The 72,089-nt window shown below is 37.9% G+C and overlaps 2 protein-coding genes across 2 annotated transcripts in view; both read left to right on the top strand.

Annotated features, from left to right (window-relative positions):
• The first annotated feature begins 16,288 nt into the window (after window positions 1–16,288).
• LOC108425091 (putative helicase mov-10-B.2) lies at window positions 16,289–38,744 on the top strand. The gene is made up of 22 exons (XM_017693492.2): window positions 16,289–16,569; window positions 17,842–17,950; window positions 21,165–21,358; window positions 23,699–23,937; window positions 24,044–24,293; window positions 25,489–25,617; window positions 25,753–25,915; window positions 26,058–26,212; window positions 26,508–26,681; window positions 26,835–26,982; window positions 28,365–28,526; window positions 28,638–28,735; window positions 28,946–29,043; window positions 30,090–30,188; window positions 30,346–30,448; window positions 31,079–31,196; window positions 32,614–32,805; window positions 34,832–34,906; window positions 35,023–35,148; window positions 37,175–37,263; window positions 37,399–37,517; window positions 38,022–38,744. The coding sequence occupies exons 1-22, from the start codon at window positions 16,418–16,420 to the stop codon at window positions 38,078–38,080; spliced, it is 3,051 nt and encodes a 1,016-aa protein (XP_017548981.2). The 5' UTR covers window positions 16,289–16,417; the 3' UTR covers window positions 38,081–38,744.
• A 2,505-nt stretch (window positions 38,745–41,249) lies between these two features.
• The window catches only part of LOC108425092 (putative helicase mov-10-B.2), a 37,607-nt gene continuing 6,767 nt past the window's right edge, over window positions 41,250–72,089 (top strand). The window contains exons 1-22 of the mRNA XM_017693493.2: window positions 41,250–41,657; window positions 41,782–41,884; window positions 47,313–47,506; window positions 49,246–49,484; window positions 50,849–51,098; window positions 52,089–52,217; window positions 54,156–54,318; window positions 54,475–54,629; window positions 55,617–55,790; window positions 56,003–56,150; window positions 56,381–56,542; window positions 57,866–57,963; window positions 58,071–58,168; window positions 58,301–58,399; window positions 59,609–59,711; window positions 59,819–59,936; window positions 61,409–61,600; window positions 65,385–65,459; window positions 65,565–65,690; window positions 65,898–65,986; window positions 67,089–67,207; window positions 67,621–72,089. The exon at window positions 67,621–72,089 is cut by the window's right edge and continues 6,767 nt beyond it. Of these exons, the coding sequence (XP_017548982.1) occupies window positions 41,503–41,657; window positions 41,782–41,884; window positions 47,313–47,506; window positions 49,246–49,484; window positions 50,849–51,098; window positions 52,089–52,217; window positions 54,156–54,318; window positions 54,475–54,629; window positions 55,617–55,790; window positions 56,003–56,150; window positions 56,381–56,542; window positions 57,866–57,963; window positions 58,071–58,168; window positions 58,301–58,399; window positions 59,609–59,711; window positions 59,819–59,936; window positions 61,409–61,600; window positions 65,385–65,459; window positions 65,565–65,690; window positions 65,898–65,986; window positions 67,089–67,207; window positions 67,621–67,691 (3,060 nt within the window). The 5' untranslated portion in view covers window positions 41,250–41,502 and the 3' untranslated portion in view covers window positions 67,692–72,089. The remainder of the gene's footprint in view (window positions 41,658–41,781; window positions 41,885–47,312; window positions 47,507–49,245; window positions 49,485–50,848; window positions 51,099–52,088; window positions 52,218–54,155; window positions 54,319–54,474; window positions 54,630–55,616; window positions 55,791–56,002; window positions 56,151–56,380; window positions 56,543–57,865; window positions 57,964–58,070; window positions 58,169–58,300; window positions 58,400–59,608; window positions 59,712–59,818; window positions 59,937–61,408; window positions 61,601–65,384; window positions 65,460–65,564; window positions 65,691–65,897; window positions 65,987–67,088; window positions 67,208–67,620) is intronic.

Here is a 72,089-nt window from a genome sequence, read left to right on the forward strand (position 1 = left end):
TGATTTTGCACCACTCACACACACTTTCCAACATGGCAGATGTACAGAATCTGTTCATGCACACGAGGCTCCTTGCTTATGCAGCTGAATGAATGCTGATACAATGGTTTGGGCAAAAATCGAATGGTTTCAAATGTAGTGATGCTCACTCAAAAGCAATTGAAATGTTTAAGCTAAATTAATCAACTGCTCCAATCTGATTTGAAATTTCCAAAGATATTACCTGACAACTCACAGACTAAAGATATTAGGGTTGTTTATAAATTTGGTGCAAACTGACAGATTAGTTGAATGCAAAAACTGTTCAATTTCACTCCTTGACATTACATCCTTTCTCTTTGCATAGAATACTTTATAAGTTTGTTGGGAATTTATAGAGAACAGTTTCAAAATCTGAAAAGTTTCAAAAGAATGGAATGTTTGACACTGCCTTGCTATCACTATTCAAATGTATGCTAATAATATACATTGATTTCTTGCTTCTGGATCTATGAGGCTAATGTAGCTACCAAGTACTGCAATTAGCAGTGAATTAACTGCATGCCTACCGCTGCCTTAAAGTTGTTCAGTAACCTCAATTAGCCTATCTGTACTCTAACAATGAATGACAAAACTGTTATCTATAAAAGGAATTGGACAAAGGTACAGACAGCATTCACATCAGGGCTACTGTTTTTAGCTATGTAGCATATCTTTGTCACTTTTCAGAAGTTTGTTGTGTGTATTGATGGAGAATGTTTTGGAACCTTATTTTTGAACATGAATTGTAAAAGAATCCTAATGTTTGAGACTGTTTTGCTCATTTCTCACATTACTACCAAAATGTATCCCAAATGTGACTGATAATAACACTAATGTCTCGTCCTTTAACACTGGAGCTATGAAGCTAATGCAGCTTATATGTATTGCAATTAGAAGTGTGGTAACCACATGCCTAATGCTTGCCCAAAACCCTGATGAGTAGTTAAATGACCTCAGACTTAGTTAAGTAGTCTCTAACATTATATGACTCACTGTTGCCTGCAAATGTGGTTGGTGTAGTGTAGTGGGTAACACCTCTGCCTTATATGCTGTAGTCTGGGGTTCAATCCCCACCTGGGTCAGCACCCTACACTATACCAATAAGAGCCCTTGGGCAAGACTCCTAACACTACCTTCACCTTCCTGTGTAAAATGGTCAAATTGTAAGTCGCTCCGGATAAGAGCATCTGCTAAATGCTGTAAATAGACAGAATTCAGGCTTCAAGACTTCTTTTTAGCAATGCAGCATAGCTTTGTCCATTTTTATAGATAACAGTTTGTTATACAGTTTCAGAAATCACATAACCACATAGTCACGCACAAAACCACGCAGTTTGCATGATGCTAAGCTTCCATTATTTGATAGTTACATTAGCCTCACAGTTCCTGTGCATAACAATAGAAGTAAACTTCAGACAGCAAACATGTCTTGGCTGATTGACTACATCTGGGATACAGTTGTGTAAATTGGATTTTTAACTGTATCATCCGCAAGAGAGTTAATATACATCCAAGGCCAGATATTTATCTGTAGTCCCGGTTGCATTATTCTGCCTACAAGTTCACAGTATTTGTGAATGAGCTTGATGACTACTTAGTGAAAGAATGTTTCTTCATGTCTGTTATTTAAATAAAGCGTCCTAATGAAAAGTTGCCACATCCTGCTACTAATCTCTTTCTCAACACTGACCAATCAAGCGCTGAGTCATTTTTATGATTCCCATCACTAATAAGTTCTGACTCACGCCTCAACCGCCCATACACACGTGGACACTCACTCGCACGCACAAACACAAAGCAACAGCTGAGTAGTCGTCTCTGACTGCTGCCTTTGTTTGACATTTCCTTCATCATCGCAAAGCTGACTTCACTCCTTCCCCGTGGCCTGTCTCAGGGGTTCGATGCTGAGGACTCCCAAAGCAAAATAAACAGGCATGCCAGGGAACCCTAAACTGGGCTTCCTCGGGGTCCTGCTCACAACATCGCATCTCCAGCCACATTTCTCAAAAGTGTTTAAACTGCAGTTATTCAGCCATAAACAAACCTCTAATGTGTTTACGGAGTCATATATTCTACCTATCAACAGCTGCTGGAGAGAGAGAGAGAGAGAGAGAGAGAGAGAGAGAGAGAGAGAGAGAGAGAGAGAGAGAGAGAGAGGTTATTAGAGGAAAAAATAGGCATAATGTGAGAATGAGAGCAAGAAAGAGAGAATGAAACAGAATGAGAGGAAGAGAGAGAGGGCTTGATGTGCAAAGCTTTTGAGGAAAGAAGGAAATCTGATGCATTCTGTTATAGACCTCTGGAGTGATTCTGTAGTCTGCATTATGCCCATATTAGGAACTCTGTGTCTATGCTGGTATTCTCTATGACAAAAATGAATAGTGTTGTACCCAAAAAAGACCTCAAGCTGAAACATTTTGCTGTACAGACATTTTTCCTCTGTACGAAGCCAGATCTTCTGAATTATGAGGTCAATAAGCAATCAAAATCCAACTCTTACTATATGCAAGCTAAACCTGCTATGTTCTGAATTGACGTTATTCGCCTGGCAATCTCACCAAAATACTCCAGACAAACCAATAAGCTTTGTCAAATATGGTAGATAAGAGGCTTTGGCAGTTTTTGGCTGCAAGTCTTTATGGCTGCAAGGGTTTGAGTCTTTTTAGATATTGCTCACTTCCATGTGACGTCGTTTCAGTGTGCAGGAGTGTTAGCTTAATTGCTTGTAGCATGTAGGTTGCATTTTTTATATTTTGACTGCTGAACCTCATAACTCAGATGATCCACTGACACTCTCCACACGGACAGTGGCTGGTTTTGCATCAAGTTTTTTAAAACCAGGTTTAAGTTTGTGTTAGGCTCACAAAAACATGTTGTTAAGAGACTTCCTTTAATAATACAGCAGGGGTTTCTCAACGCAGGGGGATGAGAGCCCCTTGGGGCTAATGACATGGTCCCAGTGGGGTCACAGTGGTGCTACAAGACATAAACCTTAAACACAGAGAAAATATTTTGACGAGTGCATGAGAGCCCTGCTGAATGGCTCCACCTACAGGCCATGGAAGACAGTTTATGGAATTTGATTATGAATTTCTCTTGGGTGAGCTTGATTGATGAGTGACATTGAAGCATTGTTTCTGCACCAGGCTAAAGATTTGTGGTTTGTGGTGAAGTGCTGGCTATGAAATGCAGGCCCAGTAAGTAAGCAGACTTACTTACTTTCAGTTACTGATTTTATGGAAATTTGCCACAATATGAATATTCAGACTTCTCCACCAACTACGGGTTTGTGCACATTTGGACATGGCTGTACCTTTAACAGTTCAGAGATGCCAGGCAGCCATTTAATAAGGACTGAAGTAGCTGTCCCACACGTACCTCCGTTCTCTGGCTTTTCCATCCAGCTATTTTATACACAATTTTTAACATTTGTGAGAAGAGGATAGAAAACCTAAAACAGACGAAATGATAGACAGAAAGACTGAGAGAAAGACATTGATAATATGAGGGAGGAGGGGAGAAAGAGAGAGATAGGGTAGCCAGTGAAAGGGGGAGTGAGTGGGAGAGTGAGAGAGGGATTCAGAGAAACGAGTGTGTTTGAAAAGCTCAGTAAACATTTCAATAAACACCCGTCCACTCAGCTGAGACAAACAACACAACTCAACAGCATGGAAGAGCCATGTAGAACACAGCAGCACAACACGAATACTGCACCTCTAACACACACTCTCTCTCCCTCTCTCTCTCATGCTTTCTGTTTGTCTATCTCTCTCTCTCTCACTGACTTTCTCACTCTCTCTTGATTTCCTTTTCTCTCTCTCTCAAAGCGCCTACTCTTTCAATTTTTCCTTCCTTTCTTGCTCTTTTCAGTCTTTCATTCCTTTTCATCTTTTCTAAACACTCATTTACACAAGTTCAGTTCAGCTGTACTCATTAATATTACAAAAACAGCAACATAACATGCCAAAGCCATTAAGAACAAATATGAACAGAAAAATATATATACGTGTATATATATATATATATATATATATATATATATATACACACAGAGAGAGAGAGAGAGAGAGAGAGAGAGAGAGAGAGATTTTGAAATCGTTTTTTGTGTCCTGGGTGACATTTTACAAAGCCAGACTTCTCAGCAACGACTTTCCAATTGGATTCACTGACATATACATTAGAAAACAGTCACTTTGGGTTATTCAGCTTTACAGAGGAATATTGTTTTTGGACACACCCCCAACCCACCCAACCGATAACATAATGAATGGAGGAGGAAACAGAGAGGCTGCTGATGCGGCCCTTCCCTCGACAGCTTCGCCACATCCTTCTTTCAGCATCCTTGTTTTGGTTATCTAACAGTCCTTTGACTGTTATTACATTGCATAAGACAGACAGACTGAGAGAGAGAAGAGAAAAAGAGGAGGGGGTCACTGTCATTAGGAAACCCTTCAGCACTATTTTGCTCTTCTGTCAGACCACCAAGTCAAGTGAGGCGCAGCATTCCAGTTTGAACTGAATTACATTACGGTTGCCAAGTATAAACCACACATGAGAGTGTAGCATACATAACACACACTTCTGTGGAATAGCATGTTGAACATCAGCTCTCTGATGATCTCACTGCATGCTGATGCAAGGCTGAATGTATATACAAGCAAGTACATAACATCACTGTCGGAACAAAACCTTATATCTCCAAAACAGTAAGCCTATAAGAGAAGCAAAAGCACTGTTTGTAAAAGAACTTGTAAAAGAAGTTAATGTAACAAGATTTATTTTGAAGTAATTTGGACCATTTCTGTTGGTCTATTTATAATGAAAATTTAACACATTATACATATAAATATATATATATATATATATATATATATATATATATATATATATATATATATATATATATATAAACAAATTTAAAACCAAAAGGGCAAATAGAATTTTCAAGTTATGTAAAAAAAAGTAAAATCAACAAAAAAATGGATATACAAGGTTTTAGCACGACATCTACAACGAGCAGCTGGGTCTGTTTTGAGTCTAAACCTGACCCAAACCACATTATCATGTTTCGGGTCTGAAACTGACCCAAGTACAATAAAATTCTCTCTGAAACTGAGCCAAACCGACCCATTATCACTCAAAATGCAGAATAAAACCCTGGCAGGACACTACTGGTTACCGTGTAGTGGTAATGCAACACAGATAAATAAGTGTATTCAACAAATAATGCTTTTAAACAGTATGTTAAACATCCATTTTCTAAGCCGCTTCTCCCTCAGGGTCACGCGGGGGGGGTGATGGAGCCTATCCCAGCGGTCATCGGGTGGAAGGCAGGATACAGTGGGTATCTTAAACATTTACAGTCTAAATAAACTTTCCATACTACACTGTTCTCATGCTGTCCGGTGCTGATATGGTGTGATGTTAGTTTTCTGCAGATGTTACGTAGAACAGACTGAACATACAAAAACTTTGGTCAAACAAATTAAATATCCTTTTGGCTGCAATAAAACTACCTTACTGAGTTGATTTGCTGTTTATGTCCCGTTTTCTCGTGAAAGTGGGCCTCTTACAGAGAAATCACATACATTTGTGAAGTGTGTCATAAAAAATCTGTGTTTACAAGCAATCACGTTTTTTCATGTGATCACATATTTTCACAGCATGTAATGTAATGTGACAGCACATTTACATGTAAAATTCATGTTAAAAAAGACTTTTTCTGTAAGGAGAAACATACAGGGTAAAATCTGTTAAAAGCGGGAGGTGGGCTGTGAGAACCCGAGGCAGTTTGAAACTGACTTAAGGGTCATTTGAAAAATGACCATGTAATTTGCATGCACATGTGCTATCTGCGATGGCCGACTGCACAGCTTTGTAAATATGAGCAGCGTAGTGCGAATGCAGGAACACCTTAAGCTTGGCAAGCAATCAGTTGAAGAATCAAGCGAATATGAAACTGCTGGATAAAGATGGGCTGAAGAAAACAACCTCAACCTCAAACAGACTCACATTTTTGTTTAGAACTTCTCTTTTTAAGCAATTCTTGTTCAAAGATTTTATAAAAAAAAAAGGCAGCTGCTTCTCAATGGGGTATCTAGTATATTTTGTTTTTGTTTGTTTTTGCTAGTTTCTGGGGTTTTAAATAGCATTAGTCTTTCATACTGTACTTACATGCCTTTTAAATGATGTTTACCGTGATTGGCCTTTTTTTAAAATGCAGTTTTAACATTATGACTGAATTTTCTTTTGTACTTTACAATTGTTTATGGGTTTCAGGGAATAATGTAAATGATTAGTGACATTATATTTTTCATTTTTTTTGTTATGTGCCATGAAAAAGTACTTGCCCTTGCCTGATTTTCTCGATTATTGCATATTTGTCATAGTGTTCTTGTTTATCTTTAAACAACACAGAACATTACACAGAGAGAAATTACTAGTTCATGTATTCAACAAGCAAAAATATCCAACATGTGCATCACATGTGAGGAAAATGTAACAAATGTACTAAATGCAATTGATTCAGGTGATTGACCACAATCGGATGATTGACTATCAGAGAGATGAATTTTTTTAAGAGGCACACTAGGCTAAAATCAGAAGAAAATCCAAAAGAGAGGAAAGTAAAAAGCTGTTGAAAATGCATCACTCTGAAAAAGGACATCACCAAACCACAATGAAAGCCATAATGTACCCATCTAGAACACTAAGAACATTCGTGAATATTCCCAGGAGTGACGAAATTTCCCCAAGGATACAGATGCAAATCATCTCAAGATATCATCAAAGAATCTAGGAGAACATCCAAGGCATTACAGGACTTTCTAGTCTCAACTGCAATATAGAAAACACTGTTCACCAAAAGAACAGTGACGTTACTGCCGCAGACTAGGCAACTTACCATTGCTGAAGGAACCATGATTTCTGTTTTTAGATAATTCTTTAACATCATTGTTGCATGGACAGATACATAATTGAATTTTATGCAGCAGGGTAATGCAAAACAGAAAAACAAATAAATAAATCTAAATGGCTAAAAAGAAGCAAAACTAAAGATTTAGAGTGGCCTTGTCAAAGTCCTAACTTGAACCCAGTGGAGAAGATTTGGCAGAGCCTCAAATGAGCAGTCTATGCTCAGAAATGTACCAGTATATCTGAATTTCTATCAACATTTCTGCAAAAAGTGAGCTCAGCTTCCTCCACAAACATGTGAAAGGCTGCTCACATTAAAGGAAATGCTGGTTGCATTTATTGCTGCTAAAGATTATAAACGTTATTGATTTTAAAAGTGGGCAGTTCCTTTTTCACACACGTGGTTCACAGGTTTTAAATCTTTGTTTTGTAATGTTTTGCTACATTATGTTATGTGACCCTGGATGATCCAGCATTAAGCAACAAGTGAAACTCAGAAAAAGAGATCACTATCAAACACTTTAAGCTGCTTCCTCACTTATAGCTGGGTGGCCTGTTCATCAAAGTGTTCTACATTTGACTCTGTGTGTTCGCTGGATTTGGCACAGTCAAATCCAGGAGACCCTATAGCCCACACAGGCAACTTTACTAACAGACTCTGTCCCTTAGCAACACCACTGTATGTGCCAGCGTGTATACTTCTGGTACTAACATACGTTATGCTGGGAGATAGTTAGAGACAGAAAGAAAGTGAGGGAGGGAGAGTGTGAGAGAGAGACATGTGTATATATATATATAAATATAGAGAGAGAGAGAGAGAGAGGGAGGGAGGGAGAGAGATGAAGATAAGATTTTGTATTTTGTAGATATAAACTAATTTAACTCTCTAAAGTTCCAATATGTGTCTCTGTGTCAATGGGACCTTCACACATATGCAAGTCACCCGTGCTGTGGTCACTGATGAACCCCTATACCATGACCGACATTGGCTTTTGATATTTTTTGCTGACAAAAGTCTGGATGGTCTCTTTTGCTTTTGGCACGGAGAACTTGATATCTGCTTTTCCCAAAAATAAGCTAAAATGTGGACTCAGTCACAGCACACATTTCCACTGTCTTTTGGACCATCTGAGATGAGTTGAAGTCCAGAGAACTTGGTGGTGTTTGGCACAAAATTGATGTATGGCTTTCTCCTTTTGTAATAGAGTTTCAAGTTGTATTTCTTGATGCAGCGGCAGACATGCCCCACCTTTCCAGCAAATGGGGTTTCTGGAAAGCTACACAATGCACACTTCAAGTACATTGAAAATAAGCACCATTCTTATTTAGATAAAATATTTACACCAAAGCCTTTAAACTAGCCAAATATATTGCTCCAAACAATGAAGACCCACCAGGCATTTCATTTTCTTTTAATTGTTTTAAGTTGCTGTCCTCAGTTGACTAATGTTTCTGAGACTGCTTATATAGACAGTAAAGTTTATTCAAAAATGGGTGAAATGGTTTACTGCTGTGCAGCACCTTACTGCCCAATGTTTAGTACCATCCAGTGACATTTGGAAACCTGCTCATCAACAACAGCCTTCCTACGTCCTAATCAATTTACTTTAAATCTGCTGAACTAATCCATCTGATTTATATTATCTACAGACACTATTAGCTAGCTAGCTTAAATGAGCGCCTCTTGGTATATTTAGCAAGGGCGAGCATGATGGTTATGCCAGGCTGTTAAATTCAGTAAAAACCATCTACATGGAATAGGCTTACTGTATGAACTGTATGATTTAGTGTCCATAGTCACTGTATCTAGCTATAGCTGTAGAGCTGTATCCACTATAAATAAATGCAACTATTCTATCCCACTTAAATGTTGAGGCATAATGAATAACGGACATAATATGTACTTGCATGATTGTGAGTCTCTGCAATAGGAGAAGAGAAAGACTTACTGTTTAAACTCCAAGGGGAAAAATGAACAAATCATGGGGGCTCCCTTTGGCTTTCCCTTGAAAAGTCACCTATTTAGGTCAGCCCTACTTATAATGAATAAAAGTACAAATCAACATAACATCATCATTACAGAGTACACCCACCACAGTCCACCGACCAGCAAATCCCTTTACATTGTGCATCAGCTCGTCATGCACATGTGCAACCATCCTGTAAGCAGCACTCTTAGCATACCTGGTGTCTCATTCTATAAGACAAGACTGTTTCCTTAGCACAACCCTATACTTCACTTCTACAAAAAATCGTTTTAGAAAGCTCCTCACTGAACCCAGTAAAACATCTGTTTTCTTTGACATCTAGGAATAAATCTGAGAGTATAATTCATCCTTTATAGGGAAAATTTTCTGAACTTCTGTCAGCACAGGCCAGTTAATGAGGGTTCTACACTGTGCTTCATAAAACTGAGGAAGCCTGGCACTGATGGTTATCTCTACTGCATTAGGGACAGGAACCTGTAAAAAACATACCTGCTTAAGCCTGAGTGACCAACAGCCTTTACAGCTGACCATCTGCTCAGTGTCACACACTCTGTCCTTACTCAAGGCCATTGAGTCCCTCCATTCTTTTTCACAATGCCCATCTGAAAGTGCAGTGCTCAACCAGCATGAAATTCACATTGGCTTTTGACCTGCAGTACTGACCACTAAGTCACCTGCCCATCCACTGCATGTACTGTACCATTGAAAAGTCTGAAAAAAACTACATTGAATAATATAAAACAGGTTTTGTTGCAAACAAATGTACTTATTTATATTATTATCATTTTTTGGAGGGCATGACCAATTCTACCTGTTAGCTGGGATTCTACCTAGCATGCACACATACATATATTAGACAGCTCAACAGCCACAAAGGCCATCCTACCCATCCAAAGAGAGCAAGGCCAATTATTCACCCTTGGACTTGTGGCCATGGATGGCTGTGGATCGAACTCACAATCTCATGAAGACTTGGCCAACACTTAGACTGTAGCATCACTATGGATCCTTTGTTGTAGATGAATGTATAAAATGATTCTGATTTGATGCCAGTACTTTACAACTTTCTACCTTTCAAATAATTTGTAAGACACTGCAAAGACATAAGAAATTTCACATTTGTCCAGAATAATCAACAGAGCTGTAGCTGACTGCATAATGACCAAGAAAGCTGTATACATTCCTAAGGTGCTAAAAAAGGTTCTGTGGAGCAGAGCTACAGCAAAACCACATTTACCCTCCTACTGCAGGCCTCCTCATGGGCATTCCGCCAATGGAATATAAGTTGATTTGGATATTTTTAATTAATATAATAAAAAAAATGTGTTCTCTCTGCGACTCTGTTGTCAGATGAACTAGGACACTGTTGGCTCTCTGTGTGTAATGTTGTGTTGAGCTGCTGGCTAGCAATGATGGGTGAAAAGGGGAGGGGTGCAAAAACAATTCGCATATCTCCACAAAACGGTCATGCTGAGATAAAACAGAGAGCACAACTGCAGCTTTCTTCACATCAAAACTTTGTGTACACATTAAAAAGGCCTTTAAATACATTTTTAGTAAAACAATGTCAATGCCCACCTACAAAGATCAAATCTGCCTAAGCCTTTTGGAAATCATGCAATCACACATTGTCATCACAATGTATTCCATAAATCTTATTAAAGAAAAAAAAATGCCTAGTTTAAATGACGCATTGCCAAAACAGATAAAAATGGCATTTTTTGGTTATTGTGAAAATCATTTCAGAAGTTATCATTAATAATTAAGCTATAATAAACTTAAGTAGACATTAAATAGGCATCTATATTGATTTTACTGCAATCATATTGCTTTAGCCAAAAATCCTTTGGAAACAAATAATTTTAAGACTGTATCACCAGGAATTATGTAATAATAAATGTATCCAGAAAGGCTCTTTTGAAAATTGGTGATCAGATCTCAAGGTAGATCATGACGGGAAAAAATATAAATAGATTCTTACATTATTTTATGTATCATTTAAAACACTTAAAATGTTTTAAAATAGATTCTGGTGCCTAATCTACACTGTATGAATGAACACGGAACAAAATAATTATTATTATTATTATGACAAAGGATTCCAAACCTTTGAACAGTATATGTTCAATCTAACATGACCTACACCTACACTGTAATTCTTCTTCTTTCCTCTTCGCTTCTCCTCCTCCCCTCATCTCCCCGGAGTGCCGTTTCCCAGTCCGGCTCATAAACAGTGCTGTAAACAAGAGGAGAGCTCATAAACACCGCAGAGTGCAGATTATCAGCCCAAACACAGAGGAAAAGTAGGAGGCCATCAAAGCGCAGGAGAGAGGGGCACTTCAGAGCGGCCTGTCGTCTTTTTAAAGAGGTGGAATAAATACACACATACACTCAGACGGAACAGCATGGCTCGTATGTCTGGAGCATTCCTGTGGAGAGCAGAGAGATAAGGCTGTAATGAGTGAGCAGTGGCCCAGCAGGGTGCTCTTCTCGTGGGGCAGCTGAAGGAGGGCCACTCCAGCCTGTCTGGATCCCGAGAGCTGCGGTCAGGAGGAGATAAGAGACCGACAGCCGAGTGGACAGGCCTCTTCACCACAGACAGACCACCACACTACAACACCCCCACCAACCACACACAATTATCACAGAGACATGAGAGAGAGGCACACACACAGCCAGAAAGATAGACAGAAATTGGCAGAAATACATTGATGTTCAAGTCAAAAGAAGAACAAAATCATACTAGGTCTGTACAGGTTTTTGTAAACAATGTAACCATTCAATTGATTGAAATGTTATTCAATTAAAATTTTAATTAATTTTAAGTTCTCCCATCATTCCCCAGTCCATATAGAGAAACTAAGTTGCAAAAACAGCCCCGTTAAGAACACTAACACATTTACAAGAGGAGAAACTTCAGGGCCATCTAGGCCTTCAAAGATGTCCTAATAAAAATATATGATGGAATATTTAGTTTATAGATTCATTACACTTGTTGTATTTAAAACTCTGTAAGTATTACAGTAATACACTTACATCGTTTCATCAGGTTTTGGTTGAAAGCAAAAGGGTTAAATTCTTGAAAGGCCCAATGGAAAAATGTCCGATCAGGATTTTTTCCCCATGGTATCTAAGTAGATGCAGTAGAATCAGTGCATCCACTATATCACCCCTAACACATGTCACTTGATACATATCACTTATACATCACCAGTATTAAGATGTACACCTTCTACCTCATAATCATGCTGCTGTGGTTCAGGCTGCTGTTATTTGCACCTTTTATTTGCACCTTCTATTTATTGTTTATGTTACTTTTGGGAGTTAACTGGGACCATGAGTACAATGTTTCGTTCCACCTCATGTACCACATGTGATGTGAATGACAATAAAGCCTTATCTATCTATCTATCTATCTATCTATCTATCTATATATATATAATGTACTCATATGTATTCTCTCATCTGCCTTCACACACATATGAAATTCTATGATGCTCTCCTATTCAGAAGGCCTTTAGGAGCTGAACTACTGTTTACTATTAGAATCCCACAGAGCAAGAAATTCCCATTAATGTAAAGGTCTTTTTTCGTTGTTTTGACAGAGATTTGACATCTATGGCCCAAACTGGACCTAGCTCTAACAACCATGGTTTACCACCATCATTTATATATCCACCTATTCATTCCTACAGCACTGTAGCTCCACCCATTCATGTTGAAGTTATAAAGAGTGTTTCAGGCTTTTGAATTAGGCACAATTACTTTAATATTAACGTAAATCAGTGTAACCAGACATTTCAGTTATTTAGGGGCATTTGTGGTCCATTCATCATTAAATTTACCAACATTGTAAAGGACAATGGATACTTTCAAATTATGTCAAAAACTGAAAGGGGTAAGGGCCCTTTAACAAGACCCATAAAGGGCTTTATTTTTTCAAGTTTAACAAAACATTTGAATACTTTTAAAATACCCTAGATTTGATATATGTTTCATCATAGGCCTAAACCCTGTATTATAATTCAGATTATATTATTCTAAAACCCAAATTAGTCTATCTTCTATCCAGGCAATGAACTCAATAAAGCAGATGTTTTCCAGTAAATTCTCATAAAATAGCCTAACCAATGCAACTGATGTAACCAGCTGTAACAGATTTCTTTTTGTGGTAGCTTCCTTTTGACATTGTTTGACATTACCTTAAATTCAGCATTTGAATCTTCTACTACACAGATAAAAATGGGTGCACAGTGACATCTAAAGGCTGGGTTAGGGTACTGCTATGTCACCTATAATAATAAAAAAAAAATCTGTAAATAAAAACACAAATATTCCACCCAGAATGTAGATATTTAACAGAATGTATATATTTACCAATATCTAACAGGCGTAAGAATGCATTGTAGTGTGCTGCCATAGTTCAATTGGTAAAAGTAAATAACCAGCTTAACAACAGAAGGGTGATGAAACATGCCAGCAAATTTCATCTGACCACTCTCATTTTGGACATCACCTCTTCCAGCCAGTCCTCTCTGACAGGAGATTCAGAGCCATCAAAACCAGCACAGCCAGACATACTAACAGCTTTTTCCCCTAAGCTGAAGTGTTCATTAATGACAGTGGATGCCTCACACTTTAAGAAAACTGAACCTAACAAACTCCCTACTGTATTGCAGTATAACTTATTCAGTAGCATAAGGCTTATTTGCAGAACTGTACAAATGCTAATGTTTATATGATTTTGCAAAATTCTGTATATAATAGTTACATGTTACCCTACATGTGGAAGGATTGTTAGACCTACAAAAAAGTATTTACAAAAGACCTAAAAAGTATTTAGACACCCATCCAAATCATTGAATTCAGGTGTTCCAATCACTTTCATGGCCACAGGTGTATAAAACCAAGCACCTAGGCCTGCAGACTGCTTCTACAAACATTTGTTAAAGAATGGATAGATGGATGGATGGAAGTTCAAATTCAATACTTTTGGCAATACAGTGTATGTATAGGTATTCACATAACTCTTTAGCACCGTTCACATTGGCCCTGTTTACTGTATTGTTATTTAGAGAAATATTTGTTACTAGTTCGTGAGCTTGTCTGGTTTGTTCAGTATGTTACATGTCACACGCGTGTGCCTACCAAGAAAAATTCCTTGTATGTGCAACATACTTGGCAAAATAAAGTGATTCTGAATCTGATTATCCAGGTCTGCAGGTCTGGTGTCCACAGTTTGGTGATTTTCCTGCTTAACACATTATGAAGTGGCAGTTCTCCTCACTACAAATTCTCTGCTGAACATTCTCTGCCTCTACTATGCTGGACCAGATCTGCCAAAATGGAAAATAAATAAAATTAAAAATAAATGACTCAGCACAAAGCACAATGATGGCAAATCTAAAAATACATACATAAACATAGAAATTACTTTATTAATAAATAAAACCTTACAAATTAATATGTTTGTATTTACTTATGTCTATTTAGTCATTTTCCCTCCTCATTGATTTTTGTATTTATTTGTTATTTAAATGTTTCTTTATTAATATTTTAAAAAAAAATTTAATCATTTACACTGTAAAAAGTGACTCATCATATCTGCCTAAAAAAATACTTCATGTGGTAACAAGTAAATTAACTAGTTTAATTCAACTCAAAAAAACGACACTGATTAAATGAATCATTCATTCAAAATATTTATTTAGGTTGCATAAAACTAGTTAATTTACTAGTTACCATATGAGTCATTTTTAGGTAGATGTGACAAGCCACTTTTTACAGTGCAGACATTTAGACGCCCATCTAGCTTACTGCCTGTGGAGGCCATCGAAAGATATTTATCGGCAGGCTTGTCTGTCTGTGACATTGCGGTTCTTTTTGGAGTTTAATCAGCTCTTCTCCTTCTTCCCTATCCCCTTCATTATCATATAAACGAAGAAATACAAAAATAAATAAATTAATGAAAATATTAATGAATTAATTAATCAATACATAAAGCGACCAACTGTTCAAAATAGATACAGAAAAAAATAACATATGCATTAATAAAATAATAAATAATTTAGAAATAAATACATTGAAAATGCATATAACAGCAGGAAAATGAAATATGTGTGTAGTTACAATCAAAATAGGTGATATACACTCACCTGCCACTTTATTAGGTACATAAGTTGTAAGTAAAAGGTTGGACCCCCTTTTGCCTTCAGAACTGCCTTAAGTCTTCATAGCAGACTTTCAACAAGGTGTTGGAAACATTCCTCAGATATTTTGGTTGGTTATTTGAGTTACTGTTGCCTTTATCATCTCGAACCAGTCTGCCCATTCTCCTCTGACCTCTCACATCAACAAGGCATTTTCGTCCACACAACTGCCGCTCACTGGATATTTCCTCTTTTTCAGACCGTTCTCTGTAAACCCTAGAGATGGTTGTGTGTGACAATCCCAGTAGATCAGTAGTTTCTGAAATACTCAGACCAGCCCGTCTGGCACCAACAACACGCCACGTTCAAAGTCACTGAAATCCCCTTTCTTCCCTGTTCTGATGCTTGGTCTGCACTTCAGCAAGTTGTCTTGACCACCTCTACATGCCTAAATGCATTGAGTTAAGGCCGATGTGATTGGCTGATTAGCTATTTGTGTTAGCAAGCAATTGAACAGGTGTACCTAATAAAGTGGTCGGTGAGTGTATACTTATATAGTTATTTTAGTTATTTTTATTTGTTGGTCAGTTTATGAGGCCATTTAATTTTGAATTATATTTATCTTTCATTTTGGCAGAGCTGGCCCTTCATACTCCATGACGCATAACTAATGAGTGGTCCTATCGCGCATGCGCATATATTAGCTTACTGTTGCGACTTCTTTTGAAACGATTTTCATTGTACACTTTCATTGTACTTTTAATGTCAGTCTAGCCTTACCTAACCCCTAAATATGTGATTGAGGCTTGATGGACCCCCTTTAGTTTCAATTCTGACAGTATTTTCTGATAAGTTTACTATCAAAATATCCTACATACAGTTTTATACAGGGAGCTAGCTAGCAGGCTTTAAATGTACGCTATACGGTCAAACTAGGACAAGCTAGCGACGAGCTAATTCGTCATCAGAGTTTGGACACTTATTATTTATTTATTTTTTACCAAGTGAACAGCCTGAGGGCAACATATGGCGCTTTATTTGAAGTCGTTTAAATCCTCACCTGCTCTGCTCGGCCTGAACGTTCTCATTTTGGGTATAAATCGTGAAACCAGTGAGAACTGGTCAAGTTGTTTTGCATCAGGTTGCGTGTTATCTCGTGGTGTTTTCAGTTTCTCCTGGATATATCCTGCCTTCAAGGCTGTGCCTTCGGTTTCGTTTCACCATCAGAGTCAGGTCTTCTTCAGAAGAGGCGTTAGGATGCCAAGCCCAGTCATCAGTGTTCCTCAGCCGATTCACATCCGCGTTAACTGTCAGTGAAACGGTTGCATATCAGAACTTCAGACGATGGGTCGGAGAAACAGAAATGCTCGACTTCCTAACGCTGATATCCGCTCAGTTGGCCTGGACTTCATAGAGTTTCTACACGAGACGAACAGAATCAGTATTATTAACAGAGATGAACTTCAGGAAATCTACAACTCCGAGTTCAGAGACAGGTAAGAGCCACAATCGGTCGTTTGTTGTTTTGGTTATTTTCCCCCCGATATACATTCGGGGCCAGAATACAGCTACATTTGCATTAATAAAACTAATGTATTTCTGAGTAGTCCTTTTCCAAAACATGAGTTACAGCAGTATTGTAAACGCCAATGAAAGCACATTTCCAGGAAGAGAGCATAACACACACACACACACACACACACACACACATTTTCTAACCCGCTTCTCCCTCGGGGTCGCGGGTGGGTGCTGAGGGATACACCCTGGACAGGTCTCTTTCAAAACAGTCCGAAGCAAATGAGTTAGATATTTTTTTATCCTCCTTTTTATTTTCTGGGTCAAACTGACTCGTTTTAAAGTTTAAAAATACACGAAACATGTTTTTTAATTTTTTGAGCATGAAACATTTTTTGCTGGATTTAGTGTTTTGAATTATCATAGAAACAGATGTTTCATGACAGAAAATATGTCAAAATGTGGAAAAAGTTTAAATTACAATAAAAATGTGTTAAATGTCTAGTTTTTGCTAATGTAAAGAAAAAAGTTTAACTTTTGTATTGAAAAATGAATTAAGTAAATCATGATTTGTAATGGGCGAAAAACTTGATTAGACTAAATATTGATTCAATTGACATTAATTGAGCTAAAGATAATGTTTATGGACTATATATATATATATATATATATATATTTTTTTTTTTTTTTTTAAGTTCTTTCTGGGTAGCTCAACATGCATTGGGTCATTTTGACCTGGGAACCTTATTGCTGTTCCTTACAGAACATAACAGAAAGGTTTAAAAAATACTGTTAAAGCTAAAATGTACATCTGCCAGCCATAATATTAAATTCACCTCCTTGTTTCTACACTCGATATCCATTTTATCAGCTCCACTGTACATATAGATGCAATTCATAGTTCTACAATTACAGACTGTAGTCTCGTTTCTTTGCATACTATGTTAGCCCCTTTCATCCTGTTTTGTAATGGGCAGGACCCCACAAGACCACCACACTGCAGGTATTATTTTGGTGGTGGATCATTCTCAGCACTGCAGTGACACTCACGTGGTGATAGCGTGTTAGTGTGTGTTGAGCGGGTACGGCGGGATCAGACACAGCAGGTGCTTTTAATCTTATGGCTGATCGGTGTATATTGCCGTGTGACACCAGTAGTCATATACTATTAGAGACAATATACCTCTCAGAACTAAACTAGCCTAATTGGTGAATGACTACATACTTCATCTTATTCTACTTACTTCTCACAGGGATGGTGGTGTGAAGAAAGATCCCAACTTCTCCTCAATCCTATATGTGCTCAGACAAGGCCACAAAGCTCAAGTCACCAGGGATCGACGGGTTTACTTTAACAGGAGTGTAAGTATCTTGTGCTTATGATACATTTATTATGTTACATATTATTATTATTATTATTATTACAGAAGCCAATTTGGCATGGCACATTTTCTGTTTCACAATGTCATAGATATAATATATGGGATAATATTAATATTTGAATAAGCAAAATTTATAGAATATTAATTAATAAAATTGTGATTTTATGGATGTTAGTGTGTTTAACCATTTTCAAACCTCTCCTCGAGGAAGCCCAGTATTATATGTAGTTAAAAAGCAGCTCCTGGGTTGACCAATCAGTGCTTCAGTAAATTGTGCTCATGATGTAATTGATGATATTAACGAGTCTCTGTGGCGGCTGTGAAGGTGTCAAGGAAGAATATAGACCCAAGAAATTCTTGTTACTTTTTATTGTTTTTATGTTTATTTGAATTATGAATATGACTTTATTCTAAAACTAGTTTTAGCCTAAAACTTTTGCACAGTACTATGTGTGTATATATATATATATATATATATATATATATATATATATATATATATGTGTGTGTGTGTGTGTGTGTGTGTGTGTGTGTGTGTGTGTGTGTGTGTAAAGAAATCCAAGTAAGTAAGTTTCTCTACAATGCACCAGTTTGCAACAAAACACTCTGTATGATTTTGTTTACATTAACTAATAATTGAATTATGTAGACTTTGTGAAAAATTTGTAGAATTTCCCTTTAAGTGGACAGCACTATTGAAAGTTGTTGGTTGGGGTTATACACTGTATGCAGATTAGCACTTTTGCAATGGGGAAACAAATCTTACAAAACAAATCTTCCTCAAGTATAGAACTGCAGTGGCACTTGTTAATGCTGCCAGCGTCTATCAGCATCTAAAACCGAGTTTGTTAGGTTATTTTCTTCTCTTTTCGGGAGGCTTTTTGTAAAATAGAACGCTGAAGCTCAAAAGTGAGAAAAAGCAAAGCTTTCCTGGTGCTAATCCGACACAACAGTATGCATCATAAAACATAAAAATTATAATTTATCTTCTTAGCTGCATGTAAAAATATATTTTTTTAACATCAGGTGCATAGAGCAGTATCACCTGGAGGGGGTTGTAGCTTTAGAACGTTACATGTTTTAATTCACAACATGCATAATGAGCTCATTAAATCACTTGAAATAAATGCTTTTTTTTGTGTGAAACGAAACTCAGCTGACGAGGGTTTTTTCCGCTACAGATGCTTGTCACTGCTTGTGTTTATCTGCAGCCTTATAACCCAGATAACCCAGTGTTTAGGGTCAGCACTGTGCTTGCTGTCCCCTACGGACACAACTATTTGTTTTATGGAATATATACAAAGAGCTTCATAAGGATCTCAAGGAAAGAGGGTGTGGCAGGATTCACAGGATATAGGAGGGTGTGGCAGGAAGATCAGACTTGCTGCTAAGAGAGAAGGTTGTGCACTGATGCATGATGAAAGGTTGATGCATAGTTCTTATTGTATATATCATTTTACTGGTGTATGTAAATAGTTCAGTGACACTATCCATACTAGAGGTGGATAATATGGCAGTATTTTAGCCTTAACATGATAGTTTGTGTTCGCAGTAAGCAGTATGCTTTTCTGAGCATATCATACATATTGTTTGTACTTAAAGAGCTCAGACCAACTGTTTCTAAAAATAGAGAGCATAGTGCCTCAGTCACAAATAGGTTTCTTTGTAGTGACTGTTGCTACAAGCTTTTCCGAATATTCCCAAAAGGTCACTAAAACTGCTAAGAAATTGTAGCACACAGCTTTTTTCAAAATACTTAAATTAAAACTATTAAATATTTATTAAATTAATTTCTTGTTTTATGATATTTTTCTTGCAAAAAGAAATGCATCTTTGCTATAGATGAGACCTTGCACGTGTATGCAAAATAAATAATAACTCACTTTAAATTGTATTTTTACATTACTAATTTGTAAACTAAGTTGGGCATTTTAGTTTTTTATTAGGTTGAATGGGATTTTTGCCAATTCAGTCAATGTTGTTTGACTTGGCAGCATGAAAGAATGTTAGAATAGGTCATTTCTTGCACAGTAATTCTTGCAAATTAATTGCACTCTTTAAGAGGATACCTAAGCCAAACATATGAATGTGGCAAACAAAGTGCAAAACAGCAGGCTAGCATTTTGTGCTCTCTGAATTGGTAATCCTGGACAGCCTGTATTATTATGTATTATTATCATTTAAATTCCTTTCTTCCTACCTTTTCTACAAAGATGCTGTGGAATGTCTTTAGTGAATTACTGAATTTCTTAAAGTCTAAGTGTGAATTACAACTCAGTGGTTGGCCTGAAAAGAGAGGTAAGCCAGGACAAACCTTACAGAGAGTCATTTTGGAGTTTATGGTGTCATAAAGCAGTCCGATCCCTGCTTGTGTTTCACTGTAGCTAGATAATTGATTAATTATTATAGGATTATTTGGGTGTGTGCTGACTACATAACTCTATTACACAATATACAGGCATAAAATATTTATTTTACAAGGACCTATGCCTTATAAACAAGGACCTATGCCTAAACGTAGTTTCAGTGGAAAAGAAGAAGGTGCAGTACATTTTCTTCCTTTTTCAGAGAATATTTGAGCTAATCTTTACCTGTAGACTGGGTGATCAGTGTCTGTTTGTTTAGCCTTATTTCTGTGCAGGAATTTTAGAGAACAATGGGCTTCATTCACCTTCCTGTCCTATAAAGAAATTTCTTCTTAAAGCCCTTGAGCAGTGTTCACCAAGATTCCCACATTCAGAAGTGTTTTCGATTTCTTCTTAGGAAAAAACAGAATCCACACACATGCAATAGCACAAAGGTTTAAACAGTTTAAGAACACGTCATGAATCTGACGTAGACTTTTGCTTAGGATCTTTCTCAAAAACAAATTTAAGGACAAACTCTGAGATTTGTGAATGAGGCCTAAAATGTTCATCAGCGGGATATTTTGAAGTACATAAAATAGAGCTAAATATTTTGTTCAAAATATGTAATTGCAATTTAAATGCAATTATTTTCTATAAATTAAGCTTCAGGCCTGTTTTTTCCCTAGAAGATTAGCAGGCTTTTAATGCTGAATGTAGTTTGTGAGACAGCCTGATCACAAGTTTTGTTCTCCATAGCCACAAAAGCAATATTAGCAATGTACTCTGATACGGTGAGTAAAACCCTGATGTTGAAAAGCATGGTAATTTATATCATTGTCCATTCAGGTGCGAGTGGTGTTACGGGACCAGTGGTGGAGACCTCATAACGCACTGCAGAGTTCCAACAGTAGCTCTCCACTGCCCCCTAATGGCCCAGAGGCTTCTTCCTCTCCTTCTCCTTCACCCCGAGGACCTGAGGGTGGTGTTAGAGCTAGAAGGAAACTAGCTCGAGAGCTCATCAACAAAATCAAGAATGGGAGGTCAGCATGCCAACGAACATATACACACATACCGTCTTTAATTATGTCACATTAAGGGTTCACCAATGTGTTTTCATACAGTTTATTCACTTTATGTAGTAATAGATCAGTATTTTCTCAAAACTGTGCAGCCCCTACCATACAATACTAGCACTGGTCTTTACAAGCCTCCTCATTGTTTTCTTATGGGTCCAAGAATGAGTGATGGAACTTCATTGTAAATATTAGAAATTTTCTTCTACTTCTTCTATTCTTATCTTTTTTCTGTAAGTTAAAACAAATCATGTAGACCAAACCGTACATCATGTAAACATGAAATTTCAGTCATTAGTGAGTAGTCCCTCCTGTACTCAGCTTAGCAAGCTGAAGTCAGTATAGCAAAGCTTTAAATATTTTGGTCTATATCTCCTGAACTGTATGTCATAAAGATAATATTCTTTTTTTCTGCTGACCACAAATCTAATGCTGCACAAAAAAGACTCAAGCCATGCAGCTCCCGCCCTCCTAATTCAGAGGTATTTGCATATTTTGCATATTGTGTGTGTGATCAATTGCCTGCAGCATAATTTTTGTGCAATTACCCAAACAGTTACCCAAAGCAATTCAAATAGTTGCACTCAACAGCTTCAGTTATTCCACCTTCATTTGCTTGTTGCAGTTGGTGGTGTTTTTTTTTTTTTAATACATCATATTGTTCTCATTATAAAGACCATCACTGGGTGTTATTTACATATTTATAGCATTTCTATTATCAATTTCTTGTCAACTGGCCAATAAACCATCATCTTTCTTTTCTTGTCAATTGATCCAGTGAAATTAGTCGTTCAAAGTGATCATGTGGTGTGTTATTGGTATTTTGATTTCGAAAATACAGATTGAAAATATTTTTTAAACCTATGTTTTCCAAAAGAAAATGTTAATAAAATAACTTTTTTAAAGAAAATCCAGCTTACTCATTTACAAATATTTATATTTAAATTGCAAAAATGAGAACTGAATAAAGCAGGTAAAATAATGAAAAAAAAAAACTAATAATCTAATAAATAAAAATCATAAATAAAATAACAATAAAAATGTACCAAACCCAAGTAAGAACTAACTAATATTAAATAGCAGTTGCAGGCAGAGTGGAGGTAATTAAATATTTAAGTTGACATCAGCTTTAAAGTTTTAAATAAATTCCTTCTTGCTGGTGTACTGCAGCAAAAAGCAGTTTTTTTTCCAGCTCTGTAAAAGGCAGGGGTTTGATCATTCCCATTGTTTACAAAAATATGCTTCCTAACATATATCTAGAGAGGACCAACCTACTTTGTCATACTGTATGCAGTGATGAGTGTTATTTGAGTTGCTAGTGATGATGCTGAAAGCTGAGTTATAGTCTGTACCTAAAGATTCAAGGGTATTAGCAGAAGCATCTGCATGATACAACAGCATAATCAAGAATAAATATTGTTGCTTCATTAATGCTTTTCTTTGTGTGCATTGGGAAGCACATTTTGTTTCAATACAGGAACCCAAAACCTAAATTTAAGATGTAAATATTTATACCCCTTATATACTTATACTTATATTATATATAATACTTATACCCCTCATATTTATAACCTGTGCATTCTTGTTTATAACCTGTATAACCCCCTTCATGTTCATACCCCCTCATATTTTTTTAACCTGTATATACTATACTTACTGTACATTGTAAGATATATATTTATATTGCTGCTAAGCACTTCTGGATGGATGCAAACTGCATTTCGTTGCTTTGTACCTGTGACATACGCAATGACAATAAAGTTGAATTCTATTCTATTCTATTCTAAAATGTTTCCCACAGCTCTAAACCTAGTAGTTTGAGGGTTTTCTAGATTTGATATTTTATTATACACAGATAACCAAACTTAACTAACTTAATTTGGTATTCAAATAAGGCATGTATGGTTTAAATTTTAAAACACAAGCAGTCAATGCTGTGACTTGTTACACCTTTGAGTATACACTTGTTTCTAAATAACAATAGAAAACATTATGGAATAGGACAAAAATGGCAATTGGAAATTGTTCACATATACTTGGATAGCTGTCAATATGCTTTTGGGGGTTATAGCCTATGTGTGGAAAACACCGTAAGCCAAAATTCAGATTTGTTTTCTGATTACAATTACTTTTGTCTTGAAAACCTGAGCTGTGCAAACAATACTGTCCTAAAATCCACTTTTGAACATCAGGCTGAAGTAGATTTTTATGTCATATATTACCTCTTGGATGATTCTAAACATATCAGCTTCTTCTTGATGTACAATATGTTGTCACCTCTATAATAGAACAATATTTTTTTCTCAGGTCAGAGTTTGTGGCTGATAAAAATGGAATTCACATCAGCTCTGAGACAGAAATGGTAGATGCCAAAATCTACTTCTGTGTGGAGCGTGAAGAGGTTTATGAGCAGAAGCTGTTTGTGGAGAACAGGGGAACGGACAGTGTTTACTTCACCTACTATTCACCACTTCACTGGATTCATTGCTTCAAGTTTGAGGACCCTGAGAGAGTCACACGCAGTAATCCTCTTCTCCTTAGCCCTGGTGAGAAAGAAACACTGTAGTCCCAGCATGTTCCAACAAAACCCTTACAGTTTTTTTCTCTTTCTTGATTAATGTAACTCTACATTATACCCATTTATTTCAACAGGTGAGACATATGAAATCAAAATGAACTTCTTTTCAGCGGATGTGGGTGTTTATGGGGCTACAATGGCCTTTGAGTTTAAACCAAACATACAGTTGTTCTCCAGACCATTCTACATTGTCCGCTTCATTGAAGCAGAGTTCAGGACGCAACTAGCAGCAGAACTGGCACCTGTTGAGCCCTATAGACCCTTTAAACTCAGCAGCATCCAGAATGTGCCCTTCACTGTGGATGAGGGAGTGCCACCAGAGAGGTATGTCTATAGAACACATATAACTGTTTCTCAGGGCAGAACCTCACACGTAGTTCAGCTAAGACATAAAACTAGCTTCATTTTACTGCACAGTCAAGATCTCAGTTTCTACATGGTCCTGGACCAGACTGCAAATGGCTTGAAGTGTGAATTGAACCCTCTGGGGTCTAAGGGCATTTTCTTGATTTTTGCATATCTTAAATACCCCTAGCACTTGTATATAACACAACCCATAGGTTTCATATCAAAATGCTCCGCTATCTTTATCACTACCTTCAAAATCCATTGCAGCAACTTCAATGTTCATTTTACATGTGTCTCTGATGTTGACTGAATGAAGAATTAAGTGTTTCCGACGTGCTATTCCTTAGTGATTTTGGGCAGTTTCACGCAAAATGTAGGCAAACACAAGAATCCACCAATTACTCAGGGTGAGAGGCAGATTATGTGTATCTCAACCCCTTTTCCCAGCCTCATAACTCCAGTTGTGAGTCAAGTACAATCTCAATATAAGATGGAATTAAGAGAACAGACTCTACAGATTTAAAGAATGTTTGAACCATATTTCTATGCTGTGCTATCAAAAAGACAGAAAAAGATTTAGAAATAACGAATTTGATGCATGGTTGCGTTTGAGGACTCCCAAGGGCTAAATATGCAAAAGAAGTGCCTTTTGTCACTGTCCGAATAAAACCTTAATTTTTTTCCCATAACTTAATAATGTCATCATACATCAGAATACATTCTACCTAAAACAGGCTGAATGGCTTTTTGAATGCTAATGAAAATAAAACTAAGTTCATAAGAGAATGCAAAACTATTGTGAGGAAGTACAGACTGGAATGAGAGAGAGAGAGAGAGAGCTATGATCAGAGATGATCTAGAGGCCAAAGACTTTTCATGTTCTTCTCCTCTGTAGCTTCTGACCCAACTCAAACTTTCTTTCATCTTTTATTTTCACTAATATATGGTTTAAACCCAAGAACCGGTTTTAACTAATCAAAAGCGACCACGTTAGAATTCCCAATCCCAGTTTCTACATAAATGTTATGTGTCAACATTGGCCCACAGGTCCTATATTGATGCATCTATAGTTTAGAGTATAGTAGTAGAGTAAGTTTAAAAAAGCACTTGTTTTCTAGCACTTCCTGCCAGTTTTTTAGTGTTTGTCTTTTTTTTGTAATGTCTCCTGTAGCTTGACATTAAATCGACTTGGATATCAGGTGCCGCTGAAAGACTATAATTGTCCATCTTACATCAATGAGCTGACCAAGTTCTTAAAAGATCCCTCAAGTGCTCCCAAGGCTTATCTCCAGGAAAAGAAGTAAGTGACCAACAGGACTCCAAAGTGACCAAAGTGGCCTTTTTAAGAACTGTTTGGTTTACTGCTCAGAATGAACAACCTACTATAGAGCACTGTCAGAGTTCATAGATTGTGTCTGTGTGTGATCATGATTAGGTCCCTGCTGGAGTCGGTGCTGAGTTTCCAAAACTATGCAGAACGCTTCCACTTGTTACTTTACCTGGAAGAGTCTCAGATGTGGGTGGACATTAAGAGGTACAACAAAGATGATGTCACTATGGAGAGGGATCAGCGAAACAAGAAGCTGCTGATGCTTGAGGTAAGTGCAGGAGCGGTGTGCTCAGTGCAGCGTTACTATCCAAAGGACAGTATGTAATTCTCTGTTCATCATTCTTATTGATATGTAGCTAGCAGTGTGAGTATGAGATCTCTCCAGATCTATATTAGCTTTTCCTTTCCAGGTTCCGGGTGTTTCTGAGAATCGGCCATCAGTGCTGAGAGGAGATCACTTGCTGCTCACTAAAAGTGAAGACCTACATCTGCTGTCTGTTACTAAATACAAAGGCTATGTGCACCGTGTGGAACTCGACCAGCTCAAACTGAGCTTCTCCTCAAAGTAAGACAGGCTTCAGATGTTTGATATGATGTTGGTAGACCTGCATGCATCCTCTGCAGGTCTCCAAATCCTCACAACTTACATAGTGTAGCATAAATTATGAAATGTAAATATATTGTTTTAGAGAGTAATTTTGAGAATGAATATTTGAGCATTTGTTCAGACACACAAATGATTATCGGAAGCCTGTAAAATGCTGTTTGGGCGATCCTAACCTTTTATACCTTTATGATTTTGACTTAAACTAAAGACTAAAAATAAATCTCTACACTGTGTTTTTTGTATTGCTTTGCAGGTTCTTGGATAGTTTCATAGACAACATGAAGTTTCGGGTGGAGTTCACCTTCAATAGGCTCCTGATGAGACTCCAGCATCGAGCTGTGGAGCTGGCTGTCCAGCACAGTCTCTGTGAAGTCTTGTTCCCCATGGGGTCAAACTCTGATAACTCAAATGCTGAACTTTCATTAAGGTCAGTGAACCATCAATCAGCTAATGGTGCCAAACCACCATGCCACATTTCTGGTTGAATATGCTGAAAGTGCCTTTCACTCTGACTGTATATGATTAAATGAATCTATGTGTGTAAGCACCTATAAAATGCATGTTTTATGTGTGTGATTAGTCTCTTTGATAGAAGTTTGGAGAAGAATCGTGAACAGTATGCTGCAGTTTGCAACATTGTGGCCGGTGTCTCCAAGCCGGCGCCCTATTTGGTGTTTGGGCCCCCAGGCACCGGCAAAACAGTCACCATGGTGGAGGCAATCAAACAGGTGGGGCAGCTTTCACCAACTGCCACATTCACCACACCTATAAGATAAGCATGACACAGATACCACATCCTTGTCCAAAACACATACCCAGACAACGTGGTAGACATAGAGGAAAATTCATGCAAAACTTAATTTATGATAAGGCAACCATGCAAAAATTTAAATCTGTGCTTAGAATAGTTATGATTTAGTTATGACTTTTGCCCTGATAGGTTCTACATTGAATCATAAGCATTGAGCTTAACTGCTTACAGAATGACTTAACTGATATGAAATATTAACTGGATTACAACAATAACAACAATAATGTACTTTATTTTAATGAAATAATTTTTTGTTTTCATTTCTTTCCAAATATTAAGGCTTTGTGTAGTTTTCCTACCTTTATATCTTTTTAACTTAATTCTTAATAAAAATGACAAAAAAAATATACATTTCTGAAAACAATATTTGAAGCCACACCATGGGGTCAGAGTGGCTTCATAACTAAAAATCCATCTTGTAGCCAATTTTGCCCTTATATTTCATCAAAGGTGACAAATTATTTAGACAATTGAATGAAATAATATGTTTAATGATAAAATATTGTACGTATGTTCATATCTGACCTAAACAAAAGTACACCCCCCATAAATGAACATGTTGACAGAATTTATTTGAAAAAAACTAGTATAATTTATGTAAAATATTATTCTAAATGTTGCAATTATATGTAATATTTCAACATAATTCAGTCTTTCCACAAGTAATTAAATAAAATATTTAAGATACAGTTTAGACATTAATTAGGTCAACTTAATTTCATTAAAAATATCACAATGTTTGTATGTATGCTTGAAATAAATTGAAGTTCTTGAAGTTCTTAAATATTTTCATGGAAATCTTGGATGTGACCTGCTGACCATTGCTCAGTAGTCTCAGCCTCAGGTACTTCATCCACAGACCATCTGTATGTATTTCTACATTAAACTTTCAAAATCTTGTAAAAGTTGGGCACTCAGTGGTTTTCCACACATCTGTGACTGTGCATTGTCATGCAGTTTTTTAACAGCTTGACAGGAAATACTATATTGTTGCCTGGTCTGCACAACATGAATACAGTGAGCTTTTATGAACAAGATAAACCAGCTGGATTGAAAAATATTGAAATATACAACGCTCCATTTCCTGCTGCCTTCTAAGCTGTTGAAAACAATTTATTTCACATAGGTATGATTGTGTTGTAGCACCATGTTGACAATCATGTGCTCTAGACATCACATAAAAACTGGATTCATTGAGTCAGAGGTTTTTATGTACAGTGACCTCTGAAATATACTCTTTAGCAAGGTTGACTTGGAGGGCAAGTGCCACTGCACTCACAATATCTCTCTTTTTTTTAGGTAGAGAAATGTATATTGGATGCACATATCCTGGCATGTGCTCCCTCTAACAGTGCTGCAGATCAGCTGTGTGAGAAACTGCTGCAGCATGTTGACTCTCACAAAGTCTACCGGATGTATGCCCTCAGCCGCAGTCCTGACCAAGTGCCCCTCAGCCTGCGGGTTAGTAGGTGTTTGTTGTCTCTTCTGAAATAAACAGGCTTCACTGTGAAATCAATTCTTCAGTGCTGCCACTCAACATGATTTACTTGTGTATGCTTGCTGTCTCGTTAGGCCTGTTGTAACCTTAAAGGTGAAGTGTATGAGTTCCCAAGTAAGGAGGAGTTGATGCAGTACAAAATCCTGGTCACAACTGTGTTTACAGCCGGCAGGTAAAAATCCTTCGTAATCGTTTTCATAGACAGGCTATACCTTGAGCAGTCTGTTACAGGCATCTGCTGGGATCTCTAATAAGAATTCTGACTAGTCTGGGGCTAGAGGTTGAAAACCCCTTTGGAAAATTCTCAGCTAGAATCTTTATTCTCAAAATAAAAATCTTGAATTTGTCTTTTGTTGCATACTGTGTGTGTGTGTGTGTGTAGGCTGGTCACTGGGGGTTTGCCTGTTGGTCATTTCACTCATATCTTTGTGGATGAAGCTGGTCATGCGGTGGAATCTGAGGTTATTGTTGGCATAGCTGGTAAGAAATATTCTAACGAAGATACTTGGTACTGTGTGTTTGTGCATGTACAAAGTGCTAATGTTGTCCCAAACCAGAATTGTTAGTCACTGTTGAGGCAAAGGAAGGATGCTGGTACAGAGAGAAAAAATCTTTATTCATGACTGTGCCCCAAGTGTCTCAAAAGAACTCTGCTGTGCATCTTTCGTCTTTTTTTATATGGGCTTATTTTATGCTTCTACGTCTGGCAATGGATGAGTTGGGTTTAGCGGTTACCAGGAGAACAGTACTTGTCTGACTGCATTTTGCCAAGTGTAAAGTTTGGTGGAGGGGGGATTACGGTGTGGGGTTGTTTTAGGAGTTGGGCTCAGGCCCTTAGTTCCAGTGAAAGGTACTCTTAATGCTTCAGCAAACCAAGAATTTTGGGACAATTTCATGCTCCCAACTTTGTGGGAATAGTTTGGGGACGGCCTTTTCCTGTTCCAACATGGCTGCGCACCAGTGCACAAAGAAAGGTCCGTAAAGACATGGATGAGTGAGTTTGGTGTGGAAGAACTTGACTGGCCTGCACAGAGTCCTGACCTCAACTACATAGAACACCTTTGGGATGAATTAGAGTGGAGACTGCAAGCCAGGCCTTCTCGTCCAACATCAGTGTCTGACCTCACAAATGAACTTCTGGAAGAACGGTCAAAAATTCCCATAAACACACTCCTAAACCTTGTGGAAAGCCTTCTCAGAAAAGTTGAAGCTGTTATAGCTGCAAAGGGTGGACTGACATCATATTAAACCCTATGGATTAAGAAAGGGTGTCAGTCAAGTTAAGTCATATGCGCATGAAGGGAGATGACTGAATACTTTGGGAAATGTAGTGTATCTTTATGGATGACACAGAAAAAAAATAATATCATAAAGAAGTAAATGGGTGCAGTTAAGTGACTGTATCTCTGTTGACTAAGAAGGTTATAACTAATTGCTGTCTTAGAGAGGACAGGCAGAGTATGTATGTTTGTTAATCTTTTGACTTTATGTCATGGTAACAGTGTTTGACTTGTGTGTTTATGTAGGCCTGCTGCATGCAGAGACAGGGCAGTTGGTTCTGGCTGGAGATCCAAAGCAGCTGGGACCCATTCTGAGGTCTCCAATCACTATTCAGTATGGACTAGGTGATTTACAGAACTCCACTCTCTCTCAAACTGTGCTAACACAGTGCCAGGCTGTGCCTCAAGCTGTCATAGCTCTCATAATCTGTGAGATACATAGTGTGTCGTGCAGTGACAATGTTTTTTTTTTGTTTTGTTTTTTGTGATCACTGTGTTTTAGGTCTGTCATTTCTGGAGCGATTGATGACCAAAAATCCTCTCTATCAGAAAGGAGACAATGGATTCAACACTCGCTATGTTACCAAGCTGCTGCGCAACTACAGGTGCAGCATCTGCTTAAGATTGAGTTTTGTTTTTAACAGTGTATTTTATATGTTTACTATTTATGTTCTCCATTTAAAACACAATTTCAATTGGCACCCCTAGCTGAATTGCACCTTTAGTTTGAAGTGAAAAAAAGTAAAGTCTTTGCAGCAGACTATTAAAAAAAATTCTGCAAATGTCAATGTACATTTGCTTTATATTTGATTAACTTAAAAATAAAGCATTTTGTTTTACATAAATATAAAATAGTAGTTGTGGCTTGTGCAAAAGTTTGAACATCCTTCTAGTTGAATCAATAGAATCTTTAACTTGTCAGGCCTTTAGTGACTTGTTAAGACTGGTTAAGAAAGTCAAGAGCTTAATAAATTCTCTGACTCTTCAAACCTGGCATTAAACGTAAATTAACTGTACAATAACATTTGCAGAATAGTGCTTTTGATGGTTTGCTGCTTTACTATTTTTCACTTCCAAAATCCAAAAAATTATTTGTCCAATCACATACAGCTGTTAATCACTAATATCATCACGTCATTCTTGTACATGCCTGTGTACTTGCCCAGTAAAATGTTCTTGATTCTGGTCCTGCTTGTTCTGTTTTAAACCTTTAATGCTTTGCCTTTCTTGTGCAGATCTCACAGGGCCATCCTGGAGATTCCTAATGAGATGTTCTATGATGGAGAGCTGCAGCCATATGCAGATGAATACAGTGCCAACTTCTTCTGCAACTGGGAACACCTTCCCAAAAGAGTGAGTTACAGTATGCATGCACTATACTGTATAAACCTGCCATAGTGAGTTACAGTTTTCATACCATTAATGGTAAAAATCATACATTGCCATGTAGATTCTCCTGGGACTGAATCAGAGAAGTGAAACTGGGTTTTTTCCGTTTAATGCAGCTATTTGTTTAACTCTATATGTAGCAGCATAAATGAAGGTTCTACTGGTTTGGCATGACTTGTCTGGATATTTGCACAGTTCGTATTGCCACAGAAATGCATATTACTCACACCCCTCTACCTAAAACTGCGCAAAAACTGTTGGCACGGATTATTTTCACATCCTCAAAGGGAAGGCTTATTGCTTTGACACCTCTAACATGCTTATATAATTAAATTTAAAACATTTTTTTAAACATTCTGTGTAATTCAGTCATTGAAATGTACACTTCTGAGCAAAAAATAGGCCAAGCCCAAAATAGCTACATAATGAGCTTCTACAACAAATCATTAAACAAATAGATAAAAAAAAATTCACTCAGCATTGATTACTTCAAACAGTTAAAAAAACATTGCCGAGCTAGTTTATCTTTAATCTGAGACCAAATATTCCATATAGGGCTTAAATCAGGGCTCTGCCCAGCCCAAAACCATAAGTAAAAAACATTTATTTCGAGCTTGGCCCTGTTTTGCCTGGGCATGTAAATAGTCATTCAGAGTGGTTTGATATGAAATGGTACATTGCAGAGAAACGTATTGACTCAGATTTCTTTGCAGTAGTGTTCATAGGAACCAGAGGCTATGATGTTTACATTGCAATTTTAGTCATTTTGTTTATTACCCAAAACAACTAGTGAAGCTAAACATGTCTTCTGAGTTTTTATATGTAATATTGATAATGCTAACATAGTGATAACTGAAAATACATTTTCTTAGAACATCCTGAATGTAACTTTCTGTCATGAGTTGATTTAACAAATATATGTTTTAGGTCAAAAACTTATTTCAAAACTGTTATAAAACAGTCTCTCAGTCATCAGACTAGTATTTCTTGCCATTTCTTTGATGTAGCTTTTAGATGCATTAAAAGCTACAAACGTCTGATTACTATATCTGGTTTCACCACCACTGTAATCAGTTTTACAGGAATGGTGCACTTCATATCAAACCCCCAATTTCACATGCACATAAATATACACAAAACAGTCTGAACTGTAATGGACTTCAGGTTTTCTCAGAAATATTTTAAGCCTCATTCTTGTAATTTAGAAGTTTATCTGTGTACATTTTGGACAGGTTATGTTCTCCTTAACATGCAATGTATTGTTCAATTAGCAAAGTTTATGATGGCTTAGAATTAACCAAAACATTTTTGTAGCATTCACTCCTAAGGAATGATGAAAATATCAGTCCTGATGTGTGCTTTCTGCTTATTGATTTGTCAGGGTTTTCCTCTGATATTCCATGGTGTGCATGGGAAGGATGAGCGGGAGTCGAACAGTCCATCCTTCTTCAACACCACGGAGATCACTAAAGTCATTGACTACCTGAAGAAACTACTGCTGTCGCAGGGCAAGAAGGGCATCGGCAAGATCTCACCCAAAGACATCGGCATCATCACCCCTTACAGGAAACAGGTGGGAGTGAACAATATCATCAGTCAGGAGCAGTCTCCCTGGTTGCCAATCTAATAAACAGAACATTAGAACTATATACATGATTCTCTCGCCATAGCAAACATCAGTATCATCCAGTATCTTCATTGTCTTTGCGCATGCACTGTATTTATTGTGTAGACTTAACCCTCTTAGCCTTGTAAAAACGTGGCTATTTCTGCCGTTTAATCTGCCATACACTGTTAAGAAGATGATTCATTAGTGTTGTTGCTTCCTTTATTTGACAAATCTGATCTAACGCAGCCAACCATTCATGCCATTTGACTGCCATTTTGAACAAGAAAACATGAACAGAATATAAGTCACACATCAGTCACATTTTAGTGTTGCATTGAACGCTGAGCACTGCATAAAGTACACCTCCTTCTATCTACACTCCTTGTCCCTTTAATCAGCTCTCCTTACCAATGAATTGTGCTTTAGTTCTATAATTACAGACTAACCTAACACACACTAACATGCCACCACAACATCAGTGTCACTGCAGTACTGAGAATGATCCATCACCTGAATAATCCCTGCTCTACAGTGGTCCTGTGGGGGTCCTAACTATTGAAGAACAGGGGAAAAGGGGGCTAACAAAGTATGTAGAAAAACAGATGATACAGATACAGTCTGTAATTGTAGAATTACAAAATGCACCTATATAGTGAGTGGAGCTGATAAAATGCACAAAGATTGTAGAAACAAGGAAGCGCACTTAATGAAATGTCTGGTCAGCATATAAACCAACAATAAGCACATTCCGATCACAATCACACTCGAATTGTACTTGTGCATTCACTCAGACATAATCACACTATGTCTAACAATGTGCATGGCTTATATAGTGATAGAAACATGCTGATGAACAGTAAGCAAAGATTCTAAATACATAAATGCTTCACTGTGCCCAAACAGGACTAACACACGCAATGTTTCCTCTGGTGTCAGATTTAAACCAGTTAAAGGGGCTGTTTCCATGTTCCCAGAATGGTTGGCCTGTGAAATGACAAAGGCCCATATTGTAAAAACCTTGCTTTTGTAAAACAAAAGAGTATCATTGACTCCCCAATCAATACAGTCTCAGTATGGAAATTAAGCTCAAAAACACCCCATTTAAGATTTATTGTGCTTATTTACATATATCCATTTAAGGTGGCAGAAGTACAAGTTCTCTAGTAAAAAAAAAACAAAACAAAATACTGTGGTAAAAGTATGAGTTACATATTTTCCTCACGCAGAAGTATAAAAGAACCTGCTCCTATAGGTATGTAAAGTAATATATATATATATATATTAACCTAAAGCTTTTCTACTTACGAATTTTTAGTTGTTCCTGGTAGTTGTGGCAGCAGCCAGTCACAGCACCTGTACAAATGTGCAGATATATACTGCAATAGAACATCCACCTCCCAACAACCCTGATGAGAGGCCTGAGCTGAAGTTGCCTGATTTGAAAATATTAGATAAATAAAAATGTAAAAATATTAAGTGACAGAAATACTTAAAGTACAGACACTTTAAAAAATTGACAATGCTAACTTCATTACTTCCCACTCTGCCTATTCAGCGTAGAGCAGTTTAGCCCTACCTATTGATGTTGAAGCTATAAGGAGTATTTGAGCTTGTACTGGCTTTTGAATAAGGCACACTAAAGGGCAGCAGATTTACAGAGACGTATTAATTATTACAATATAATGTATTTGTTTATTATTCCTAAAGGCAAAGTAACAAAAACAGCCTGTTCATTTCTAAGATTTGTAAAAAAAATGAGTAATGACTGTTTTTGTACATAAACCTACACAAACATCACAAATAAGCCAAAGAAAAGAAAAGATGAACATGTAAGATATGAACTCTGGGAACTATGTACCCACTGGCACAAACCTTAAATTAGCTACTGAGTAAATGATAGTAGTTGTTGTATAATAAGGTTTACAGTTAGTTACTGAACAATAAGTCTAGCTTTTAAGCCTCTGCATGTGTGTGTGGGTGTGTTTCACAGGTGGAGAAACTGAGGAAGGCTATCAAAACATGTGATAGGGAGCTGAGAGTCTACCAGAACATTGAAGAGCTGAAGGTAACACTGAGGGAATTTTGTATCTGCATGATGAGACCTTGATAAATCCTCCTGTACCCCCTCCCATTACTTTCTCCCTATAACCCTGTTAAATTGTGAATGTCTGTGTGCTGAAGGTTGGCTCAGTGGAGGAGTTTCAAGGTCAGGAGCGGAGGGTCATCATTGTGTCTACTGTCCGCAGCTGCAATGATTACATCAAAATGGATACAGATTTCAACATTGGCTTCCTTAACAATGAGAAGGTACTACACACACATCTATGCCAATAGAAAACTCACACAGAAATGCAAACTTTCCCCATTTTCCATGTTCTATGTAGACAAACAGAAGTGTAAAATGCTAATTTTTTATAAGTAGAAGCATACTAAAGTAACTATCTATCTATGAAGTCTGCTTTATGCCTCTCCTTTTTTTCTTTTAGTCCAAAATAAAATTATGAACATCAAATGGCATTTTAGGTTTATTTGTTGTAATACAGATGCTGTCACTAATGTAACAAAAATGATACATAATGACATTAAAAACAAGAAGGAATTAGTAATTAAATGTTGTTGCCTTGAGAAACCAATGCTGACGGGCATCTGGTGTGCTCAATAGCACACTCTCACTTTCCCAGTCACTTAAGTTACACAATACAAATTGAGTCATGATGTTAAAAAGAAAGTCTTCAAATGTTTCTTATTATACACTCCTGGGCAAAAAAATTGATCAAGCCCAAAATTTGTTTTTACTATGTTTTTCTTCTCCTCTAAAGTAAAGCCAGATAGAACACCTTTTCCCTATGAATAACTGAGTAAAACTGATTGATTTATTGGCAGGTTTACTCGGATAGAAGGAACAAGTTTTCTGATTTCAACAGGCATGTTGAGAAAAAAACCAAACAAACAATTAATTTGTGCATATAACCAAATAAATGTAACTAGTTAATGCCTACCTTTGGTTTCACACAGCAAAAGTTATAAAGGTAGAAACATTTGAGCGATTTAGAAACATTAGTGTTGTTAAAAAAAAAACAAAAAGAGTTATTAATAGAAAACAAAATGATAAAGAATTTTGGATAACTCCACCCCATTACTAAAATAGTTGTGTTCCAACAGCTAGACTGCAGCTTAAAAAGGAGGGTCCTCAGTAGCACTGTTTATGAAGTTTCCTTCTTTGTATAACAATGCAAATTGTAACTTATCACATTAATGTGAATGATGTAATGTAGCAGACAAAACATTCATTTGTAATTAAATGCTGTTCTGCAAACTAAAAGCTGTTTTTCACACCTGCATTCAATTTCTACCTTCATTACATGTGTTGTGGGAATGTCCCTTGGCTCAAAAATTCTAGAAATATGTAAACTCATTTTTTTCTGATTTATTGGAAATTAAATATAATCATGACCCATGTTTGGGTCTCCTGAATGACAACTCCATTATAGGGCTATACAGAGTAAACTATTGTTTTCTGGGTTTACTGCTGCTAAAAAGACAATCCTACATAACTGGATCACACCTGGACTTCACCTGGGATCATTCTGGGCTGTTCATTTACTTAACATAGCAAAACTTGAATGTACTGCTGCGCAACTTAACCATGCTAAGCTCATGACTGTTGAAACATGGCAGACTTTAGTGTTACGTACTTTGGATTTCCTGCAAGGTATACATTGAGTATGGACACTTCCTCCCTTATTTAATTTTGTCTGTGATGTTGTACCTGATCTTTCTTGCTGTCCATGTCTCTTATGTTTCTTTGTTTTTTTGTTTTGACTGTCTGTTGCTCCCCATCCCCTTGTTGTTCGTTGTTTTGTGAAACAATAAAAATTCTTGATCACAAAAAAACATAAAAAAAATCCACCTGCTTAAATAGATACACAGGTAAAGAAATGTACTGGATTTGAAGCATCCTTTTGATTGGAACAGCCATCGGTGATGTAGTGGTCGAGAAATGCAGCACACCTGGACTGCAGCCTAGCCTTTGTTATGCAGCTAATAATACTAACAAGACTGCATGTTCTTCTGTTGCTTATTGAGTTTAAGAAGTCTGACAATTGAGAGCTAACAATCATATTTGTCAGTTAAGTACTGTTTAACTAAAACTTAAATTTAAAATATAAATACAAAAAATGATAGTGGCTGATATTGTGAGGTTATCAGTATTTAATCGCTGTATCTTTATTGACCACAAACTTTTCATATTGGTCAAGCCCTATTAAACATGCATGCTGTTACCCTATTTAACTTGCATGCTGTAATCCTCTCTCTCTTTCTGTCCCTGCAGAGATTTAATGTTGCTATAACACGAGCCAAGTCCTTGCTCATCGTGGTGGGAAACCCCATCATTCTCAGCAGTGATCCCACCTGGTCCAGGTACATGCAATGATCTACTGCCATTGATATGCGACATCTTCAACCCACAGGGTCCTTCATGTCTGCAGTTGTATTTCAGTGGTAGCATGTTTACATGTGTTTGTGTGTGTGTGTCTATTTGAATTATGTATTTAGGTTTATTCAGTACTGCACTGACGAGGGAGGCTACACTGGTTTGAATCGTGGCATTGTAGAAGGCACAGAGGACGTAATAAGACGGCTAGCAACCCTTAGGATCCAAATGGAGGCTGAAGGTGAGTACTACACTGGTGAGAGAAAACTCCTACAGCCTTCCTTTCACTGTACACAGCTCCTTCATGATCTTCCATTTCCATTTTTGGCTGTAACATGCTCTCGGCAACTTCCTCACAACTCAGAAATGCGCAATGTATGCTGAGCTTCAAATTCAAATTGTTTTTTTTTTCTCACCCCTAGTTGAGCTAATAGAGTAATGGAACGGCACTTAAAATTGAGACAACAAGTTGACAAGGATGTGTTAAAATTGGATTGAAATGGAGGGAATGTTATGCTGCAATTTTAATACAGTGAACATTATATGTGTAGAGACAGTTCACTGCAGCAAGAGAAAACCATCTCCATGCATCTGTAAGGAGTCGTGTCAGTGTTAGCAGTCCTGCTACCGTCCAGAGTAGCATCAGTTTGCCACAACACAGCTTTTTTTTATTTTAAGATTTGAAAGATCTTATTCTTAAAAGTGTGTCATGTCAATTCTCTGTCTGTCTCACACCCTCTAACAGACACTGAGGAGAGTGCCATCCAGCAATACGTAAACCCTGAGTGGAGGAACGAACAGTGATGCTCTTCTTCTCTGGTTTCTACTTCACCTCAATGCTTATGTTTTGTGGGGTTCTAGTGGACCTACCTCTGGGTCCTGTGGACACAAGAGTATTATATGAATTGTTTTATCTCGGGGCATTAGCGTAAATTAACAGTTTTTTATGAATACCTTGTTAAAGTTGATACCATTGGGCCTTATTCACCAATCTAAAAAAACTTCAGATTCATGACGTGTTCTTACCCTGTTGAATTGTTTGTACCTTTGCGCTCTTAGTGTGTGTTCTGTTCATTCTGTAGAACAAAAGCCAAATAAGAAAACACTGGTGAATGTCAGAATCTTAAAGATGGCATAAGTGGGTTTTAAGAAGAAAATTCGTCTTAAGAACATTTGGTGAATGAGGCCCATTGTTCCCATCTGATGACCTTTTTTACTACAGCCAAGATGAAATGTTCTTGTGGAATTTGTCCAGGACCAATGACCGAATGTCTTAAATAATTAAACATAGTTTGTTTAAACATAATTAAACATAGTAAATATCTAAAAAGTACTTGAAAAACTGTGGGTCTGAAGCATTTGCACTAAATTACGCCTGTGTACCTACAGCGTTGCTGGAATTATCTAATAAACTGTTTTATCAGTTGACTGATCTTATTACATTGATTAAATTTCAATTTTGACCTAAGTGCATTTGTTTTCACTGGCATAGCATTAAATCTCAGCATTATTCCAAGACAACCGCTGTTTTAGACTGAAGACTGTGGCCATAAAACAGTGTTTGTTATATTGAGACGTTCTTATTGGCTAGTTGAAGCCTGCCCCTGATTGGCTAGTTTAATTCTGGGATCTGAGATTGCTTGAAACCTTCCAATCTCATTGACTAGTTAAATCCTGCTTTCAGATTGGCAACTTCCAATCTGATTGGCTGTTTGAGTCCTGTGCTCTAATTGTATAATTAAATGTTGAGTCCTGTCCTCTGATTGGCTAGTTGAATCTTGCCTTACACTGGCTACTTGAAATCTTAAATGTGATGTAGCTAGTTAAGTGTTGTTCTTTAATTGGCTTGTTGAATCCTATAGTATCCTATGACTGGCTTCTTTATACATAGGATCTGTTTGACTAGTTGAATCCTGCATTCTGACTGGCTAATTTAATTCTTCACTCTGATTAGCTAATTGAATAGGCAGCTAAACCCTGCTAAATGCTGTCGTATGACGGGACTAAGAGCGATTCGGCCTCCGAATATTCTAAGTTAAGTTTTTTGTTCTAAATTTATTCAGCTGTCTTATACAAAAAGGGGCATACAATTAAAAGCATTCTGCAAAAAAGTCAAAGAAAAAGAAAAAAGCAAACTTCAGTCAATGAGTTCTTTTTCAAAGGAAGGAAAAGGCCCTCTTGTTTATTAAGCCTCAGGTGACAAGATGATTCCCGGACAACCACAATGCAAAGATCATCACAAAGTATCTTTCTTTATAACTCATTTCGGGGCAAACCCTTCACCTTCACGCCCTTTTGGTTCCCATTACATGTTAGCTTAACAAGTCTTTTGGAAACCCTTATTTCCAACCACTTTTAAGATATATATATTTTTAATTTTCTCATCCTTTCTGAATTGAGGCATCCTGCCCTCCCCAAGGCCTTTGGTTTGGCACTTTCCTCATTCATTTGGCTCACAGGCCAGCTTTTGCCAGTCCTTATCATCCAGTCATCTCATTAACAGCTAGCCTGTTTCCATATTTTTGCTCTGCAGGCAGTGTTTCTCAGTCCTCCCAAATTCCAGGTGCTTTCCGTCGTCTAAAAACCCTTTTATACAATGCGCTGCCTGTGCTTGGGTCAGAAGTTCATTCTGTCCCATACATACAACGTTAGGCCTGTTTTCTAATGAAGAGATCTCTCTGTCTCAGCTATAGGACTATAACTTTATTTCAACATTTTTTGAGTAAATGATTTTTACAAAACTTTCATTAATTCAAGGACAATTCTGACACATGAATGTATTTAATTCTCAAAAACCCAAGCAGTGATTTTGATTTTTCTCTTGCACACTGTTGCAATTTTATCACTAAAGAAATGAAGGAACTCCCAAATTTGCTCCAGAACATATGTCAATAAAGACTAGACATGATTGACTGTGGCACACTGTGAAATTCAGATGTTTTTCACCACAAATAAAACCCCTATAGCACATTTCACTCAGAACATGTGTAGAGTCACCAGTGTTTCTTGGATATTAAAAAAAAGGCTGCATTTCTGTTGTGACCCCTGGTTACCATCACCACTGTAAAGAAATCCGAGTCTGCAAGTTTCTCTACCGCAAACCGCAGTGAATGACTGTTTACATCTCCACACTTATCATGAAATCAACTGAAAAATCAGCGCAACAGAGAGAGTCAGCATTGGATGTACAGCTTCTCTCAGAGGAAGAACACACTGTCATAGACGTGGCCATATGGATTTTTTTGTCTTCAGCTACCTTTTTAAGGGAATATGCAGCTCGCAGAAAAATATGTAATCATTTTGACTGTAGTAAAAGTATTAACTACTATATATTGCATCTTGAAATAATGAATAATAAAAATACCATTTTTATTATAATAACGACACACCTTTGGCAAAATGAAATCAGCCTGTCCTGGTTGCTGTTTTGAGAGCATTGACACTATAGCGATTGAGAATAACTCAAAAGGATGGACTGGATGGGACACTGATCAGTCCTAACACTAAAACGACCTCCTTGTTTCTACACTTCCTCATTTCCTCAGTTTCACTTGCTATGTTGTTCAACTTGTAGTTCTATTATTTGAAGTCACTCTTACCAGCATAACACACACAAATGACTCCACCACATCAGAGACCCTGCAGTGCTGAGAATGTTCAATCACTCAAAAAATGTCTACTCTGTGGTGGTCCTGAGGGGGTCCTGACCCCTGAAGAATAGGGTAGGAAGGCAACAAAGTATGCAGAGAAACAGATGGACTACAATCTGCAATTTTAGAACTACAACGTGCATGTATATGGTAAGTGGAGCGGCCGGTCAGTGTATACAGTGAGTGGGTTTATTCATCAATTTATTCGCCGTCTTTGTTTTTGCTCCAGCGGACTACCGCCTGCGGGCACCAGGTGGCGCTTTTTCCACAGTTCACTTTATTCCGCACATGTCCTGTCACAATTAAAACTTCTCAGGTTTGTCAAAAAACACCCAAACTCAACATGTATGGACGTGTATATGTTCTTACTGAATTAAAGCGGTGTTATTGGCTGCTTTGTTTCAATTTCTCTTGAGAATTTGTCCCACATCTTCGGAGCTGCGCCTTAGGTTTCGTTTCACCGATAGTCCGGTCTTCTGAGGAACAGCCGTTACTAAGTCTGTTATCTGGAAGAGGCGTTTACATATCCGCATTAGCAGCCAGTCCAGCAGCAGCAGTAGTCCATAACTTCGCAGGATGAGCAGGAACAACAGAAATACGCGACTCCCTCCTTATATCCACGCGGCTGCCCTTGACTTTCTAGAATTTCTGCATGAGACGAAGAGGCTCGGCATCACCGACAGGGCTCGGATTCAGGAAATCTACAACAGCGAGTTCAAGCTCAGAGAGAGGTGAGAGCCGCCATGGCTACCGGTTGTTTTGATGGTTAGTCTAATTAGCCTGAACAGGCCGTGTAGGTTGTCTGTATGTGACAGGACTAGCCTGGAACTTTAACATTTCAACTCGTCCTCACAGGGATGGTATCAGAGATCCCAAATTCTCCTCAGTCCTCTACGCGCTCAGACAGAGCAGCAAAGCTCGGGTCAGCGGGAATGGACGGGTTTACCTCTGCAGGAATGTGAGCAGTCTTCCCTTTGTCATTTCTGTCGGATTAGTTGTTTGAAGAGACGGGGAATAAGTACAACTGAGGTGTCTTTACACTCGTCTTGTATTTGTTATATATGTTTTTTCTTTATATTTTTATATCTGTTATCTTTACGTACTGTTAAGCTCTCTTTTCCTCTGTTGATGTGTGTGTGTTCTGTTGAGGGCCCCCCCCCCCCTCAAGAGAGGGATGTATAGAATGTATAGAATAGCATGCCAATGGTATGCGAGCAGTATTTCCCTTGGGTATCTGATTGCGTTAGAATAAGTTTTTCCAGATTTTCCTTATGGGAATGTTCCATGTTATGTGTGTGCGTCCATTCAGCATATAAGAGCAGAGGCAGCTTGGGAATAGGGATAGATCCCACATTCGGCCTTCGGACTCTCACACCTTATTCATTTGAAATAAAGTTGTTCATGTTTAAATCCAGATAGTATCTACAGAGCTTTCGTCTCCCCACCTACACAACTGAGAACAAACAACACAACCTTCTGACTTCTGCTCTCTGTGTGAAAAAGAAAAGGCTCTATCTTCTACTCGCTGTGTTTTAAATTTCAATATTTCAATATTCATTACTCTTATCCGCATAATTTTGGAAATTATGAGGTGATCCATATGGAAATCTGGAATATGGCAATATGTGGATATCAAATACATGACATACATTAGCATAATGGATTTCATTTAAATCCAGCTTATATTAGTCACATATGGATCATTTTGTGACAAATATGGCAACTTATTTGGGACAGACATGGGACATATATTTCAGCCATACAGTATATCAACACATATAAACATATTTGTGTAACACATCCATGCCACAATATATGATAGAAAACATTCGTCCTATATGGATGACATGATGTAGCTGCTTGTTATATAAGAATTTTTATTGCATATTTATTGCTGATGTATTTCATTTTTTGTTTTGAAAAATCTTTCAGTGTTTGTATTGGGTATCAGACATAGAGACAGGTGTATATTAGGGGTGCACAACTCCGGTCCTAGAGGGCCGGTTTCCAGCACAGTTTGGTGATTTAACTACTAAGTCACACTTGATTGCGTTTATCTGATAATAGGCAGATTTACTGGGTGTGTTTGAGCAGGGAAACCTCAAACTGTGCTGGACACCGGCCCTCCAGGACCGGAGTTGTGCACCCCCGGTGTATATGATCCATACATCGTGCATATGTGTTCTCCAGCCTATTAGACATAAATAAATACAATCCATATCGTTGTTGTCAGAACAAAATTGGCAATTTTACAGGAGAAGGAAAAAAAAGTGTTAGTGTTAGCCAATGGAACCAGTCATTCTTGGCCATTTGTTTTGGTCCATTTGTCATGAAATTCATACATAATGCAAAGGTCATCAGGCATTTTCAAATTATGTCAAAAACTGAAAAACACCAAAAATGAAGGTTTTGTCCCGACAGCAGCGACATATTATGCATTTTCAATATTTGATACACTATATTTCCAAAAGTAAATAAGACATCTGAAGGCCACATGAAGTTTGGATGTCTGTAGCGACTGACTGCAGAAAGTTGGCGACCATTTCACGTGGCCTACCACTTTGTGGTTGAGTTGCTGTCGTTCCCAATCACTTCCACTTTGTCATAATACCACTGACAGTTGACTGTGGAATATTTAGTAGTGAGGAAATTTCATGGCTGGACTTACTGACAGGTGGCGTCCGATCACGGTACCACGCTGGAATTCACTGAGCTCCTGAGAGCGACCCATTCTTTCACTAATGTTTGTAGAAGCAGTCTGCAGGCCTAGGTGCTTGGTTTTATACACCTGTGGCCGTGGAAGTGATTGAAACACCTGAATACAGTGGTTTGGGTGGGTGAGTGAACACTTTTGGCAATATAGTGAATATATGTACACAAGTCTGATGCTTCCTGATTTACCTGCATATGGCCAAATGTCAGATTTCCATATGGGGATTGCCATGAGACATCCCCATCACCTAATTCCAGGATGATATATTTGCTGGTACTAGCGGTCTTTGCAACCTTGCATATCGCTGCTGTCAGAATAAAACCTTGTATTTCCACTTTTGTCGTTTTTGACATAATTTAAAAACACCTGTTGACTTTTACATTGTATGTAAATTTCATGAGGAATGGACCAAAAGAAGTGGTCCAAAATTACTACATTAAAAGTAAGTTATGTTTTTTCCTTCTCCTGTAAAGTTACCATTTTGGAGATACAAGGTTTTCATCCGACAACAGAGATATGCTGCTGCATAACTAGAGACCAGAGCGATTATCAGGATTCATCATTATAAGGGTGTACTAAGCTTATAAACGATTGTAATCTGCAGGCATGACAGATATTCAGAGATCTGTGATATGCTGCACTACAGCCTGATCAGAAACCTGATTAAAGGGGACCTATTATGCTCATTTTCATGTTCATGATTTTATTTTTGGGGTCTGTTAGAATAGATCTACAAAACTCCAAAACCCTACAAGAACAAAAACAGATCTACAAAAACTCTCCAAAAACACATTTTTCTCATACTGGACATCCCTATTCACCCTCTGTCTTAACCACTCTGTTAGATCTCCTGGGCCTTTAAGCCCTCCCTCCCAATGAGCCCAGTGTGCTCTGATTTATCAGCTTATCCACTCTGTTCTGATTGATCAACAGCCAGAGCGGTTCTGCCCCTGCCTTGCGGTCTGCAGAGTCCTACCACATTTAAAATACTACCAAAAACATTCAATACAATACTTTCTATTCACTGTTTTACTCACTACACTAAATAAAATGAAGCAAGTCTAATTCTGCTCTTTTGTAATAAAGTATGCAGTTGGTCAGTGTTCTTTCAGAACGGACAATATTCATAATATGTTCTGAAAAGCATATTGTGGCGTAATGTGGTATAAATTATATCCCCAGGAAAAACACGACCACTGTGTGTGGCATAGGGGGTTTGTGTTTGCGTGTGTTCAGAGCAAAAGACAACAGAATCTAATATTTTAATTACAAACAGCACAGCACTCATTAGAAATTGTAATGGGAAACTGAATGCATGTTTTGTAGTTTGTAAATGGAGCTTCCTCTCAGAGACGTGAGTCTCAGTGGGACTTCCATGTTGAAATGAGGGTTAAATAAAATATAAATAACCATTCTAGGACTTTGCTCATTAACAGGTGCAACCAGCCCGAAGCAAAACACAAAATAAATAAACAGCAACATCATCACCCGCTGATATGCAGGGAAGATACAGTGCATGGCTGAATATGAAATTACAGAACAGAGCTTTATTTCTCTCCAGAGGAAACTGACTTCCACATATAAAAACCACAGCAAGAGACAGACACAGATCAAAACTCTGATACACTGATGAAAACAAATGAGCACACATAACACATTACGCACCTCGGATGGTTTTACACTGTACTGTGACAATTAGCTGCTTTCTGAATCTGCTCTGTGAGCCATTCTCTGTGTAATAAATAATGACTTTTATACAGCTCAGATGAACGAGTTCATGACATGAGTCCATCATAAATAAATATAAACATGACAGCAGTTCAAAAGTCAACTTAAACCTTGTGCGATGTTCATGTTTTTGTTACTCAGTACTCTGGTGGACTCACAACACAACATTGTTTTTTAAATCAATACATAAATTTACAATTTATGTAAAAATACCAGATGTTTGAAATATCACAAGTGTCCAGTGTAGGGTTCTCCTTTAGCAACTGTAGCCAGTCAGCAGCCTGATGCGCTGAAATAGAAACTGAAATTCAGTACACAGTGAAAATAGAAAAAGCTGACAACAAATGAAAACATTTTACATTAAATAAGCTGATTAACTTTTTACAGTGTACAGGCTCCAGTACGTGCCATGAAATCCAACATCCTCGACAACAGAGAACACTTAGTGATCCAAGGCAATTAATTCCTTTCATTTTTAGCCATACTTTGCATGATGTCAATATCACTTGTGACATTTTTTGTAATTGTACATACTTTTGTTATGGTACATCAGCACATACTGAGGCATATTTACAGCCAAGACTGTGAAACGTTACTTCAATCAAATGGACATGAAATGTTGTGGTTCCCAAGGTGGTTAGATTTTTGTCCAAACTTGACAAAATGAGTGTTCTTAACATTTGGGTTTCTGACCGTTGCACTAAAGGAAAGGGGAAAACAACACTGACTTGTACTTAGGTGCTCCATGTAAAACACCCAGACTATTAAGTGGTTGGCAAATATACTAGTCTGTCCTCTACAGTGGCTGTGTGAAAGGGCATTTTATGTCCCCATCAACTTCCTGTTCTGTAGTTGTTTCTGTGCTGTTATTGTTACTGGTACTATGCTTATAATGCTGATATTACTATTGTTTTTACAAAAGCAATGGGAAGAAAGAGTAATTAGCTTATCAAAACTAAAATAAGTTGTATAACAGGGCTGTATGTAGCAATGTTTTTTTTTTTTAATGGACTCTGCTTTTACCTTTGTTGATCCAGTACATGACAAATTATTGACTCTAACAAGAAATAACACTGATCCACTGTTCATGAAATCCTGATATTGAAAATACAGCTTTGGTGCCCAACTGAATAAGGTCAATAAAAGTTACGGTAAATTCTTATCTTAATTATGCAAATAATGTATTTTGACTATTGATATAATGCAGCGTCCGTGAGGTTCCTAGCAGTTCCTACCCTTGATGTCACTTATATCATTAACTGTGCAGTAGGACTAAACAATTTGGGGAAAATATCTAAGCTTCTCTGTCAGGGTCGGTGGGGGGGGTGCTGGAGCCTATCCCAGCAGTCTTCGGGCGGAAGGCAGGATACACCCTGGACAGGTCGCCAGTCCATCGCAGGGCAGACAGACAGACACAGACAGTCACTCACACACTCACACCTAGGGGCAATTTAGCATGTCCAATTGGCCTGACTGCATGTCTTTGGACTGTGGGAGGAAACCGGAGGAAACCCACGCAGACATGGGGAGAACATGCAAACTCCACACAGAGAGGACCCCGGTCACCCGGCTGGGAAATCAAACCTAGGCCCTCCTTGCTGTGAGGCGACAGTGCTACCCACCACACCACCGTGCCGCCCTTCTAACCAATATTGCGATCTCAATTTGAATGTGATTATTTTCTATAAATGATGCTTCTGGTCCATTTTTTCACCAAGAAGACTAGAACATCAGTATTTTTCAAACTTGAATGATGTATATAATGTGCACAAGCTCTGCATTATTAAGTTTCCCCACTTAAAGCTTCTTAAAACCATGTTTAATAATTTCATAATTAGAATTATATTAAGATATAATTCAAATTGCAGCTGGTCGCATTTGAAAATTGCAGCTTGAAACTGCAATTCGATTTTAAAAAGATGATTCATTCAATCCTACCATGCAGGGGCGAGTGGTGTTACGGGACCAGTGGTGGAGACCTCGTAACAGGCAGCAGAGTTCCAACAGAGGCTCTCCTCTGCACTGTAATGACCCAGAGGTTTCCTCTTCTTCCACTCCCTCAGCCCCAGGACCTGTTGGTGGTGTTAGAGCCAGAAGGAAACTAGCTGAGGAAATCCTCAACAAGCTGAAAAAAGACAGGTGAGCACGCGCATACAGTCATTAACACTGCAATGTATTGCAACTAGTATATATGCAGTTGTGTATATGTAGTGATTAAGGGTTTTTGTTGTGCAGCCTGATTACAAACATTACCATCCTTTAAGAATCCAAATGGGCTGTGAGGCAAGACACATGCACTGAGTAGCTTTAATGGCGGTCATCACAACTTGCAGAAATGGTGGTTTTTGATTCTTTGGAATCACTTGAGTTGAAAGCAGGTGTTTAAGAACAGTTCAAATACCCATTCTCTGCATCATCATGACACTTACTCACAATGGCTGTCAGCTGTCAGTTCACACCAAATAAAGAAACATGTCCTGAAACTGTTCGCCCAGATGACTTGAGGTCATCAGATAACCTGTGTTTCCAAACTTTTAATCAGATCAGAGCAACTGATTAATTCTGCTGGAACGTTTTGAATGACTGAGAATGAGCATTATTAAGGGCTAGAATGGCAAGTATGTCAGGCAAGAATGAACTGGACAACTCATCTTCAAAAACTAGAAACAGCAGGCCAAACCATGAAGAATATACGCAGCAAGACTATGTTTCAGAAATTCACATAAAACTGCAAAACTTCATAAGGAATCAGACCAAATAATGTGGTATTTATATATATATATATATATATATATATATATATATAGTATTCAGTCCTAGAAATGAGCTGCTGGAAAGTGTGATAATGAGAGGGGGCAGTGACGGGGTGGAGCTGCAGCTGGAGCTAGAGTAAGCCAATCTCAAACCAGGAGCGTCCACATTCTGCCTCCACAAAAGGGGAGAAATAGTGACCCATCCTAGGGTCTAAGTCATGCGTCTCGCTAAATTACAAACTGGTGTTCTCTGTGACGGATTTGAATGCAGTGTTTGAAAATTGCTGCTGTCACGTCCCCAGATAAAATGAAATCAGGGGTCACTATACTAATAACTGCATATTTGCTGCAAGCAAGCTAACATCTTGCACACTGAAATTATGTCACATGAAAATAGGTCTGCTGTTCAACTTCAGCCGTTGCCAACACTAGCTAATCAAACTGCAGCCTAAAACTGGTACAGCCACTTAACTACCACATTTGCCAAGGCTTGATGGTTTGTGTGGGATATTTTGGTGAGGTTGACAGAGCAGTATTAGCTTGCATTTAGCAATAGAATAAAAACAATCTGTTTTAGCTAAGGACTTTGTCATTGTTGCAGTTCATAAATAATGGCAGTTTTAAGAGGAAAAATTTTGGTATGGCAAAACGTACAAGCATTGGAACAGTTTACAAAAGGGTGTAACAGTGGTTTTAAAAATTTAATTTTCTTTTACAGAGAAAACCAGCTCAGACACAGAGTTCATACAGCTACAGAGGTTTATGGGGGCTTAACTGTTTTTAGTTTTATTATTCTATTTTTTAAATACAGGTTGATATTCAAATTCAACTGGAGCATCTTGAAAACCTCTGTTTCATTAGAACTGGAAAACCAGCCCTTACAAGCCTATTAGTTACTGTACTTGCTTTATACCATTGTTCTTAATGACTCATAAACATTGCTGCCTACAAATGCCAACTTGTCATTAAAAACCAAACTTTTAAATGTGATTACAATGAAGTAGATACATTCCATTAGTGTCTAAGTTTTTCCATTGACAAGCCAGTGACAGATTCAGCAGGCCTGCTGTTAAATTAGTGCTACCTTACTAGTCTAACGTCATTTTTCCTTTTTTTTCCCCTCAGGTCAGAGTTTGTGGCTGATAAAAATGGAGTTCACATCAGCTCTGAGACAGAAATGGTAGATGGCAAAGTCTGCTTCTGTGTGGAGCGTGAAGAGGTTTATGAGCAGAAGCTGTTTGTGGAGAACAGGGGAACAGACAGTGTTTACTTCACCTACTATTCACCACTTCACTGGATACACTGCTTCATGTTTAAGGACCCTGAGAGAGTCACACGCAGCAATCCTCTTCACCTCAGCCCTGGTGAGAAGATGAAGCACTATAGTCTCAGCTTGTTCCAACAAAACTCCTTCAGTTCCTCTTTCATTTTTCACTGTGGTACTAAACCTAAACTCAGACTAAAGAAATCGTTCAGCAAAAAAATAATACATCAAAAAATGTACCATTTCCATTTAGCTTAGATGTAGCTGATCAGCCAGGAATGTCTAGTGTCCAAATTATACGTCTTTAATTTAGCACTGGACCTACAAAGCTGATGCAGTGCTAAGAAACACCAGAAGACAAAATTTCTCTTAACCCACTCAAACCACATCCAGGTGTTCCTTTAGGTTGCACAGACTTCTTAATGTGATTTAGAGCACATTATGACCTGCTGTGGCCTCAAAATGAATAAAACTTGATCATGGATCATCAGGGGGCAGCCACTTTAGATTTGTTTGCCAAATTCCAACAACCTATTTCTGTTAGTTCTATGTAAATACCTGTTAATGTTGATTTTTTTACACTGTTAGAAATAAAGGTACCATGCAGGTACATGATTCATTCATCAAGGTACAAACAACACAAAGTGTACCCTCAAAAGTGCAACAGTGGTTTTAAGGTCCAACTGTGTACCTTAAATAAGTTTTTCCTAGTGGAAAAGTAGACATTTGTATCTTTTTATGAACTAATTAATTAAAATAGAACAATATAATGAAAAGCCTGGAGATGAGACGGGGTCAGTGTGGAGCCAGTACAACTTAGAAAATATAATTATGGTACAGTTAAGTTCCCTGACTAAAGGTACTGAGATGTACCCCTGAGGGTATCACCACAGTCACAAAAAGGGTACTGCCCCAGTGACAGAGTCGTACCTTTTTTCTGAGAGTGTAACTGAAGGTGTGTGTTTATACGAGAAAGAACAGAAATTCCTTATATTTTACCATCCATATGCCTTTGCAATTTGAATGTAGGCAACAAAGAGATTCTGTGTGGGAGTCTGAATTTAGCACTACTCCTAATATGTAAAGTCTCTGTCTACTGTGTTCAGCAACACAGGGATGTTTTGTTCATATTCAAAGTTCATATTAAGCCATACTTACATCTTAACCACATTACGAAGTCTATATGCCCGTAATAAAGCCCTGCATGGGGTTTAAGCAAGTTGAGAGAAGGTTTGATGTATTTGTGTAAAACATTTGGGTGACTATTGACTTCTGTTTGCTAGCAATGTTAGTCTCAAAGCTCGAATGTTAAACTAAAGAAGCAAAACTTGGACACCAAACATGTCTTGGCTGATTAACTATATCTGGGGTAAGCAGAACATTGTGTAAATTTGGTGTCACATTTAATCATTCCTTTAAGCTTCTTCCTGAAATTGATACACAGTTATGTATTCTGTCCTCCAGGTGACACCTATGAGATCAAAGTGAAGTTCCATGCAGAGCATGTGGGTTTTTACAGGGTTACGGTGGCATTTGAGTTCAAACCAAGCATGCAGCCATCCTCCAAACCATTCCACATTGTGCGCTTTATTGAGGCAGAGTTCAGGACGCAGTTGGCTGCAGAGCTGGCGCCTGTCGAGTGCTACAGACATCCCAAAGTGAACAGTGTACAAGCTGTGAACTTTACGGTGGACGAAGGAATGCAACCAGAGGGGTACGGCTTAAGAGCACACGTTACTATTACATAAAGCTTTTATATTACATCACAGATAATTATTACTCAAGGCGTTTAGGACGTGTTCAGTAGTATTTTCAATAGCAGCCATGTTGTCCTGGAATAGACTTTACATTTGTTATAAGTTCTATAAAAGTTGCATATATAAATATCAGTTATATATTTATGTGGACAAAAGTTCTTAGCAAATTAGCTTGATTATAGAGTAAATGTAGGTAGAAGCTTTTCCAATTTGTTAAGAGTATTTTAGGTCAAGACAAAGCGCCTTTCAAACACCCAAGGATACTGTACAAAAAAATGTTTTGAAACTATGTTATGACGCAGCAACGATTAATTTGAAATCTCATGACTTGGCCTCTGTAATAAGTTCCTCAAAGCACTGATTCACAGCAGTGTTGCAGATGTTTTGAAGCATTTCAAATTGCTGTTTCGATTACGCCAATCACTTGCTTTTGCTAATGGGAGAGAAGCAATAACAAAATTAGAGAATACGTTTTGGCACGTGGGCCATAAATAGATGGCATTATTATTAGCCTTAAAGCCTAAACCAAGAACTATTGTAATCCAGTCAGCAGCCTCTTTGCTTTAATCCTGTATTATTTTGAATTTAAACAACCTAATGAAAGACTCTGAGATCAGGATGTGTTTCATTTAATTGCTGTAATTGTGATAAAGGACAACACAGGGGGCCAAAATTGTGTTAAGCTCCTGTGTAATCATGCAGGAAAATATGAGGGTTAATAAACTTAAACCAAGAATGTATGTTAGAGATTCAATTGACTTTTATGCAGTGATGGGCAATGGAGGCAAACTTAAAAGGTGTCTAAGTGGTTGTATTCCCACCAAATTATTGACCAGTCAACACACATACGCACGTGTCATTTGGTTCTCTTTTATCTATTGTAATATGAAAGGTACCGAAGTAAAGGAAAAAGATACACGCTCTGTCTGCTGTGCTGTCTCCTGTAGCCTGGCCATAAATCATCTTAAAAATGAGGTCCTGTTGCTGCAGTATAAGTGTCCATCTTACATCAATGATCTGACCACGTTCCTGAAAAACTGTTCAAGGGCTTCCAGCTCCCATCTCCAGGACATAAAGTAAGTGACCCACAGCACTCATCATGCCCTCACTACTGAGTTGAAAGTAATCATACTGCTTTTACTTAGAGCTTATAAGTTCATTCTTCCATATTCGAGACCAATTTTCCAGTCAGCACTGATCAGAGAGTCTGCTGGGAAAATTTCAGTGCCCATCAGTATGATTGAATATGATGGTTTGACTTAGATTCAGTTTGACTTACATAAGGGTCCAATTTCACTCATATTGTGCAAAACACCTGTGTTGTTATTAAATGATGTGATTCGTTACTCCACACATAACCGATCACATAGTCAAACAGGTAGCATTATTATCAGCCTGAAAGTCTAAATTAATACCTGTTTGCTAATGAAAACGTAATGTTGGTTCATGACATAGCTAATCAAGATCTATTATTTTCTGTTTCTTTATGGCTCTTGCCAGCATCAAATGTATCAAAAGTTTTTCTACAGCTTTAGATGCACATAAGCTTTTACCTTCCCCCTTCAACACTCCTGAAGTCACACTGTAAAAAAAGTCATCTATGACAAAAATACTAAAAAGTCCAGCTGCAGGTGTGCCAGGCAAATCTTGTTAATTAATAGTTCAAATATGATAATACAAATCTGTCAACTACGTCACTCTTTTCTTAGAAATATTGCCTTTTACCTCAGTTCATTATATTGAATATTCATACAATACTTTACCAAAATAATAACAATAAAACCTGGTAAAATAATCCAAATGTCTATGATATTAAGGTGATAATTTGTGAATTTACATTCTGTTTCTGTAAATTAACAACTGCAGTGTTAAAATACAGTATATCACTGCTGTTGCAACAAAACCTTGTATCTCCAAAATGGTAACTTTACAGCAGAAGGAAAAAACCTACTTTATTTTTAATCTTGGTCAGTGTGACCAGACCTTTTCCCAAGTTATTTTAGGGCATTTCTTTTGATCTATTCATCATGAAGTTTACACACAATGTAAAGCATTTTCAATTCATGTAAAACACTGAATAGCAACACAGTAGCAACATGCAGGTTTATTTACATGCATTTAAAAAAATGAGTATTGCCCATCAAATTTTGCAGTATTTGACTGTAAAAAGCTTGCATTTAGAATGCAGTTTGAACCTGGAACAATGCTAACGTGTCTGTTTTGATCATAAAATGGGGTTGTCAGGTGTCTAAATTTGTCTAATTTCAGTTGTCAGGTGTTGATACTGTTAATGTTGATATTTTTTGTTAAAACTTTGTAAAAAAAAAAAAAAAAAAGTGGCAGTCAGGAGAAAATAAAAAGGGTTTTAGATCACTTCACACATCTTTACATGATGTTAATGTCATGCGCAGGTCAAAATTAAGGTCCAGCTCAATGTTTAGGTCTCAATAGCAACATTACACTGATGACAAAAGTAGAAATTAACTTGCGTCCTCTGAAGACACATTTTTACTCAAATTATGACTGAGTTTTCTTTTGATACTCTTTCAACTCTTGCAATCATCTAATTCATCCACTCAGGGAAGGAATCCGAAGCACAACCAATGTTACAAAATTTTCTTTTGCACATTGTGTGCAATTAGGCATTTCCACCAGAAAGATCTACTAAACCCCCAAAACTTACATGTTGCAGAGAGATTTTAATTTATATTGTTAATTTTAGAAAATATGTTGAAAAAGATAAAAGACAATTAACCACCATAAACCTGCAAGAAAGGACAGAATAGGACTGCATATTGACCTGCAAAGAAACCGTGGATGCTTGCTGAACAGCCCCAGGCCAGCTTTTTCCTGAAATCTGGCAACCCTAGTGTTAAATCAGTGTAAACTTGCTAATCACAAACAATCAAATAATGTTTAAGTGGTAACATTTGAGCACTGAAAACCTGGAATTAACTGTCAAGATGGAGTGCTGTCAGAGTGTATAGGCTGTTTCTGTGTGTGATGTTGATTAGGTCACTGCTGGAGTCTCCTCTGAGTTTCCATAACTATGCTGAGCGCTTCCAAATGCTCCTTTACCTGGAGGAGTCTCAGATGCATGTAGATATCGAGAGCTACAATAAGGAAGATGTCACCATGAAAAAGGACACATTCAGTAAGAAACTGCTGGTTCTCAAAGTGAGTATAGAGCAATGTTAATGTCCCTTGGTAGTAAGTAAATGATGCTTTTTTTTTTTTAATTGAGTACGTATTGATATTGTGATAGTATGTATGAACAAATCCACAAGGATGTGCTTTCCTGATCAAAACTGGCTCATCTTTCCATGTCTTCAGGTTCCAGGTGTTACTGAAAACCGACCATCAGTGCTGAGAGGAGATCACTTGCTGCTCACCAAGAGCAGAGACCTGCATCTGCAGTATGTTACCAAATACAAAGGCTATGTGCACCGTGTGGAGCTCGACCAGCTGAAACTGGGCTTCTCCTCAAGGTAAGACAGGCTTTAGATGCTGTCCTTCAACTCATGTAAAACTTGTGCTTGCTTTTTAGCTCATCACTAGTAATACAGCATGTAAGATGAACAGACAGCGTGTGAACATTTGAAACCAAAATGAAAATGTGGTTTTCTTGAAGGAATGGTTTGGTGATCCATAGATTAAATCAGACATGTTCGGTGTCCAAACATTTAGCTCAGCACTGCTAACGTTTCTAACCAACAGTAGAAGTTAATAGTCATCCAAAACTTCTCTCAACCTTCTCAAAGTGCATCCAGGTCTTTATTAAGGTCACAATGATTTGTCAACATGGTTTAAGATACAGTATGACTTAATGTGAACTATAAAAATGAACAAAACGTTAGACTCGGCCTGTTGTGAAGACAATCGACTGTCCATTGCATGCGCAGGCATAAGAATGCTACAATTTATGTTCAGAATTTCTGCTGTTTCTTTTTATGAATAACTGTTAATCTTGAATTTTATAATTGAAGGTACTTGTGAATCTAATCTAGCACAGGGGATCTGGGTTTTGGAGAGGAGGCAGAATTCAATGCAACACTGTTGTCTTGAATGACTGACCGCAGTGTTTAGCTACACATTCAAATTTTGTTCATTTTCATAGCTCTTTCATAGCACAAGTCTGCATGACCTTAATGTTGAGGTGAATGTTGTTTAAGCAGATTAGGTTTAGGACCTCAGTGTAAACTTAAGAAAGAGAACAAAAGCTAGATGGAAAAAAATTATTTTCCATCTACTTTCAGCCTAGTCTTAATCTTTCTGCCTAGTCTTAATCTTTCTGCCTAGTCTTAATCCACAAACCAAGCTAGTTTGGTTTATGGAACAAGACACAACCAGATCACTCATGGTTTTTGTCCCCAGGGTTTGTCGACTGAGATTCATAGAGGTTTTAGGATTTTTTTTGCTCTTATTTTAAAAATAAATCTTTACACTGCATGTGTCATCTTTGTATGGTTGTGCAGGTTCTTGGCCAGCTTCATAGATGATATGAAGTTTCGTGTGGAGTTCACTGTTAATAGGCTCCTGATTAGACTCCAGCATCGTGCTGTGCAGCTAGCTGTCGAGCACAAACTGGAAGAGGTCCTGTTTCCTACAGGGTCGAATTCCATGACCATGAGGGTAGAACTTTCACTGAGGTCAGTGAGGAAAAAGATGCTGTTTGGGATTCCATATTTCTGCTTGAATGCATGGAATATATTAATGTATTCTGCATGTACACTCTCTGTAAATGTATTTGCAAATGGTTGCATTAACATGTGTGTAGGCTCTTGCAAAATTGCAGTGTGGTGTGTGTGTGTGTGTGTATGTGTGTGTGTGTATGTATGTGTGTGCATCTTTGTGTACTTAGACTCTTTGATAGAAGTCTGGAGCAGAATTATGAACAGTACACTGCCGTATGCAACATTGTAGCGGGTGTGTCCAGGCCGGCCCCCTACCTGGTGTTTGGGCCCCCAGGCACTGGCAAAACAGTCACTATGGTGGAGGCCATCAAACAAGTGAGCTAGCATTGAAATATAACATTATTTTTACCTGGTCTTGTCTCTGTTTTTTTAACTGTCATTACTAAATATCCACTAGGGCTGCAACGAACACCACAACACTGTGATAGTAGCATGCCAAATGGCTGGCTGAGGCACTGAATGCCAATCCATGTTCTTTGCATACATTCCTCAGTACATTGTGGCAGTTTACTGCAGTGAACTATCTCTCTTTCTCTCTCTCTCAGGTAGAGAAGAGTGATGCAGATGTGCGTATCCTGGTGTGTGCCCCCTCTAACAGTGCTGCGGATCAGCTGTGTGAAAAATTGCTACAACATGTAGACTCTTACAAAGTCTACCGGATGTACGCCTGCAGCCGTGACCCTGAACTTGTGCCTCTTGATCTGCAGGTTAGTAGTCGTATTTAAGGGTGGGCAGTATAATGTTTCTAGGTCTGGCAAGATTACTCAAATAAGCTCAGTAAACCAATTAAATAAAACACAGATTAACATTCTCCTTCTCGATGAATCTCTAGGGATTAGTTAGCCATATGTTTATCAAAAAGAAAAGAGCGTGGATGGGCTCCCTGTAGTTTGTTTGTTCCTTTTTGATGGCAGGCCGATTTATAATAGGGAGAATGGTGTCTCTCTCCTTGCCACTGCAGGCCCGGAACGCCTGCTAGAGTACTATGTAACTTTGGAGGAGCAGGCATAAAAATGCTCACAAGAACACTTTATGGCATCATGTCACAAATAAATATGTCTGTTCAGCTACGTATAAGATAAAGATAGCTTGGTATTTCCAGAATGGACATCATGGCATAGGCTACTAAAAGACTGAAGAAGACATTGTTGGAGGTAGTGAGGAAGACAAAAAGAGAGAGTGATTGAGTAAGAGCCTGGATAAGAGTAAATCCCAGACTGACTTTTACTTGTGGGCAAGCAACAAAAAAGACTCATGGCTAAAGGGAAAACAACAAAAATCCAACAGCAGAGCGTTTGTCATAAGTGTAATCGGATGCTACCAATTACACTATTTTAGTTGTTTACGCATAGAAACATCCAAAATCACAAGTGTGATGTGTAATTAGAATATTTTGAATGTAGGATTGTAGGACTGTAGGATGCTTCTGTAATACTCTTGTATGGAGTTAGACTAACTTAGGAACATAGGTTATTTTATAATAGCTGCTGTCCTCAACTCAATCCTAACTGAAGTTAAAATATGACTAAATTGATAAGACAAGATTTCAGAGTCTGTAATACAGCCCCAGGCCGAATGCAGATTTGTTTAACTACAAGCTGGCCTGTTGGCACCTTGCTAACAGGCTCCTCTTGTAATATTATAAGTTAAGCTTTAAGTGGAAATATTTACCTGAGGGCTGTGCTGTAAAACTGCGTCATGCAAATTAAACAGATTTTTGCTATAATATCTGTTCATAAGCAGTGTGGGAAGTGAATGTACAGCACTGCCAGCTTGCCGTTAACATATTGCAAATCCCCCAAAAAATACCATTATTCAGAATTCAAGTATTCTGTGACTTCAATGAAAAAATACATATTCACATAGAGAACATACATAAGAACATCTCAACACCACAGTTTACTTTGGTTTTTATTAAACTTGCAGATTCTGAACAAAGTAATCCGTCTACTTTATGAACTAAAAATTGTGACAGGCAAAAGTGTGTTCCATTGTGAGGTAACTGAATGGTCTGCTTGTTGTCTCTTTAGAATAGCTGTAACCTTAAGGGTGAAATGTATGAGTTTCCCAGTAAGGAGGAGCTGATGGAGTATACCATTCTAGTCACTACCGTGTGCACAGCTGGCAGGTAAAAATCCTTTATAGCCTTTTTTGGAAACACTAATCCTGAGCTAGTTTGAAAATTCTCCCTAAAATCTTGTCTGGTGCATGCTTTGTGTGCATGTGTGTGTGTAGACTGGTCACTGGTGGGTTGCCTGTGGGTCATTTCACTCATATCTTTGTGGATGAAGCTGGTCATGCAGTGGAGTCTGAGGCCATTATAGGCATTGCTGGTAAAGAAAAATTCTAACAAGAATTTGGTAATGTGTTGGGTGTGTGTTTGTACATGTTTACCTTAACTTTCTTTTGTTTCAGCTTTTAGTCATAGTGCCACCTGTGAAAAGTGTGTGCGTGTGTTTGTATAGGTCTGCTGCGAGCAGAGACAGGGCAGCTGGTTCTGGCTGGAGATCCGAAGCAGCTGGGACCCATTCTTCGGTCTCCACTCGCTATTAAGTATGGACTAGGTGAGTTACAGAACTCCACTCTAGGCACAGGCAATATGACAATATGTTATTATTATCATGATAAATGACGCAGCATACTTTCCTGAGCAGTTTGCAGGTATTTTCACTATATCTAGAACTGTGGGCACTTGCATGCTTCATGAAACACAGAGTCACTGCTGAATGAATCTACATAGTAACAAAAGGCTGACTGGATGTTAGTCCATTGTGGTGTTAATTTATTTATTTTTTCATCAATTGCTTGATTTCTCCTGTTACTTTTGGATTTGATGTGCTTTATTACCATAAATAAAAACAAATGTCAGTGCTTTTCAGTCCTTGACAGCCTATTCATGCTCAACAGGAACAAATATGTCCATGAATAGAGCTCACCAGGTGGCTCTTAAGCCTTCTTGTGCACCACACGATGATCACAGATAGAATCTGTGCAAACCTCTCATCTTTGTCCAAGTGCATACTTTTCTGGTAAAAAATCCAGTGGGAGTATGATCCAGGACATGAAACAGAAATATCAAGGTAGAACCAAAGTCTTTGTGCATTTTGCACAAATACAAACATCATTACTATTCAAGTGCCTTATAAACTACAGCCACTACATAAACCTGAAATAACTTTGTTGAGAATAGGAGCTGAAACACTCCACAACAAGGTTAAAAAAAAACAGTATAACAGATTTCATGGTTTGCAGTTGCAGATTGTTACAATCTGTTTTGGTGGCACTTTACCCGCAAAGTCATTGATACTGAGTGAGATTTATATTCACATACAGGTAATTTATCATGTTGCAACATAAACTGGGCTACGTACTCAATAAACCAGATAAAATAACTGTGAAAACACATTTTTAAACAAAGACTTTAAAAGATTTGAATTTTGAACTAGCTTCTGTATCCTTGTTGCTGTCCAAATGAGCTCCACGTCTAGTAAAGAGAATCATTTTCAATGCTTCATGTTTCATCCTTAGTGAGAGAATCATTGTAAAAAGTGGTTTAAAATGTAATTTGTGTTGATGACTGTTTGAATTGTCATGTTTTCTGCCAGAATTCATTTAAACATGACTGTCCACAGCCATTACAGCGAAATGCCGAGCAGGTAGTAGAGGCCGCTGTGGAGTCTAGAAGGTTAAAGCTGATGGATTATATTCTAACAGGAGAAAAGTGATTGTATTTCTTCCTTTGGGTTGTTTGTCTTGTTCTCCCTCTTCTGTAGGTCTGTCACTTCTAGCTAGATTGATGACCAAAAATCCTCTCTATCAGAAAGGAGAGACCGGATTCAACACTCGCTATGTCACCAAGCTGCTGCGCAACTACAGGTGCAGTGTGCACATCCAGGCTGTCTGTGAATCTATTTGAAATTCAGCTCGTTCATCAGAGGCCTTTTTCTGCTTTAACCCATTATTGCTTCCTGTCTCTTTTGCAGGTCTCACAAGTCCATCCTTAAGATTCCTAATGAGATGTTCTATGATGGAGAGCTGCAGCCGTTTGCAGACGAGTTCAGCACCAGCTTGTACTGCAACTGGGAACACCTTCCCAAGAGAGTGAGATACAGTGTACATGTACCTTATAGGTGTTGCACAACTATAAGTGTTTACTGGTCAACTATTCATTCAAAGATCTCAGAAGCTCACTACTTACAAAGACTTTGGCCCTGCCTATCAGCGCTTCAATGAACTGCCTTCGTCAGCCCAAAACAATGTTTATCAAGCTAAATTCCAGTAGCAAGCAGTTGAATCTTCAAGCCTTTCAGAGTGAGATATAAGCCTAGTTGCAGAACCAGAAAATATTCATGCGATCAGTTCCTGATTCCTTTTGCTTGAAACCGTAGGTAGTAATTTGCCATACATTTTTGTCTTCCACAGACATGTTGCGCTGAATGTTTGATCGATCAATTTGGATGTTACTGAATGGCCTCTTCCTATCAGAGATGTGGATCTTAAAACCTACTTTAGGAGTAGGAGTTAGGAGTCTGTATTTCAGCACAGTTTTACACAAAGTGCAGTGGAACTGTTTAATCTCATGATTTTCATGCTAGTAAAGTAGTCTGGGCTTTGTGTTGAGCAGAAAAACAGTTTTCAACTAGTGGATTTATTAGTCGAGTAGTCTTTGCAGCACCTTGTATTTTACTGCACACTACAGGCCTAAAACATGAAAGCAGTATGAAAACCTGCCATTTGTGGATAGTACTGGACACCTCTGCTCAAGCGTATTTTATAGGCAAAGCATACACAGTCCCTAATTAATCATGTCTTGCGTTAACCATTTTCTCATACAAAATTATTAATTTAACACACCTGATTTCATTCAAGACTTAAGGAGCATCTGAATGTGAGAATATGATGGCTGATTAAAGCTGCAATAAAATTCTGCAGGAGAATCACCACTAAGTATCTCTTAGTAACCCTCTACTGCAACAGGCATTTAGTCAGACTCTTTTTGTAATAAAAATATTATTATCTTTTGTGTTTTAAAAAAATGTACCTGTATGTATTACAAAGTAAGTGGTGTTTCCAGACTTTTGGCCTGTAGTGTACCTGGCCTAAGAAATATTATACTATTTTAATCTAATATCTGTTGGAACTGCATTAGGAAAGTAAAACCATGGCACTGGGTATCTTTGATGTCTAATTGTTTAATCCTCCTATTTTTAGCAGCACAAATTCAGGTTGTGCTGGTTTGGTGGGTAGCTTTATTGTTTGGTTTGATTCCCCTTATTTTTAAATCCTTAGAGTAAAGGCTTGGTAGAAGCAAGTCACTAATAAATGTGCGCACACAAAGCCATGTGCTACACAATGTAAAAGAATGAGCTGAGAGTCAGGTGCTTCTCACAAAATAGTTGAACCATCTTTTTTATAAATTAATCATAATTCTGACCTTCTTTGCTAGAAGGCAGTGTAAAATTGTACCCGCAGTGTGAAATTCCATTCACAATTTTATGATGGCCTAGAGTCATCAGTGACGATTGAAGTATTAGTCCTGAGTTGTGCTGTCTTCTTACTCTTTCGTTTTTCAGGGTTTTCCTGTGATTTTCCATGGCGTTCCCGGGAAAGATGAGAGGGAGTCGAACAGTCCGTCATTCTTCAACACTAGCGAGATCGTCGTCGTTGTCAGCTACCTGAAGAAACTGCTGCTGTCACAGGCCAAGAAGGGCATTGCCAAGATCTCACCCAGAGACATCGGCATCATCACCCCATACAGGAAACAGGTGGGAACGAGCAGGAGCAGTTTACCTTTTTGAATTGATGCAGTATCTGGGTATTTATAAACTACGCTGAGCAAACATCAGTGTGAACTCTTTATGTTGATATACACTATATTTCCAAAAGTATTCACTTGTCTGGTTTCACACACATATGAACTTGAGTGACATCCCATTCTTAATCCATAGAGTTTAATATGATGTTGGGCCTCCCTTTGCAGCTATAACAGCTTCAACTCTTCTGGGAAGGCTTTCCACAAGGTTTAGGAGTATGTTTATGGGCGCATTTGTAAGGTCAGACACTGATGTGTTTTCCACACCAAACTTGCTCATCCATGTCTTTATGGACCTTGCTTTGCGCATGGGTGAGCAGTCATGTTGGAACAAGAAGGGGCCTGTTCCATCAAAGTTGGGAGCATGAAATTGTCCAACATTTCTTGGTCTGCTGAAGCATTAAGAGTTCCTTTCACTGGAACTAAGGGGCTGAGTCCAACTCCTGAAAGACAACCCCACACCATAATTCCCCCTCTACCAAACTTTACACTTGGCACAATGCAGTCAGACAAGTACCGTTCTCCTGGCAAATACCAAACCCAGACTTGTCCATTGGATTGCCAAACGGAGAAGTGTGATTCATCACTCCAAAGAACACGGCTCCACTGCCCTAGAGTCCAGTGGTGGCGCTTTACACCACTGCATTCAATGCTTTGCATTATGCTTGGCCATGGAAACCCATTCCATGAAGCTCTCTACATACTGTTCTTGAGCTAATCTGAAGGTCATATGAAGTTTGCAGTGCAGTCCCACCCTGGGTCTTGGACGTGGTGTTATGTTATAACTAATTAATTTTTTTATTTATTCTAATTTTAATTAAATCTCTTCTCTAATATAAAAAAGTTATTAATTCAAAATATTAAAAATGTCCTTGCAAAGTATAAAGAGCAATACCGACAAAATATTTAAAAGGTTTTCTTGCAAGAATGGAAAAGATGAAAAAACAAATTTCAGCCGTTGGTTATTTTGAAGAAAAAGGCTTTTATTAAGTTTCAGCTGACAAGTCGGCTTCAGGATAGCCAAAAAAGCAAAGTTCCACACAATACATAAGTTTTCATACTGTTTTTCGAATATGGTCATTGCCCCTCCCTGGGGTATTTTCTTTACGCCTCCCCTCTGACCATCCTAGGGTTCCCATTGGCTATCATTATATTCGCTATGTTAAATTTAATTTTTGACACCTATATGCTTTGTCTGACAAGGACCATTTTTACGACTTCTGCATAATGGGCCTTTTTTAATTATTTAAGAGTTACAACCCATCGTCGCTTGCTGCTTATCTATCTCCTCACTAAAACCTAACAGGCCGTATTTCTTACATGCTGGTGTCTGCTTATCTCTCAAAGCTTTCTAAGGAGTGCCTGGCACGAATACCCCTCACATGAAAGCATTAGGCCTTACTTTCCTATCTAAGGCTGCTGGCCTTAGTTACAATGTCTCTATACTCTATTTTAATCATTTCTAAATTAATGATTGCTGCAAACCTTTTATTAATGATGACTCATGGATATATTTTAGCAATAAATTCCCTCAGGACATTGCAGAAAGTTGGTGACCTCTGCACACTATGCACCTCAGCATCCACTGACCCCGCTCTGTCATTTTACGTGGTCTACCACTTCGTGGCTGAGTTGCTGTTGCTTCCACTTCGTTATAATACCACTGACAGTTGAGTGTGGAATATTTAGTAGCGAAGAAATTTCGCAACTGGACTTGTTGCACAGGTGGCATCCTATCACGGTACCATGCTGGAATTCACTGAGCTCCTGGGAGCGACCCATTCTTTCACAAAGTTCACACCTGTGGCCATGGAAGTGATTGGAGCACCTGAATTCAATGATTTGGATGGATGAGTGAATACTTTTGGCAGTATAGTGTATGTGTTTTCTCTTATTTTCTGTGTAGGATGTGTAAATATAACTTGAGAGATCAGAGTGAGGGTGGAACTATTTAGACATATATACATTGTGTCTGTTGTTGTTTTTCTGCTATAATGTTACATCCAAAGTAGAACACTATACCTCTGGTTTCCATAGTCATATATACCATTGCCTTTTATAAATGAATGTTTTTTGTCAAATTTGAATCCAACTAATTTAATTATGATCAGTTTGGGAATTCAGCAATTTTTTTTTTTTCTTCTGCATAATTCAGTTGCTGACATGTAATGTCATTCAGATTGATTTGATGTCATTTGCTCTATTCTAGAGAAACTTGCCAACTGGCGGAGTTGTGAACTCTAAAACAGTGATATAGGCATTTTATTTACTATCCTAAACAACCACTGAACTTACATGTTTTCTGAGTTTTCATATGCAATTTTGAATATCCTAAAATAGTGGAAAATCAGAAAAAAACTAATTTTATTTTGGGTGCTTTGGGTACAGTGCCCTGTGCCATAAATAAATATAAAGGTTTTAGGCCAAAAGCTTACATCAGAATTGAAAAATTTCATTTCATGTATGAATTTTCTGTGATGTAGCTTTTAGAGACAATAAACTCAGACACCTGGTTCCTATCACCACCACTGTGAACAATTCTGAAACTATGTTTCTCTAAAAAGGAATGTTTCACATCAGACCTCTCTGAGTGATTTTGCTTATAATTGAATCACTTAATTTTACGGTTAATTGTGTGGCTTTTTATGTAGAAACTTTGAAAAATCAATGGAATTACCCTTTAAAATGTACACATGCTCTTACCTAGAAACATATATGATTAAAAACGGCTTTTAACCACATTTCTACAATATAAGTTCTAGGAAACATTACATAACACATAAATTGAGTGATTTTGTTCCCATATTGATGGCACACTACACCAAAATAGAGCTCCCTCTCCTCTGAAATCCCAATTTGATCCCTGTTTAAAGAAATACTTTATCCAAAAATCAAGATTCAAATCAACATTTTTCCTATTAGCCCAGAAAAACGCGATTAGTGACTACAGTTTGCATCTTTAGTTTAGCAGCAGAGCTAGAATTTAAGTCACTTTCATTACTCCAGTACAAAGCTAAAGAAGCAAACTTCACACATCAAATGTGCCCCACTGACAAGCAACACTTGAGGTAGAGGAACATTGTGTAAATGTTATTTTTGGTAAATCATTACCATTAGCACTAGTGCATAAATTAGAGACCGTTGTCCAGCCTGAAGGTGCTGATCTTCCAACTGCCAGTGAGTGGCCAGTTAGTGTCTTTGAAGTACTACTACTAGACAATGTCTGTAATGTTTATGATTGATTTACACATAAATCTTTCATTTCTCTAACCCTCTAGCTGTCCATCCTTAGTGAATATACTCGTTAACATTTACCTTGATAGCAAGTTTACAGACCACCATCAAAACTGTCTCATTTATTCTCATATATTCTGTATTACAGGCTTTAATGTTGCTTTAGGCTGATATGTATTGGGTTGATTTGAGCCACAGAGAATACATTAAGTCAAGGATTCCTCAAGTGCCTCCATACATAAGAAAAAACATAAAAATCACAGAATAATTCAGAATATTCACCAACATGTCAGTTTGTACTGTATTTATATAACTTAGAGGTATTCCTAAAGCTTGTTTTATAGTAGGTAAAAGAAGCCGTAATCTTTACAGACAAGGGAACACACTGTGCGAACACAGTTCAAACACAAACGCTACTTTTCCAGACCTTTCTTTTAGATAACACTAATCCCATTTAAATTGTTATCATTATGCATCTGTGTGTGTGGGGGTGTGTCTCACAGGTGGAAAAACTGAGGAAGGCCATCAGAACATGTGATAAGGAGCTTAAAGCCTACAGGAGTATTGAAGAGCTGAAGGTAAGAAAAGGAATTCGGTATCTGCAGAATGTGGCCTTTGGAAAACTTTTTATTACGCCATCCTCCCTACAGCCCTGCTAAACTGTGTATATCTGTGTGCTGAAGGTCGGCTCAGTGGAGGAGTTTCAGGGTCAGGAGCGGAGGGTCATCATTGTGTCCACTGTCCGCAGCACTAATGAATACATCAAAATTGACAAAGATTTCAATATTGGCTTCCTTAACAATGAGAAGGTACCACACACACACAAACACACACACACACCTGACCTGTTACAGAAACACACAGAGAAGTGCAAACTCTTCCACTTTCTCTGCTAAATTTGGGTAATAATGTAAATGATACAATTAAAGATTCTCATGGTAAATTTATTAAGTTAAAAATATACAAAGTTCAAACTGTACATTAATAAACAACCTATTCTCTTTCCATCCATGCAGAGATTCAATGTTGCTATGACACGAGCAAGGTCCCTGCTCATTGTGGTGGGAAACCCCATCATTCTCAGCAGTGATTCCACTTGGTCCAGGTATATGTATTGTCTTAATATTAACAGCATCGGTGATGTAGAGAGCTGTGCATGAATGGGGATAGCAGTAACGCAGAGCAGTTCTTTAGTACAGTACAGTTTGTGGGCAAGGGGACAAAATTAAAAATATTCCTGTAAGGACAACAGGAATAGGCACAGCTTTACCGCATGGTAATATGGGAATGGTAATACAATGTATATTAACACCAAGTTAATGTTAATGAAAGGGTTACTTAAAAGAACACTCCCAGCACCACCTGGCGGCATCTGAAGTCATAGCCATAGATGAGCCCATCTGTGATTTTATTTTTGATAACACCCAACATCCAGTATTCAGTTGCTTTTAGCCAATGGTTTTGCCAACTAAAGAGTGAAAAACACACATAGTTTCAGATATATCTGTGTGCAAAAGTTTGGCTGCCCCTGGTGAAAATAAATGTTTTGTTGATTGTTAAAATAAGTACATAGAACACACTTCTGCAACATTTATTGCACAGTTACAGTTTATTTACTGAAGTTAACATAATGGATGGCCTGTGTTATAGAGAAGTGTAACTTTACAGTAATTTGCATGTGTGTGTATGTGCATAAATCTGAGACTGCTATGCTTTGGGTTTCACGTCCTCTATCAATTCATAGTACAATTTTGCAATGGATCAATGATGGAAAGGCTCCATGAAAGTGCATTCATACGTGTACAGCTTTGACTTAATGTTATTGACTTGGGTTGCTAAGACCCTGTGGCTTCTTTCAGCACAGTTGTTTAATAATGTGTATCATACTATAACATTTATCCCATTTTTAGGATAGAAAATCTGGGATGGTGAGGGAGCCTGTGGTTTTGGGTGGGGACGGTGTTAAGTAACAAAGATATGGGGAGGGTATAATGTTAGGTAAGACAGGTAAGGGGAGGTATGGGACAAAATATCATCACCATGCAGTGCTTCACTGCGATACCATTTGAGTTTATCTCTGAATGATTATGGTAAGCTTTTGTAGAATTAGGGAGTTGGTATTTTCAGTGATTTCTGTTACATTTGATGTATTTAAGTTTTGCATTTTGCTGTATGAAATGTGTGTGTGTGTGTGTGTGTGTGTGTAGGTTTATTGAGTACTGTACTGTTGAGGGAGGCTACACTGGTTTGAACCGTGCTATTGTAGAAGGCACAGAGGAGGTGGTGGCACGATTGACAGCTCTCAGCATTCAAAAGGAGGCTGAAGGTGAGTGCTGCACTGGTGAGAGAAAACGGCTCATACTGCATTCATTTATCCATTATAGGATTTCCTTTTTTCCCGTATAGGCTTCTCTTTTATCTTCTGTAAGCTTCCCCTCTTTGTGGTATAGTTTTACCCTTTAGCCCTGTGGCATGCGCCCGCCCCCAGGCACTGCCTCCTAAAGGCCACTTTAACTTGCCTCACGTTTGTTCCAAGCAACTGCCAGCTGACTTGTGCCCCTGAACCTAGCAGTTGTCTAGGTTCTTACTTGTAACACAGTAGAATTCCTGTTTCTTTGTATACTTGAAAGGAGCTGTGAGAGCTGTTAGCTGTAGTTTCTTGAATGTTAGCTGGTGTTTCTTAATAATTTGATAAAAGTATATAATGTTGATTACATCTATCTCTCTTGCACCATCTAGTGGATACTGTGAATACTGAGGAGAGTGCTGTCCAGCAGTACGTAAACCCAGAGTGGAGGAATGACGAGTGACAACCCCCCACCCACCATTTAAAGATTCACACATGAAAGAATAGAATTGTATAAAGAGGGTTTATAGATTGGATATGGAAAATCAGCATTGACCATGTTTAAACGGGTCACTGGTAGTGCATCAGTGTAAAATCACAGGGGAAGTATTGGCCACTGTAACGTTTAATGAAAACTTTGTTAAATTTGAAAGTTGAAAATGATGGCATTTTAACTTAACTATATTTATCGAGAATATTTGTAACTGTAGTATACAAGTGGATGTAAAGTTCTAAATGATTTCTTCTTTTGCTAAGTTGTGACATTTAAATGTTTCAGATCATCCAAGTAATTTTAATATAAGATAAAGACAACATGAGTAAACACAAAATTCTGCTTTTAAAAGATAAAGATTTACTTAAAACAACTGTAACATCTGCAGTCAAACATTTATGATAACTTGCAAAGATTCTTTTACATCACTGTGAAGGAATTTTGGCCCACTATTCTTTGCAAATTGTTTCATTTGGCTGCAGTGTAGGGTCGTGAAGCCTGAACTACCCATTTAGGGTCTTGCCACAGCATCTTAATGGGATTCAGGACTTTGAGTGGGTCACACCTAAACCTGAATTTTGTTTCTTTTGAGCCATACAGATGTCGGGACTCAGAGCGCCCTGGCCCTCAGCCCCGAGTCCCAGATGATGTGAAAAAATGTTGCTCTTTAAATTTACTTTAAGTTATTATTCTAATTTTGTTCTGCTCTCTAATGCAAAAAGGGTAATTCAATCAAAAAGGATTAAAAAGCATTCATTGAACAGAAGTTCAATCTGTCCCATGCAAACGCTTATCTGCTCATTTTCGTAGAGTACATAGATTATATGTGTCATGATTACAAGTGACAAAATATAAAATTATAAAATTACTTGTGAAAGTAAGTCAAACTATCATCAAACTTGGCTATATCAAACTGATTAATACAGATTAAAAAACAATGTTATTGTAAGTACTCAAAGTCAAAATGTCAATAAGGATTAAATCAAATAAGACTTAATTTACAAGTTTTACTCAACTACTCGTTACTGATTACTACATCCTAAAAAAAGGTGCGAACTGATGAGTTACATCAAAAGTTTAAATCAAAATGGAAAGAAGTTAAATCAAAAGTTTAAATCAAAACTAAAATAATTTAAATCAAAACTTAAATCGAATCTAATCAAACATAAAGAAAATGTATAAAATGAGAGGAATTAAAACTTCAGACTTTACCATTTCCCTCCTCCAGGGAAAACACAACCTATATCCCAGGACCCACCTAATAGCAAAGAGAACATTGCCATAATATCTTAATAATATATAATAAGATCAAACTAGGAGTCTGATAAACATTGAAGTGGGCAAGAAATAGTCAGACGTGAAGGGCATAGCATAAATGGTCCACTCTGCTTATAAAGTCTAACGAGTACATTATGTAATCTTGTGACCTCATTATATACATAACAGGCATCCCAAATAGCCATATAGCCCAATAAGGACCCTTCTGGCCCCCGGACCTTTCCGGTCCTAACTCAAGCCCTCGGCAATTAACAGTGTCCAACCTCAACTCCTTGCAGTTGGGCAATGTGTGTTTAACCGGAAAAGCAAATCAGACTCACACATATGAGAATAATTTAAGTTATGCAATACAGTGAGTGTGGGCCCATAGACACAAAAGCAATGAAGTCCAAGTAGAAGGTACTGCAAGGCTGAAACTTAAAAAATGTAAAATGTAAAAGCTAAATATATCATGTAAAAGCTAAAAATGTTGTGTGAGACTAAATACAATTATAATAAGTGAAAAGCAAACAAGATAAATGTGTACAAGATAAATGTGTAAATAGCTAGCACATAATATACGAGAAGATAAACAAAGAATTACAAAGTTTGTAGACAATGTGACGTGTCCTCTTCTGCCCTATTGACTTTACGCCAAGTAGAAGGGCTATTTGCAGGCATGAATGAGAGGTCATTAATACATCAGTTCTGCCCGATCGATCAATGAAGTTAGATGTCAAAGGTGACAGTGTGATGATCTGGTAGATTTTCATACTGGGGTAGGTTTTCATTAAAGTCGTCATCACCGTGATGAGTAGTAGTTATCATCTGGTGAATGTGTCTTGCGTCTTTCCTCGTTAGGGCTGTTTCAATCAGCCTCTCTAGAAGTCCTCGTGCACACGGAATAATACAGCAACCACATGCCTCCAGAAGTCCTACAACTGTTGTCAAGGACAATAGTAGTGATTTAGCCAAACTGGACCATTTTCCGTCCCAGGATTCCATCATCTTGGTGAATGGATTATCAATGCCTGAGTTCTCTGCCAGTTCATTAGCTAAAGCAGTCAGGCCTTTCAGGGCCTTAGTAACTGAACCATCTGGGGCAGTGCTGTTTGGAATGAATATGCAACAGGTAGTACCAATCTTAACACAAACCCCTCCTTTTTTCCACCAAAAGCATGTCAAGTGCAAGTCTTTTTTGCCATGTCATTAAACTAGTGGCATCAAGGTGTTCAGAAAGTCCTCCTATAGCATCTCTGGTGAAGTTAATGAACCATTGTTGACTGTAGTAGATGTAATTGATCCAATCAACATGCTTATTGATAGTTGACCACCAGAAAAATACTGATTCAAACCCTGCTGCTATTTGGTCTCTTGCCTTAAACTTATCAGGGACCCCTCTTGGGACCCCTATGGCATCAAAATAGATGGTGTTGTCAAAGCTGCCAGGAACAGCTGCTGATCTCGTGCCTTGTCACATTCAGTAATTATAGTTATTGGCATTGTAAGTACAGTGATGGTGCATGTGCCTGTCCAGGTCTTAGGTAAAGTCGGTCTTAAGGTGGTAGGTAAGCAATACCACCAAATGTCAGCTCTAGCTACTAGCATAGTTGAGAAGTTAAGTGATGAAATGTGAGATGTGTATTGCGATTAGTTGACATTCGCATAGTCATCAAGGCAAAATTTTCTGTCCGCTTGCCTCACATAGTTTAGCTATTTTACTGAATGCGTGGCCCCTGTACCCACCAGAAAAGGTAGTGCTTGTTGACCATTGATTGACACCTGCAGTTTGGGTTCCCCCACTGATGTAGAAGCCTCCAATTGCAGATACTCCCCCTCTTGGTTCTCTGGGCCCCGTCAATAACAATCTTGATTTGATTGCTCTCCACTAGGGCAGCTATGACTCATGTGTCCTGCTTGTCCACATGTCCAGCATGTAATTGGGGGTCGTTGGTATTGTTGACCACTTTGCATGTTTGGCATTTGTTGGGTTGCCACTAGTGGTGGAATGCCCATTGGTGGCATTCCCATTGGTCTCATTGGGCTTCCTCTTCCTCTGTTTCTTCCTCTTCTTCTTCCTCTGTTTCCTGGTCCTCCATTTACGTAGACATTGATGGGCTGTACTCCTGCAGTTACTGGAACAGACTGGGTATTTGGCCAAACTTGAGTGTTATTGACTATCATTGGATGTGGTTGGACTGCTTAGTTTGGTTGTGTCATATTTGGCTTGGCTGCATTAGGTTTGATTGTATCGCTTGATTTGGTTGTGTTGTGTTTGCTTGAATCACTTGATTTGGTTGAGTCACCACTGCTGCCTGTGTGACAATGTTTTCTTGTGGAGCTAACATCTGGTTTTGTTGTTTAATTGCTGGGTCTCCTCCTTGATGTGGTGTTGTAACAGCAGCTTGATTGGCAGTTTCATGTTTTTTCTTGTCTTTTTTCTTCAACTCATTCAGTTGTGCTTGTTGTAGGCATGCTGCCAATTTCTCACTGGTTTCTTTCTCCTTTTCTTTCTTCTTCCTGTGTCTTTCCACATGATGAATTGCATGGTCTTTGAAGACATTCCATTCCATGTTGTGTAGGCCCACAACTTCATCAAGGGCATTTTGTACTTCTTGTGGCAAGCTTCTTTTCAACATCATTTGAAAAAGTATTTGATTGGTTTTAGTTTGATTCCAGGATGGTCCAGTTTCTTCCACCCATTTTCTTTGAAAGGTGCTGATGAATTCATTCATGCACATACTTGGTTTCAATTGTGTTTCCAGTTGGCTGGGATCCATCACTGATGGGTATTCTTTTCTGATTGCATCCCACACATTTTTTCTGTATGTGTCAAAGGACATGTCATCACTGTCAGCTGATCTGATGAAAGGTGACATATAGGCCACTCCATTCATTCAGATTTGGCAGTTGTTCAATCAAGCCTTTTAAGTCAGTGAATGACCAGGGCACATAAGTGCCTTTGAGTCCTTTATACAGTAGGGGAAACTCAGTTGTAGGGGCTTGTTTTAGTGATCACAAATTATATCTGTGTTGACATCAGTCTTAATAATAATGATAATAATAATTCTTTATTTTTATATAGCGCTTTATCAAGGACCCAAAGACGCT

The sequence above is a fragment of the Pygocentrus nattereri genome, chromosome 28, assembly GCF_015220715.1.
Source record: "Pygocentrus nattereri isolate fPygNat1 chromosome 28, fPygNat1.pri, whole genome shotgun sequence".
NCBI classification, from domain to species: Eukaryota; Metazoa; Chordata; class Actinopteri; order Characiformes; family Serrasalmidae; genus Pygocentrus; species Pygocentrus nattereri.

Bases quoted from the DNA above. Each gene is read 5' to 3' on its own strand.
- LOC108425091 (XM_017693492.2), top strand. From the start codon at position 16,418: ATGGGTCGGAGAAACAGAAATGCTCGACTTCCTAACGCTGATATCCGC. The intron at 28,736-28,945 runs GTAAAAATCCTT...GTGTGTGTGTAG, and splicing joins ACTGTGTTTACAGCCGGCAG to GCTGGTCACTGGGGGTTTGC. The intron at 29,044-30,089 runs GTAAGAAATATT...GTGTTTATGTAG, and splicing joins GGTTATTGTTGGCATAGCTG to GCCTGCTGCATGCAGAGACA.